Here is a 72,089-nt window from a genome sequence, read left to right as displayed (position 1 = left end):
AATGGTTTCCAAGTCAAGTATAAAAACTATGATAAGCCTCACACTGGGCTAAGTTTTTGGAAGGTCCTGCACACAGAGACTTTTTTTATTTCGAGATGTCCATTTGACAGCCAGTTTCCCTTGCTGCGCTAAGCTGGTCTCATATCCTGACAGTTTGAGTTTTTTATGGTTGTTCCATGCCTGTTTGCATTCCAACAGTAAAATGGGGCATTGGTATCCCTGGATAGCTTTGCTCTGTCTATGAGTGACTCATGCACTCTTTAGGTGCTGCCGTCCCTTGTGGGCTTCTTTTTGTCATAGTAGGAGATCAGTGCTATTTCAAACTCTTGAAATCATTTAAATGTTTTTAAAATAACTGTAAGTCTCACCATAAAGTTAGGTCTTACAGTTTGTGCTTCTCAGAGTTCAAGCTTTTCATTCTCCTTTTCCCTCATCTGTTCGTTGACTCTAAAGGTTGACGAAAATTTCATCGTGAAAATTAGATACCAGTGAGTACGGCTTTTTAAGGTGAGGAATTCACAGCTAACAAGTGTTTGCAGGTAGGCGTTCTCTGGAATGTTCTGGAAGCTTTCCAAGGCCATTCTTTGTTAAAGTCACACAGATTACCTGGGTACTTCCAATATGTTTTTGTAAATTGACCCGACTATCTTTTCCGAGGCCTATTAATATGCTTCTAGGATCTCTCTCTTGTCTTCTATCAAAGACCTCTGCCTGTCCGCAATCGTCAGTATATATATGGTCCATAGACCTATTAACTATAATATATAATTAACTATACTGATATATATAACTATACTATAACTTATACTATATAGTATAGTTAATATAAGTTTATGGTATTGTCTTTCAATCTTCCGCCACATCTAGAAATTGTCTCATCATGCCTAAGAGATTCACAAATTTTCTGAATCATCTCTCCGTTTCTATTCTAAATACTAAGCGCAGATAAAGAGCTAACAGCAAATATAATGTACTTCTGTATATTAAATTATATGACATAATATATGTACAAACTCCATCTGACTAAAGATAATTATTGTTCAGCCTTATGCAATAGATGTACAATAATAATGCAATAAGTGATATCATAATAGGCACTATGACATTTGATAAGCACTAATCTATTGCGCTCGTTTCTTACTTAAATTAGATTTTCTTAAGGAGAGAACAACTCCAAGCGATCGATGCAAACCATGTTGCTGCGCAAAGGCTACATGTATTAATCAACACACTTCTAAAGATAAATATGCATAGTTTATATGTTCCATAATGACACCTTGCCCACCAATTCAAACGTCCAATAAAGCTTTATGTGCAATAATATATAGTGGATTCTATTTGATTCAAAACTGTACATTGGAAATCATTACATGAATTTTTGAATAAGATAATTACACAGGCACACTTGAAACAATGGCTAATGCAATGGTGCAAGCTACACAAGTGTGGCCTTTTCTGTAACAATGTGAGGGAGGTTGTTGTGTACTTTTAAATTTTCAAATGTATTTCTGCACAACAATCAAAAGATAGACCTAGGCAAAGCAACCATTTGGATTCAGAGTCAGCACTTACAAGATGGCGATTAAAGAGAGTTTAGTAGTGTGTGGATTTATTTTAGTTGTTCACATATTTATTATTAACATTGTTTACAACAATGATCAGATATTCAAGCTGGTAGAAGGGACGGGGGGCATCGTCGGAAAAATGTTCATGCTAAGGCTCTTCTATTACCTGCTAACAGGGTAAGTATTAAGATGATAGTAATAGTAAGAGTGATCCTAAAAGATAAAACTAACATAAAACTCTTGCTGAGAACATCGCTACATAAATATATGGATTGAGTTATTTCAAAGGCATAGGGATCATGTAGCACTAGTATATGAGAAGATATCAACTTGAAAGTCCATGAAGGCAGTCAGCGACTTAACACTATAAAATTGTATAGCTTACATATTTATCCTAATACTATAATATACAATCTTACCATAATTTTAGAGAGATACCAAAGATGAAAAGAGGAATGAAGAATGGACACGGTAAGAAGAATGAAAAAAAAGGAATAGTTATGATTATTTCAAGCTAATTGAACTAAAATAAAAAACATTCAGTCTAAACTGAGTTGAAGAAACGCAGACATTAAATGCCTTGACAGTTCCCTTGATCAAAATGAGTCAAGAGCCAACAGTAGTTTTCTTTATAGCAAAGTTATATGAATTTTATTCATGCTTTTATTACGATGGACATACAATTACCACAGAACATTTGATTTGGAAATTTGCGACTAAATTGCTTCTGATTTTAAACAGGGAAGAGAAAAAGGACTGGGATGAGGAAGCATCATGGGAGAAGGAAAATGTTACTTAGAAGGAAACTGCGGATGAGAAATGATGAGATGCAGATGAGGAACGATGATGTAAGAAAAGTTTCAGTGACAAAAGAAAATATGATGGGAAAACTGAAAAGGAAAATAGCGAGAAAGGACGATGGAGAATATGAGGGAAGAACAACACGAGAAGAACTAAACAGAGAAATGTTGTCATGTAGCAGTAGAGAAAGCGCAGAAGGTGCAGCCAGTGAGTATGAAGGGTATATTGACGATACGGAAAGTGTTGAGAAAGAGAGAATTGACATAATGATGAGGAATGATGAGATGCAGATGAGGAACGATGATGTAAGAGAAGTTCCAGTGACAAAAGAAAAGATGATGGGAGAACTGAAAAGGAAAATAGCGAGAAAGGACGATGGAGAATATGAGGGAAGAACAACACGAGAAGAACTAAACAGAGAAATGTTGTCATGTAGCAGTAGAGAAAGCGCAGAAGGTGCAGCCAGTGAGTATGAAGGGTATATTGACGATACGGAAAGTGTTGAGAAAGAGAGAATTGACATCATGATGAGGAATGATGAGATGCAGATGAGGAACGATGATGTAAGAGAAGTTCCAGTGACAAAAGAAAAGATGATGGGAGAACTGAAAAGAAAAATAGCCAGAAAGGACGATGGAGAATATGAGGGAAAAACAACACGAGAAGAACTAAACAGAGAAATGTTGTCATGTAGCAGTAGAGAAAGCGCAGAAGGTGCAGCCAGTGAGTATGAAGGGTATATTGACGATACGAAGAGTGTTGAGAAAGAGAGAATTGACATAATGATGAGGAATGATGAGATGCAGATGAGGAACAATGATGTTAGAGAAGTTTCAGTGACAAAAGAAAAGATGATGGGAGAACTGAAAAGGAAAATAGCGAGAAAGGACGATGGAGAATATGAGGGGAAAACAACACGGGAAGAACTAAACAGAGAAATGTTGTCATGTAGCAGTAGAGAAAGCACAGAAGGTGCAGCCAGTGAGTATGAAGGGTATAGCGACGATGCGAAAAGTGTTGAGAAAGAGAGAATTGACATAATGATAAGGAATGATGAGATGCAGATGAGGAACGATGATGTAAGAGAAGTTCCAGTGACAAAAGAAAAGATGATGGGAGAACTGAAAAGAAAAATAGCCAGAAAGGACGATGGAGAATATGAGGGAAAAACAACACGAGAAGAACTAAACAGAGAAATGTTGTCATGTAGCAGTAGAGAAAGCGCAGAAGGTGCAGCCAGTGAGTATGAAGGGTATATTGACGATACGAAGAGTGTTGAGAAAGAGAGAATTGACATAATGATGAGGAATGATGAGATGCAGATGAGGAACAATGATGTTAGAGAAGTTTCAGTGACAAAAGAAAATATGATGGTAGAACTGAAAAGGAAAATAGCGAGAAAGGACGATGGAGAATATGAGGGGAAAACAACACGGGAAGAACTAAACAGAGAAATGTTGTCATGTAGCAGTAGAGAAAGCACAGAAGGTGCAGCCAGTGAGTATGAAGGGTATAGCGACGATGCGAAAAGTGTTGAGAAAGAGAGAATTGACATAATGATGAGGAATGATGAGATGCGGATGAGGAACGATGATGTAAGAGAAGTTTCAGTGAAAAAAGAAAATATGATGGTAGAACTGAAAAGGAAAATAGCGAGAAAGGACGATGGAGAATATGAGGGGAAAACAACCCGGGAAGAACTAAATGGAGAAACGTTGTCATGTAGCAGTAGAGAAAGCACAGAAGGTCCAGCCAGTGAGTACGAAGAGTATAGTGACGATAAAGTAGAAAATTTTGAGAAAGAGAGAATTGATTGGTGTGGATTTCCTGAGACGTACATGAAAGAACTAACCCTTGCAATCGCAAAAATTAACAAAAACATTGACGCTCCTTACTATTCACAGATTTTGCGAGCTATAAAGCTGCATAAGCAGTATGAATTGTAAATATATTTATTTTATTGTTCTTTGAAATCAAGCCTTGAATTAACTTTTTTAGAAGGATGAAAACATCACGCACACACACAAACACACACCACACGTACACACTTGCTGCTAGCCAAAACAGACTAGGGAGTACCCAGCACTTCAGATAGTAAAGTCCTACACTGAACACCATGTTATGAGTCAAAGTGTACAAAATAATATAAATGACATATGCTGACACCAATGTTCTTACAATGGAAGAGCAGGCACAAAAAGCAAGCAGTGAGAACATAAAGCTCAAAAATTTTTATAAATGCCTTTTACTCTCGTAGCCTTTGAGGAACAAAACACAAAAATATTTGGTTGTTGTATCTAGCTCTCAATCCAAAAGTTATATCGGTCATAGCTTTTCTTTTCATTTATTTGAGCCATCGTCAAAAATACATAACCTTTGCCTTTCCCTTTCGTGACACTCACAATAGAAATGCAAACTATTGAGAAATCTTTGATGCAGTGAGGGTACGAATGAGGAGGCATGAAGTAGTGAGTGATCACGGTATTAAGTCCTCCAGATGCTTTATTTAGTAACATATAAATTACTCTGATTTCCTCAATCAACACTGCGCAACATAAAGTACAAGCAATTCAATTCTTCATAGAATATTCTAAAGTACTCAGAACAAGTGTGTAAAGTTAGAGCTACTCACAGACAACTTAACAAGTTTAGTGCCCTGAATAGATGGAAGAACTCAAGACTTCTTATTCTTGTCTTCTGTTAGACAAGAGACACGTTTAACCTTCTCTAAGTAGGGGTATGCTGAAATTGGAGCCAGTTACTTATCTAACTGATACACATTCAGAATAAGTAATTGGAGTGGGAACTGCAAAAGATGTAAATAAAAAGTTATATGTTGGGTAAAACATATTATGCATAACTTAGAAGCATGTGGTAAGTTTAGTACAGTTTCATCAACATACTTAGGGTCATCCTCTAATAATAAGTCTAATTGGTAGAGCAATGGGCATAAAGAGGATAACTCCGAGTTTATAGATATGTCCAAGTCTGCGTGATTACTTATAATGTATCTCTAATTATAATAGTTACTGTTTTACAAGAACCAAAGTGTTCCAGACGCTTGAAATGTTACTTTGAACTTATCTAGTAAGTTAGACTAACCATAATACCAACTAGGTAAGTACACTCAATAATGATTAGGTAGACAAGATTGGGTAAACCGTGCTATGTTAGTTCACCAATCAGGTGTGAGAAGATCAACTTCTCTGATCTGTTGACAAGTCTGTATATATGTATCAGTTGCTAGTGTCTTATCAATATTACTGTAATATTGAAGGGTGAGTTAGAGAAAGAACAAAGTAACATGTTAACTTTCATTGCTAGTAACCAGTGAGAAGGGAGTGAATATTGATCATTTGAGAGAGTTTAAGTCGACCTACCTACAATATTGAGTACAAGATTAAACACATTGGGAGACAAGGAACTTGAGATTTTCTCTCAAAGCTTAAAGGTTTACTTGCAACGCAACTTACATTACAGGTATTTAGTATCAAAAAGGTTCACCATGCTTTACTCTGCTGTGTTGTAGGTGCAAAATACATGTATGTGGAAATGTGATTACAAGCTTTTGAAAACTAAAAAACGTCACAAAAACACTGTAGTTTGGAATCTCTTTATTTGGCTGACGTACTCCAACAGTTTGGTTATTGCTTTGACACGTGATGTTATCATGTGAAATTAAAGGCCAATAAAAGGCTCGATATGAAACGCCTCGTAGCACTAGTTTAGGACAAATTCTTCGGGTTCTACCAGAAAGCCCGTATCAAATATAAATGCTCGCTGCTTTACAGTACCGTTTCAGCCTGGTCTAATCACCTAGTCGTAATCTGATCAAGTGACTCACACTTTCTGCCAAATCGTACGAACAGTTTCCGCAGCATTTTTCGACTATCGCAGGTGACCAACAGGTTCCTCATGTTCATAAAAGGATGATTTGCACTTCTTTGAGCTAAGATTAAAAAATGAAACAAATTTTCACGTCAGATTTTGAGATATCAGTGCTCAAATGACAGCTTTACAATTATGATATAATAGATGCGTAATGACAATAGACATGGTTTTATTGAATGCATGAAGTATATTTGTGAAAATAATTCAGCGAATGAGTTTGCATGAAAGTGTAAACAGAAGCCATCTTTTTCGATTTATGTCCCATCTGAGCCATTTTGGAAATGGATTCCAATCTACGGCGTTTTCGTAATGGCTGCGATCAACTGTTCGTTTTTTTAGCTTTTAAGAGCTTGTAATCAATGTTCCACATATTTTGCTTGTTCAACACAGCAGCGTAAGAGATGGTGAATCTGTTGATATCAAATAACTGTAATGTGAATTTTGTTGCAAGTCAACCTTTAAGTTTCGTTAGTAAGTAATAACAATGATATATGGTGGTATAGTGAGTACAACATAACAGTGATATATGATGGTAGGCGTGTATAATATAAAAGTCAGAGATCTGATGGTAGGTATGTATAGCATACCAGTGAGAGAGATGATGGTAGGTGTGTACAACATAACAGTGAGAGATATGATAGTAGGTATGTATAACATAACAGTGAGAGATATGATGGTAGGTATGTATAACATAACAGTAAGAGATATGATGGTGGGTATGTACAACATAACAGTAAGAGATATGATGGTGGGTATGTACAACATAACAGTGAGAGATATGATAGTAGGTGTGTACAACATAACAGTGAGATATATGATGGTAGGTGTGTACAACATAACAGTGAGAGATATGATGGTAGGTATGTATAACATAACAGTGAGAGATATGATAGTAGGTATGTATAACATAACAGTGAGAGATATGATGGTAGGTGTGTATAACATAACAGTGAGAGATATGATAGTAGGTATGTATAACATAACAGTGAGAGATATGATAGTAGGTGTGTACAACATAACAGTGAGAGATATGATGGTATGTGTGTATAACATAACAGTGAGAGATATGATGGTAGGGGTGCATAACATAACAGTGAGAGATATGATAGTAGGTATGTATAACATAACAGTGAGAGATATGGTGGTAGGTATGTATAGCATAACAGTGAGAGATATAATAGTAGGTATGTATAACATAACAGTGAGAGATATGATGGTAGGTATGTATAACATAACAGTGAAAGATATAATAGTAGGTATGTATAACATAACAGTGAGAGATATGATGGTAGGTATGTATAACATAACAGTGAAAGATATGATAGTAGGTGTGTACAACATAACAGTGAGAGATATGATGGCAGGTATGTATAGCATAACAGTGAGAGATATGATGGTAGGTGTGTATAACATAACAGTGAGACATATGATGGTAGGTGTGTAGAACATAACAATGAGAGATAGGATAGTAGGTATGTATAACATAACAGTGAGAGATATGATGGTAGGTGTGTATAACATAACAGTGAGACATATGATGGTAGGTGTGTAGAACATAACAATGAGAGATAGGATAGTAGGTATGTATAACATAACAGTGAGAGATATGATGGTAGGTGTGTATAACATAACAGTGAGACATATGATGGTAGGTGTGTATAACATAACAGTGAGAGATATGATGGTAGGTATGTATAACATAACAGTAAGACATATGATGGTAGGTGTGTAGAACATAACAATGAGAGATAGGATAGTAGGTATGTATAACATAACAGTGAGAGATATGATGGTAGGTGTGTAGAACGTAACAATGAGAGAAATGATGGTAGGTGTGTATAACAGAACAGTGAGACATATGATGGTAGGTATGTATAACATAACAGTGAGAGATATGATAGTAGGTGTGTACAACATAACAGTGAGAGATATGATGGCAGGTATGTATAGCATAACAGTGAGAGATATGATAGTAGGTATGTATAACATAACAGTGAGAGATATGATGGTAGGAGTGTATAGCATAACAGTGAGATATATGATGGTAGGTGTGTACAACATAACAGTGAGATATGATGGTAAATATGTACAACATAACAGTGAGAGATATGATAGTAGGTATGTATAACATAACAGTGAGAGATATGATGGTAGGTATGCATAACATAACAATGAGAGATATGATGGTAGGTGTGTATAACATAACAGTGAGAGATATGATAGTAGGTATGTATAACATAACAGTGAGAGATATGATGGTAGGTATGTATAACATAACAGTAAGAGATATGATGGTGGGTATGTACAACATAACAGTAAGAGATATGATGGTGGGTATGTACAACATAACAGTGAGAGATATGATAGTAGGTGTGTACAACATAACAGTGAGAGATATGATGGTAGGTATGTATAACATAACAGTGAGAGATATGATAGTAGGTATGTATAACATAACAGTGAGAGATATGATGGTAGGTGTGTACAACATAACAGTGAGAGATATGATGGTAGGTGTGTATAACATAATAGTGAGAGATATGATGGTAGGTGTGTCCAACATAACAGTGAGAGATATGATGGTAGGTGTGTATAATGTAACAGTGAGAGATATGATGGTAGGTGTGTATAACATAACAGTGAGAGATATGATGGTAGGTATGTATAACATAACAGTGAGAGATATGATGGTAGGTGTGTATAATGTAACAGTGAGAGATATGATGGTAGGTGTGTATAACATAACAGTGAGAGATATGATGGCAGGTATGTATAGCATAACAGTGAGAGATATGATAGTAGGTATGTATAACATAACAGTGAGAGATATGATGGTAGGTATGTATAACATAACAGTGTGATATATGATAGTAGGTGTGTATAACGTAACAATGAGAGATATGATGGTAGGTGTGTACAACATAACAGTGAGAGATATGATGGTAGGTATGTATAACATAACAGTGAGAGATATGATGGTAGGTGTGTATAATGTAACAGTGAGAGATATGATGGTAGGTGTGTATAACATAACAGTGAGAGATATGTTGGTAGGTGTGTATAACATAACAGTGAGATATGATGGTAAATATGTACAACATAACAGTGAGAGATATGATGGTAGGTATGTATAACATAACAATGAGAGACATGTTGGTCATTGTAAATTGTCGACTGAAATTTTTGGACTGTTTGAAAATTGATTACCGTAATTGCAAGGCCACAGCCATGCAATTGCGACGTCATTGTTTTGCGTCTGTGTGGTGTGTGAGCGAGCTGGTCGGCGCGCATGCGCTCTCAGACCGTTGTATGTGCGTTGTAATGATAATGTATGCGCGTTGTATCCACAATGTTTGTGTGTTGCAAGTGCTTTGTATGTCTGTTGCGCATGTGTTGTATGCTCATTGTACTGATCTAAGATGCACTGTTACCGAAATTGTTGACTCAACACAAGTAATTCCATTTAACCTACAAACTCGAGTTAGTGCAAAATGTCGAATTCAATTTGATAATTGAAAGTCTTATAAGTGGCATATCGCCTGAATATATTGCTTTATCTCTTGCTGCACTTGAGGGAGACAAAACATCGGCGAAAGCGCTCTTTTTATTATATATTCAAGTACCCTGGCATTATAGTTTGTCGTTAGAAACTGTCCAGTTTGTCGACAAAGTACAAAAAATAAGTTCAACAATATTTCAACAAACTGATCTATCAAGGCAGGCATTGGAGTGTCGATACACCAAGCTTAATGTCACAGGTTGTAGTGCAGCCAAAAGCTCTCTTTCATCCTTACCTTGAACCCTGGCCACAGATAGACGGACCATCAGAAAGACGTTTAGTAAAACTATAGTATTTTCTTGTGTTGCTTTACTTTAGACATATAAAACATTTTGCATTATTTTCTCTTTGCAGAACAAACAAAGGAGTGAGGTTGGGAAGATCTTAGAATTGATTCTGTCTGCACCGCGTTGAAGCCGCACAGGGCAATGGACCATATGACCGAGGTCTAGAACTTTCAACAAATGGAAATGACTGCTGGTAAGTTGGTCAAGTCATTTCAAGGTTAAAACATCAATGTTGGTCACTCTATAAAAGTTTTATGGTAGCTGCAATCATAATCTTTTTGTACATTTAGCAGCTGACTGAACCTGCTAGCTTTCACTTTGTGATGTTATTAGCTATTGCCTATTCCATTCAGTTGTGGCTCTTTTGATGATTGCATCTGGCTCTTTGATAAACCAATGGAAAAATAATCCATCATTTTGCTGCTAATTTAATTTAAATATAGTACTAGTGCTGACTAGTACTATACTTTCTTTGCACCCGTTATAATTGATAATGTATCCCTCAGCTGCAAGCGAGTTACTCCATGGTTCTGGTTTCAAATGTCAAGTTTATGTGTACAAACTATACTTTTCTTATATATAATTGTATATGCATGTCAGTGTTTGTCTGTTGTTCATCTGTCTAGTTATAGCGATTATGTTTTAGGAACGCACAATTTGCTTTTCACTGGACTCGAACTTAAAACTTCCAGGTCTGCATACACACATTTTATTAGGTGTGTATAACATAACAGTGAGAGATCTGATGGTAAGTATGTATAACATAACATTGTGATATATGATGGTAGGTGTGTATAACATAACAGTGTGAGACATGATAGCAGGTGTGTACAACATAACGGTGTGAGATATGATGGTAGGTGTGTACGACATAACAGTGTGAGACATGATAGTAGGTGTGTACAACATAACAGTGTGAGATATGATAGTAGGTGCGTACAACATAACAGTGTGAGATATGATGGTAGGTATGTACAACATAACAGTGTGAGACATGATAGTAGGTGTGTATAACATAACGGTGTGAGATATGATGGTAGGTGTGTACAACATAACAGTGTGAGACATGATAGTAGGTGTGTACAACATAACAGTGTGAGATATGATAGTAGGTGTGTATAACATAACGGTGTGAGATATGATGGTAGGTGTGTACGACATAACAGTGTGAGACATGATAGTAGGTGTGTACAACATAACAGTGAGAGATATGATAGTAGGTGTGTACAACATAACAGTGTGAGATATGATGGTAGGTATGTACAACATAACAGTGTGAGACATGATGGTAGGTGTGTATAACATAACAGTGAGAGATATGATGGTAGGTGTGTATAGCATAACAGTGTGATATATGATAGTAGGTGTGTATAACGTAACAGTGAGAGATATGATGGTAGGTGTGTATAACATAACAGTGAGAGATATGATGGTAGGTGTGTACAAAATAACAGTGATATATGATGGTAGGTGTGTATAACATAACACTGTGAGATATGATGGTAGGTGTGTACAACATAACAGTGTGAGACATGATAGTAGGTGTGTACAACATAACAGTGAGATATGATGGTAGGTGTGTTTAACATAACAATGAGAGATATGGTGGTCACTGTAAATTGTCGACTGTAATTTTTGGACTGTTTGAAAAGTGATTACCGTAATTGCAAAGCCGCAGCCATGCATTTGCGATGCCGTTTTTTTGCGTCTGTGCGGTGTGTGAGCGAGCTGTTTGGCGCGCATGAGCTGACAGACCGTTGTATGTGCGTTGTAATGATAGTGTATGCGCGTTGTATCCACATTGTTTGTGCTTTGCAAGTGCCTTGTAGATTCGTTGCGAATGCATTGTATGCGCATTGTACCAATCTAAGATGCACCATTACCAAAGTTTTTGTTTCAATACAAATAATTCCTTATAACGTACCGATTCAAGTTAGCGCAAAATATCGAATTCAATTTGATAATTGAAATTCTTGTAAGTAGCATATTGCTTAAATATATCGCTCTATCTATCGCAATAAACATGACTGTTTAGACAAAATGAAAAGAACCCATGTAAATTGACATTGAAAGTGTACGTTTTCCTTGACTTATTGTCAGATTACCCTATTTGTGAACCATCAGCTGTGAGTGAAATTTATGAGAAGTAACAAAAACATGTCGATACAAACCATCAATGCTGCAGTTGCTGTGCAGTCCATAAATTAAAAAATGAAGTCTTGATTTTTCCTTTTAAAAGAGTCAAAGGAGTGAGTTTGGGAGGATCTTAAAATGGATTAGGCAATTTACTTGTTTTTCTATTTTACTGTTTGTATAACATAAAATCCCTATAACGTAAACGTTCCCGGAACGGATTATTTACGTTTGAAGGAGAGTCTGCTGTAGTTATATTTATATCTTTTCATTACATGTAACATCCAGTTTCTTGCATGACGTTACCTTAACCTTAAATGTAGTAAAAAGCTTGCATGTATAATTTTTACACTGTGTGTATATGCCGCACCACAATTTTTCAAACAAACTTTTAGGATCACAGGTGCGGCTTATACACAAAAATTTATGGTAAGTGAATTGTAGTACAACATATTTCAGCAAAATGTTGTTATAAACCTTTTTTTGTTAGTTGTTATTATTATATTTATTTTATCATTATTTTATCATTTAATCCACATTCCTTATTAATTTAATTCTAAAAGTGTAACAGTTCACACATTTACAAATCTTCTGACACATGATGGATCACCTGGTTCGTGAGAATGGTGGTTGTTGTTGAACACATGAGCACTTACCAGTTGCTAGTTAAAGATAATGGCTTGTGCTGGTGCCTTTAGCACAGCAAAGAAGCTGCCTTCCACTTATTGGATGAGCAAAGGCTGTGAGGAGTTGTCCCTGTTTCCGATTAGTGTAAACTTATCAATTGACAGGTGTCTAACATGTCAGGGAAAAGATCAGGAACCGTGTTGGACAACTGCTTGTACTGTCCTGTTATATTTGAGAATAGCATGTGAGTATATAGAATAGAATAACATAACGTTTATTAGGCTGGCTTCTGACGTGGCTCTTACTATAGTAAAGATTTTACTAGCTTAAGTTACAAGCTTACGAGGTAAATTACTCAAATTCACTGGGTAATTATTTTATTACTCGTGTACGCTGGGCATTTATTTAGTATTATCATTAACAATACCTTTCACAACCTCATTTTCATAGCAGAATCCTACTGATATTTATTGAATGTTTGTGTTAAAACTTATGATAAGACCGCAAAGTTGTTGTGAATATCATTTGCTAAAAGGTTTTAGTTACACATGTAGATTCATCGTAATATTCTTCAATTTGCCAGCAACTTTAATATCTTCATATAGTATGTACCTCTTTATCTAATAAAATTGACATTAACTACTGCCATGGTTTAGTTTAAACTGTACAAACTTCACATCGCACTTCAACATACAGTACAAGCATATTTATTAAAATGTACATGTCCAATCGAATCTGTTAAACAAAACATTTCTACACGCCTCTTAACAGAAGGTATCTGTTAAATCAAGTTACTTAAAATGTCATGATAAAATGGTTTCCAAGTCAAGTATAAAAACTATGATAAGCCTCACACTGGGCTAAGTTTTTGGAAGGTCCTGCACACAGAGACTTTTTTTATTTCGAGATGTCCATTTGACAGCCAAGTTCCCTTGCTGCGCTAGGCTGGTCTCATATCCTGACAGTCCTGGTCCTCATATCTCATATCCTCATAGTTTCCAAGTCAAGTATAAAAACTATGATAAGCCTCACACTGGACTAAGTTTTTGGAAGGTCCTGCACACAGAAACTTTTTTATTTGGAGACGTCCATTTGACAGCCAGTTTCCCTTGCTGCGCTAGGCTGATCTCATATCCTGACAGTTTGAGTTTTTTTATGGTTGTTCCATGCCTGTTTGCATTCCAACAGTAAAATGGGGCATTGGTATCCCTGGATAGCTTTGCTCTGTCTCGGAGTTATTCATGCACTCTTTAGGTTGTGCTACTGTCCCTTGTGGGCTTCCTTTTGTCATAGTAGGAGATGAGTGCTATTTCAAACTCTCGAAATCATTTAAGAGTTTTTAAAATAACTGTAAATCTCACCATAAGATTAGGTCCTACAGTTTGCGCTTCTCAGAGTGCAAGCTCTTCATTCTCCTTTTCCTTTATCTGTACGTTCACTCTAAAGGTTAACAAAAATTTCATCATGAAAATTAGATACCAGTGAGTACGGCTTTTTAAGGTGAGGAATTCACAGCTAACAAGTGTTTGCAGGTAGGCGTTCTCCAGAATGTTCTGGAAGCTTTCCAAGCCTATTATTTGTTAAAGTCACACAGATTACCTGGGTACTTCCAATATGTTTTTGTAAATTGATCCGACTATCTTTTCCGAGGCTTATTATTATGCTTCTAGGATCTTCGTCTCTCTCTTGTCTTCTATCAAAATCCTCTACTTGTCCACAATCGTCAGTATTGTCCATAGACCTATTAACTATACTATATAATTAACTATATTGATATATATAACTATACTATAACTTATACTATATAGTATAGTTAATAGGTCTATGGTATTGTCTTTCAATCTTCCGCCCCATCTAGAAATTGTCTCATCATGCTTAAGAAAGTCAAAAGTTTTCTGAATCATCTCTCCGTTTGAAGTTTCTATTTTAAATACTAAGCGCAGATAAAGAGCTAACAGCAAATATGATGTACTTCAGTATATTAAATTATATGACATAATATATGTACAAACTCCATATGACTAGAGTTATTGTTCAGCCTTATCCAATAGATGTACAATAATAATGCAATAAGTGATATCATAATAGGCACTATGAAATTTGATAAGCACTAATCTATTACGCTCGTTTCTTACTTAAATTAGATTTTGTTAAGGATAGAACAACTCCAAGCAATCGAGGTAAACCATGTTGCTGCGCAAAGGCTACATGTATTAATCAGCACAGTTCTAAAGGTAAATATGCATAGTTTATATGTTCCATAATTACACTATGCCCACCAAATCAAACGTCCAATAAAGCTTTATGTGCAATAATATATAGTGGATTCTATTTATTTCAAAACTGTACATCGGAAATCATTTCATGAATTTTTGAATGGGATAATTAGACAGGCACACTTGAAACCATGGCTAATACAATGGTGCAAGCTACACAGTGTGGCCTTTTGTGTAACAATGTGAGGGAGGTTGTTCTGTACTTTTAAATGTTCAAATGTATTTCTGCACAACAATCAAAAGATAGACCTAGGCAAAGCAACCATACTGATTCACAGTCAGCACTTACAAGATGGCGATTAAAAAGAGTTTAGTAGTGTGTGGATTTATTTTAGTTGTTCACATATTTGTTATTAACATTGTTTACAACAATGATCAGATATTCAAGCTGGTAGAAGGGACGGGGGGCATCGTCGGAAAAATGTTCATGCTAAGGCTCTTCTATTACCTGCTAACAGGGTAAGTATTAAGATGATAGTAATAGTAAAAGTGATCCTAAAAGATAAAACTAACATAAAACTCTTGCTGAGAACACCGCTACATAAATATATGGATAGAGTTATTTCAAAGGCATAGACATCATGTAGCACTAGCATATGAGAAGATATCAACTTGAAGGTCTATGAAGGCAGTCAGCGACTTAACACTATAAAATTGTATAGCTAGCTTACATAGTTATACTAATACTATAATACACAATCTTACCATAATTTTAGAGAGATACCAAAGATGAAAAGAGGAATGAAGAATGGACACGGTAAGAAGAATGAAAAAAAGGAATATTTATGATTATTTTAAGCTAATTGAACTAAAATAAAAAACATTCGGTCTAAATTGAGTTGAAGAAACGCAGACATTAAATGCCTTGAGCAGTTCACTTGATCAAAATGAGTCAAGAGCCAACAGTAGTTTTCTTTATAGCAAAGTTATATGAATTTTATTCATGGTTTTATTACGATGGACATACAACTACCACAGAACATTTGATTTGAAAACTTGCGACTAAAATGCTTCTGATTTTAAACAGGGGAGAGAAAAAGGACTGGGATGAGGAAGCATCATGGGAGAAAGAAAATGTTACTTAGAAGGAAACTGCGGATAAGAAATGATGAGATGCGGATGAGAAACGATGATGTAAGAGAAGTTTCAGTGACAAAAGAAAAGATGATGGGAGAACTGAAAAAGAAAATAGCGAGAAAGGACGATAAAAGGTTTGAAGGAAAAACAACCCGGGAAGAACTAAACGGAGAAATGTTGTCATGTAGGAGTAGAGAAAGCACAGAAAGTGCAGCCAGTGAGTATGAAGGGTATATTGACGATTCGAAAAGTGTTGAAAAAGAGAGAATTGACATAATGATAAGGAATGATGAGATGCGGATGAGGAACGATGATGTAAGAGAAGTTTTAGTGACAAAAGAAAAGATGATGGGAAAACTGAAAAGGAAAATACCGAGAAAGGACGATGGAGAATATGAGGGTAAAACAACCCAGGAAGAACTAAACAGAGAAATTTGGTCAAGTAACAGTACAGAGAGCACAGAAGGTGCAGCCAGTGAGTATGAAGGATATAGCGACGATACGAAAAGTGTTGAGAAAGAGAGAATTGACATAATGATAAGGAATGATGAGATGCAGATGAGGAACGATGATGTAAAAGAAGCTTTAGTGACAAAAGAAAAGATGATGGGAGAACTGAAAAAGAAAATGGCAAGAAAGGACGATAGAGAATATGAGGGAAAAAAAACCCGAAAAGAACTAAATGGAGAAACGTTGTCATGTAGCAGTAGAGAGAGCACAGAAGGTGCAGCCAGTGAGTATGAAGGGTATATTGACGATGTGGAAAGTGTTGAGAATGAGAGAATTGACATAATGATGAGGAATGATGAGATGCAGATGAGGAACGATGATGTAAAACAAGTTTCAGTGACAAAAGAAAAGATGATGCAAGAACTGAAAAGGAAAATAGTGAGAAAGGACGATGGAGAATATGAGGGAAAAACAACCCGGGAAGAACTAAACAGAGAAACGTTGTCATGTAGCAGTACAGAGAGGAAAGAAGGTGCAGCCAGTGAGTATGAACGGTATATTGACGACACGAAAAGTGTTGAGAAAGAGAGAATTGACATAATGATGAGACACGATGAGATGCGGATGAGGAACGATGATGTAAGAGAAGTTTCAGTGACAAAAGAAAAGATGATGCGAGAACTGAAAAGGAAAATAGCGAGAAAGGATGATGGAGAATATGAGGGAAAAACAACCCGAGAAGAACTAAATAGAGAAACGTTGTCATGTAGCAGTAGAGAAAGCACAGAAGGTGCAGCCAGTGAGTATGAAGGGTATATTGACGATACGAAAAGTGTTGAGAAAGAGAGAATTGACATAATGATGAGGAATGATGAGATGCAGATGAGGAACGATGATGTAAAAGAAGTTTCAGTGACAAAAGAAAAGATGATGCGAGAACTGAAAAGGAAAATAGCGAGAAAGGTTTGATGGAGAATATGAGGGAAAAACAACCCGAGAAGAACTAAATGGAGAAACGTTGTCATGTAGCAGTAGAGAAAGCACAGAAGGTGCAGCCAGTGAGTATGAAGAGTATAGTGACGATGCCGAGAGTTTTGAGAAAGAGAGAATTGAGTGGTGCGGATTTCCTGAGACGTACATGAAAGAACTAACCCTTTCAATCGCAAAAATTAACAAAAACAACGACGCTCCTTACTATTCACAGATTTTGCAAGCTATAAAGCTGCATAAGCAGTATGAATTGTAAATATATTTATTTTATTGTTCTTTGAAATCAAGCCTTGTATTAACTTTTTTAGGAGGATGAAAACATCGCTCACACGCACACACACGCACACACAAACACACACCACACGTACACACTTGCTGCTAGCCAAAACAGACTAGGGAGTACCCAGTACTTCAGATAGTAAAGTCCTACACTGAACACCATGTTATGAGTCAAAGTGTACAAAATAATATAAATGACATATGCTGACACCAATGTTCTTACAATGGAAGAGCAGGCACAAAAAGCAAGCAGCGAGAACATAAAGCTCGAAAATTTTTATAAATGCCTTTTACTCTCGTAGCCTTTGAGGAACAAAACACTAAAATGTTTGGTTGCTGTATCTAGCTCTTAATCTAAAAATTATATCGGGTCATAGCTTTTTTTTTCATTTATTTGAGCCATCGTCAAAAATACATAATCTTTGCCTTTGCCTTTCCCTTTCGTGACACTCACAATAGTAATGCAAACTATTGAGAAATCTTTGATGCAGTGAGGGTACGAATGAGGAGGCATGAAGTAGTGAGTGATCACGGTATTAAGTCCTCCATATGCTTTATTTAGTAACATATAAATTACTCTGATTTCCTCAATCAACACTGCGCAACATAAAGTACAAGCAATTCAATTCTTCATAGAATATTCTAAAGTACTCAGAACAAGCGTGTAAAGTTAGAGCTACTCACAGACAACTTAACAAGTTTAGTGCCCTGAATAGATGGAAGAACTCAAGACTTCTTATTCTTGTCTTCTGTTAGGCAAGAGACACGTTTAACCTTCTCTAAGTAGGGGTATGCTGAAATTGGAGCCAGTTACTTACCTAACTGATACACATTCAGAATAAGTAATTGGAGTGGGAACTGCAAAAGATGTAAATAAAAAGTTATATGTTGGGTAATACATATTATGCATAATTTAGAAGCATGTGGTAAGTTTAGTACAGTTTCATCAACATACTTAGAGTCATCCTCTAATAATAAGTCTAATTGGTAGAGCAATGGGCATAAAGAGGATAACTCCGAGTTTATAGATATGTCCAAGTCTGCGTGATTACTTATAATGTATCTCTAATTATAATAGTTACTGTTTTACAAGAACCAAAGTGTCCCAGACGCTTGAAATGTTACTTTGAACTTATCTAGTAAGTTAGACTAATCATAATACCAACTAGGTAAGTACACTCAATGATGATTAGGTAGACAAGATTGGGTAAACCGTGCTATGTTAGTTCACCAATCAAGTGTGAGAAGATCAACTTCTCTGATCTGTTGACAAGTCTGTATATATGTATCAGTTGCTAGTGTCTTATCAATATTACTGTAATATTGAAGGGTGAGTTAGAGAAAGAACAAAGTAACGCTTTAAATTTCATTGCTAGTAACCAGTGCGAAGGGAGTGAATATTGATCATTTGAGAGAGTTTAAGTCGACCTACCTACAATATTGAGTACAAGATTAAACACATTGGGAGACAAGGAACTTGAGATTTTCTCTCAAAGCTTAAAGGTTTACTTGCAACGCAACTTACATTACAGGTATTTAGTATCAAAAAAGTTCATCATGCTTTACTCTGCTGTGTTGTACGTGCAAAATATGTGGAAATGTGATTACAAGCTTTTGAAAACTAAAAAACGTCACAAAAACACTGTAGTTTGGAATCTCTTTATTTGGCTGTCGTACTCCAACAGTTTGGTTATTGTTTTGACACGTGATGTTATCATGTGAAATTAAAGGCCAATAAAAGGCTCGATATGAAACGCCTCGTAGCACTAGTTTAGGTCAAATTCTTCGGGTTCTACCGGAAAGCCCGTATCAAATATAAATGCTCGCTGCTTTACATTACCGTTTCAGCCTGGTCTAATCACCTAGCCGTAATCTGATCAAGTGACTCACACTTTCTGCCAAATCGTACGAACAGTTTCCGCAGCATTTTTCGACTATCGCAGGTGACCAACAGGTTCCTCATGTTCATAAGAGGATAATTTGCACTTCTTTGAGCTAAGATTAAAAAATGAAACGAATTTTCACATCAGATTTTGAGATATCGGTGCTCAAATGACAGCTTTACAATTATGATATAATAGATGCGTAATGACAATAGACATGGTTTTATTGAATGCATGAAGTATAATTGTGAAAATAATTCAGCGAATGAGTTTGCATGAAAGTGTAAACAGAAGCCATCTTTTTCGATTTATGTCCCATTTGAGCCATTTTGGAAATGAATTCCATTCTACGGCGTTTTCGTGATGGCTGCAATCAACTGTTCGTTTTTTTAGCTTTTAAGAGCTTGTAATCAATGTTCCACATATTTTGCTTGTTCAACACAGCAGCGTAAGAGATGGTGAATCTGTTGATATCAAATAACTGTAATGTGAATTTTGTTGCAAGTCAACCTTTAAGTTTCGTTAGTAAGTAATAACAATGATATATGGTGGTATAATGAATACAACATAACAGTGATATATGATGGTAGGCGTGTATAATATAAAAGTCAGAGATCTGATGATAGGTATGTATAGCATACCAGTGAGAGAGATGATGGTAGGTGTGTCCAACATAACAGTGAGACATATGATGGTAGGTGTGTATAGCATAACAGTGAGAGATATGATGGTAGGTATGTACAACATAACAGTGAGAGATATGATGGTAGGTATGTATAGCATAACAGTGAGAGATATGATAGTAGGTGTGTATAACATAACAGTGAGAGATATGATGGTAGGTATGTATAGCATAACAGTGAGAGATATGATGGTAGGTATGTATAGCATAACAGTGAGAGATATGATAGTAGGTGTGTATAGCATAACAATGAGAGATATGATGGTAGGTATGTATAGCATAACAATGAGAGATATGATGGTAGGTATGTATAACATAACAGTGAGAGATATGATAGCTGTAGGTGTGTACATCACAACAGTGAGAGATATAATAGTAGGTATGTATAACATAACAGTGAGAGATATGATGGTAGGTATGTATAACATAACAGTGAAAGATATGATAGTAGGTATGTATAGCATAACAGTGAGAGATATGATGGTAGGTATGTATAGCATAACAGTGAGAGATATGATGGTAGGTATGTATAACATAACAGTGAGAGATATGATGGTAGGCGTGTATAGCATAACAGTGAGAGATATGATGGTAGGTATGTACAACATAACAGTGAGAGATATGATGGTAGGTATGTATAGCATAACAGTGAGAGATATGATAGTAGGTGTGTATAACATAACAGTGTGAGATATGATGGTAGGTATGTATAGCATAACAGTGAGAGATATGATGGTAGGTATGTATAGCATAACAGTGAGAGATATGATAGTAGGTGTGTCCAACATAACAGTGAGAGATATGATGGTAGGTATGTATAACATAACGGTGAGACATATGATGGTAGGTGTGTAGAACATAACAATGAGAGATAGGATAGTAGGTATGTATAACATAACAGTGAGAGATATGATGGTAGGTGTGTACATCATAACAGTGAGAGATATAATAGTAGGTATGTATAACATAACAGTGAGAGATATGATGGTAGGTATGTATAACATAACAATGAAAGATATGATAGTAGGTATGTATAGCATAACAGTGAGAGATATGATGGTAGGTATGTATAGCATAACAGTGAGGGATATGATGGTAGGTATGTATAGCATAACAGTGAGAGATATGATAGTAGGTGTGTACATCATAACAGTGAGAGATATAATAGTAGGTATGTATAGCATAACAGTGAGAGATATGATAGTAGGTATGTATAACATAACAGTGAGAGAAATGATGGTAGGTGTGTACAACATAACAGTGAGAGATATGATGGTAGGTGTGTATAACATAACAGTGAGAGATATGATAGTAGGTGTGTCTAACATAACAGTGAGAGATATGATGGCAGGTATGTATAGCATAACAGTGAGAGATATGATAGTAGGTATGTATAACATAACAGTGAGACATATGATGGTAGGTATGTATAGCATAACAGTGAGAGATATGATAGTACGTGTGTACATCATAACAGTGAGAGATATAATAGTAGGTATGTATAACATAACAGTGAGAGATATGATGGTAGGTATGTATAACATAACAGTGAGAGATATGATGGCAGGTATGTATAGCATAACAGTGAGAGATATGATAGTAGGTGTGTACATCATAACAGTGAGAGATATAATAGTAGGTATGTATAGCATAACAGTGAGAGATATGATAGTAGGTATGTATAACATAACAGTGAGATATATGATGGTAGGTATGTATAACATAACAGTGAGAGATATGATGGTAGGTGTGTTTAACATAACAGTGAGATATGATAGTAGGTATGTAGAACATAACAATGAGAGATAGGATGGTAGGTATGTATAACATAACAGTGAGTGATATGATGGTAGGTGTGTAGAACGTAACAATGAGAGAAATGATGGTAGGTATGTACAACATAACAGTGAGAGATATGATGGTAGGTATGTATAACATAACAGTGAGAGATATGATGGTAGGTGTGTATAACATAACAGTGAGAGATATGATGGTAGGTGTGTAGAACATAACAATGAGAGATAGGATAGTTGGTATGTATAACATAACAGTGAGAGATATGATGGTAGGTGTGTAGAACGTAACAATGAGAGAAATGATGGTAGGTGTGTATAACAGAACAGTGAGAGATATGATGGTAGGTATGTATAACATAACAGCGAGAGATATGATGGTAGGTGTGTACAACATAACAGTGAGAGATATAATAGTAGGTGTGTATAACATAACAGTGAGATATATGATGGTGGGTATGTATAACATAACAGTGAGAGATATGATGGTAGGTATGTACAACATAACAGTGAGATATGATAGTAGGTATGTAGAACATAACAATGAGAGATAGGATGGTAGGTATGTATAACATAACAGTGAGAGATATGATGGTAGGTGTGTAGAACGTAACAATGAGAGAAATGATGGTAGGTGTGTATAACAGAACAGTGAGAGATATGATGGTAGGTGTGTACAACATAACAGTGAGAGATATAATAGTAGGTGTGTATAACATAACAGTGAGATATATGATGGTGGGTATGTATAACATAACAGTGAGAGATATGATGGTAGGTGTGTAGAACGTAACAATGAGAGAAATGATGGTAGGTGTGTACAACATAACAGTGAGAGATATGATGGTAGGTATGTATAACATAACAGTGAGAGATATGATGGTAGGTGTGTATAACATAACAGTGAGAGATATGATGGTAGGTGTGTAGAACATAACAATGAGAGATAGGATAGTAGGTATGTATAACATAACAGTGAGAGATATGATGGTAGGTGTGTAGAACTTAACAATGAGAGAAATGATGGTAGGTGTGTATAACAGAACAGTGAGAGATATGATGGTAGGTATGTATAACATAACAGTGAGAGATATGATGGTAGGTGTGTACAACATAACAGTGAGAGATATAATAGTAGGTGTGTATAACATAACAGTGAGATATATGATGGTGGGTATGTATAACATAACAGTGAGAGATATGATGGTAGGTATGTATAACATAACAGTGAGACATATGATGGTAGGTGTGTAGAACATAACAATGAGAGATAGGATAGTAGGTATGTATAACATAACAGTGAGAGATATGATGGTAGGTGTGTATAACATAACAATGAGAGATATGATGGTAGGTGTGTATAACATAACAGTGAGAGATATGATGGTAAGTATGTATAACATAACAGTGAGAGATATGATGGTAGGTGTGTATAACATAGCAGTGAGAGATATGATGGTAGGTATGTATAACATAACATTGTGATATATGATAGTAGGTGTGTCTAACATAACAGTGAGAGATATGATGGTAGGTGTGTATAACATAACTGTAAGAGATATGATGGTAACTATGTATAACATAACAGTGTGATATATGATAATAGGTGTGTATAACATAACAGTGAGAGATATGATGGTAGATGTGTACAAAATAACAGGGATATATGATGGTAGGTGTGTATAACATAACACTGTGAGATATGATGGTAGGTATGTACAACATAACAGTGTGAGACATGATAGTAGGTGTGTACAACATAACAATGAGATATTATGGTAGGTATGTATAACATAACAGTGAGAGATATGATGGTAGGTGTGTATAACATAACAGTAAGAGATATGATGGTAGCTATGTATAACATAACAGTGTGATATATGATAGTAGGCGTGTATAACGTAACAGTGAGAGATATGATCATAGGTGTGTATAACATAACGGTGTGAGATATGATAGTAGGTGTGTTTAACATAACAATGAGAGATATGGTGGTCACTGTAAATTGTCGACTGTAATTTTTGGACTGTTTGAAAAGTGATTACCGTAATTGCAAGGCTGCAGCCATGCATTTGCGATGCCGTTTTTTTGCGTCCGTGCGGTGTGTGAGCGAGCTGTTTGGCGCGCATGAGCTGACAGACCGTTGTATGTGCGTTGTAATGATAGTGTATGCGCGTTGTATCTACATTGTTTGTGCTTTGCAAGTGCCTTGTAGATTCGTTGCGAATGCATTGTATGCGCATTGTACCAATCTAAGATGCACCATTACCAAAGTTTTTGTTTCAATAAAAATAATTCCTTATAACGTACCGATTCAAGTTAGCGCAAAATGTCGAATTCAATTTGATAATTGAAATTCTTGTAAGTAGCGTATTGCTTAAATATATCGCTCTATCTATCGCAATAAACATGACTGTTTAGACAAAATGAAAAGAACCCATGTAAATTGACATTGAAAGTGTACGTTTCCCTTGACTTATTGTCAAATTACCGAATTTGTGAACCATAAACTGTGAGTGAAATTTATGAGAAGTAAAAAAAACATGTCGATACAAACCATCAATACTGCAGTTGCTGTACAGTCCATAAATTAAAAAGTGAAGTCTTGATTTTTCCTTTTAAAAGAGTCAAAGGAGTGAGTTTGGGAGGATCTTAAAATGAATTAGGCAATTTACTTGTTTTACTATTTTACTGTTTGTATATTATAAAATCCCTATAACGTAAACGTTCCCAGAACGGATTATTTACGTTTGAAGGAGAGTCTGCTGTAGTTATATTTATATCTTTTCATTACATGTAACATCAAGTTTCTTGCATGACGTTACCTTAACCTTAAATGTAGTAAAAAGCTTGCATGTATAATTTTTACACTGTGTGTGTATATGCCGCACAACAACTTTTCAAACAAACTTTTAGGATCACAGGTGCGGCTTATACACAAAAATTTATGGTAAGTGAATTGTAGTACAACATATTTCAGCAAAATGTTGTTATGAACCTTTTTTTGTTAGTTGTTACTATTATATATATTTTATCATTATTTTATCATTTAATCCACATTCCTTATTAATTTAATTCTAAAAGTGTAACAGTTCACACATTTACAAATCCTCCGACACATGATGGATCACCTGGTTCGTGAGAATGGTGGTTGTTGTTGAACACATGAGCGCTTACCAGTTGCTAGTTAAAGATAATGGCTTGCGCTGGTGCCTTTAGCACAGCCAAGTCTGCCTTCCACTTATTGGATGAGCAAAAGCTGTGAGGAGTTGTCCCTGTTTCCGATTAGTGTAAACTTATCAATTGACAGGTGTCTAACATGTCAGGGAAAAGATCAGGAACCGTGTTGGACAACTGCTTGTTCTGTCCTGTTATATTTGAGAATAGCATTTGAATATATAACATAGAATAACATAACGTTTATTAGGCTGGCTTCTTATGTGGCTCTTACTATAGTAAAGATTTTACTAGCTTAAGTTACAAGCTTACGAGGTAAATTACTCACATTCACTAGGTAATTATTTTATTACTCGTGCACGCAGGGCATTTATTTAGTATTATCATTAACAATACCTTTCACAACCTCATTTCCATAGCAGAATCCTACTGATATTTATTGAATGTTTGTGTTAAAACTTATGATAAGACCGCAAAGTTGTTGTGATTATCATTTGCTAAAAGGTTTTAGTTACACATGTAGATTCATCGTAATATTCTTCAATTTGTCAGCAACTTTAATATCTTCATATAGTATGTACCTCTTTATCTAATAAAATTGACATTAACTACTGCCATGGTTTAGTTTAAACTGTACAAACTTCACATCGCACTTCAACATACAGTACAAGCATATTTATTAAAATGTACATGTCCAATCGAATCTGTTAAACAAAACATTTCTACACGCCTCTTAACAGAAGGTATCTGTTAAATCAAGTTACTTAAAATTTCATGATAAAATGGTTTCCAAGTCAAATATAAAAACTATGATAAGCCTCACACTGGGCTAAGTTTTTGGAAGGTCCTGCACACAGAGACTTTTTTTATTTCGAGATGTCCATTTGACAGCCAGTTTCCCTTGCTGCGCTAAGCTGGTCTCATATCCTGACAGTTTGAGTTTTTTATGGTTGTTCCATGCCTGTTTGCATTCCAACAGTAAAATGGGGCATTGGTATCCCTGGATAGCTTTGCTCTGTCTCGGAGTGACTCACGCACTCTTTAGGGGGTGCTGCTGTCCCTTGTGGGCTTCCTTTTGTCATAGTAGGAGATCAGTGCTATTTCAAACTCTTGAAATCATTTAAATGTTTTTAAAATAACTGTAAGTCTCACCATAAAGTTAGGTCTTACAGTTTGTGCTTCTCAGAGTTCAAGCTTTTCATTCTCCTTTTCCCTCATCTGTTCGTTGACTCTAAAGGTTGACGAAAATTTCATCGTGAAAATTAGATACCAGTGAGTACGGCTTTTTAAGGTGAGGAATTCACAGCTAATAAGTGTTTGCAGGTAGGCGTTCTCCAGAATGTTCTGGAAGCTTTCCAAGGCCATTCTTTGTTAAAGTCACACAGATTACCTGGGTACTTCCAATATGTTTTTGTAAATTGACCCGACTATCTTTTCCGAGGCCTATTAGTATGCTTCTAGGATCTCTCTCTTGTCTTCTATCAAAGACCTCTGCCTGTCCGCAATCGTCAGTATATATATGGTCCATAGACCTATTAACTATAATATATAATTAACTATACTGATATATATAACTATACTATAACTTATACTATATAGTATAGTTAATATAAGTTTATGGTATTGTCTTTCAATCTTCCGCCACATCTAGAAATTGTCTCATCATGCCTAAGAGATTCACAAATTTTCTGAATCATCTCTCCGTTTCTATTCTAAATACTAAGCGCAGATGAAGAGCTAACAGCAAATATAATGTACTTCTGTATATTAAATTATATGACATAATATATGTACAAACTCCATCTGACTAAAGATAATTATTGTTCAGCCTTATGCAATAGATGTACAATAATAATGCAATAAGTGATATCATAATAGGCACTATGACATTTGATAAGCACTAATCTATTGCGCTGGCTTCTTACTTAAATTATATTTTCTTAAGGAGAGAACAACTCCAAGCGATCGATGCAAACCATGTTGCTGCGCAAAGGCTACATGTATTAATCAACACACTTCTAAAGATAAATATGCATAGTTTATATGTTCCATAATGACACCTTGCCCACCAATTCAAACGTCCAATAAAGCTTTATGTGCAATAATATATAGTGGATTCTATTTATTTCAAAACTGTACAATGGAAATCATTACATTCATTTTTGAATAAGATAATTACAAAGGCACACTTGAAACCATGGCTAATGCAATGGTACAAGCTACACAAGTGTGGCCTTTTGTGTAACAATGTGAGGGAGGTTGTTGTGTACTTTTAAATTTTCAAATGTATTTCTGCACAACAATCAAAAGATAGACCTAGGCAAAGCAACCATTTGGATTCAGAGTCAGCACTTACAAGATGGCGATTAAAGAGAGTTTAGTAGTGTGTGGATTTATTTTAGTTGTTCACATATTTGTTATTAACATTGTTTACAACAATGATCAGATATTCAAGCTGGTAGAAGGGACGGGGGGCATCGTCGGAAAAATGTTCATGCTAAGGCTCTTCTATTACCTGCTAACAGGGTAAGTATTAAGATGATAGTAATAGTAAGAGTGATCCTAAAAGATAAAACTAACAAAAAACTCTTGCTGAGAACATCGCTACATAAATATATGGATTGAGTTATTTCAAAGGCATAGGGATCATGTAGCACTAGTATATGAGAAGATATCAACTTGAAAGTCCATGAAGGCAGTCAGCGACTTACCACTATAAAATTGTATAGCTTACATATTTATCCTAATACTATAATATACAATCTTACCATAATTTTAGAGAGATACCAAAGATGAAAAGAGGAATGAAGAATGGACACGGTAAGAAGAATGAAAAAAAAGAAATAGTTATGATTATTTCAAGCTAATTGAACTAAAATAAAAAACATTCAGTCTAAACTGAGTTGAAGAAACGCAGACATTAAATGCCTTGAGCAGTTCCCTTGATCAAAATGAGTCAAGAGCCAACAGTAGTTTTCTTTATAGCAAAGTTATATGAATTTTATTCATGCTTTTATTACGATGGACATACAATTACCACAGAACATTTGATTTGGAAATTTGCGACTAAATTGCTTCTGATTTTAAACAGGGAAAAGAAAAAGGACTGGGATGAGGAAGCATCATGGGAGAAGGAAAATGTTACTTAGAAGGAAACTGCGGATGAGAAATGATGAGATGCAGATGAGGAACGATGATGTAAGAAAAGTTTCAGTAACAAAAGAAAATATGATGGGAAAACTGAAAAGGAAAATAGCGAGAAAGGACGATGGAGAATATGAGGGAAAAACAACACGAGAAGAACTAAACAGAGAAATGTTGTCATGTAGCAGTAGAGAAAGCGCAGAAGGTGCAGCCAGTGAGTATGAAGGGTATAGCGACGATACGGAAAGTGTTGAGAAAAAGAGAATTGACATAATGATGAGGAATGATGAGATGCAGATGAGGAACGATGATGTAAGAGAAGTTCCAGTGACAAAAGAAAAGATGATGGGAGAACTGAAAAAAAAAATAGCGAGAAAGGACGATGGAGAATATGAGGGAAGAACAACACGAGAAGAACTAAACAGAGAAATGTTGTCATGTAGCAGTAGAGAAAGCGCAGAAGGTGCAGCCAGTGAGTATGAAGGGTATATTGACGATACGGAAAGTGTTGAGAAAGAGAGAATTGACATCATGATGAGGAATGATGAGATGCAGATGAGGAACGATGATGTAAGAGAAGTTCCAGTGACAAAAGAAAAGATGATGGGAGAACTGAAAAGAAAAATAGCCAGAAAGGACGATGGAGAATATGAGGGAAAAACAACACGAGAAGAACTAAACAGAGAAATGTTGTCATGTAGCAGTAGAGAAAGCACAGAAGGTGCAGCCAGTGAGTACGAAGGGTATATTGACGATACGAAGAGTGTTGAGAAAGAGAGAATTGACATAATGATGAGGAATGATGAGATGCAGATGAGGAACAATGATGTTAGAGAAGTTCCAGTGACAAAAGAAAAGATGATGGGAGAACTGAAAGGAAAAATAGCGAGAAAGGACGATGGAGAATATGAGGGAAAAACAACCCGGGAAGAACTAAACAGAGAAATGTTGTCATGTAGCAGTAGAAAAAGCACAGAAGGTGCAGCCAGTGAGTACGAAGGGTATATTGACGATGTGGAAAGTGTTGAGAAAGAGAGAATTGACATAATGATGAGGAATGATGAGATGCAGATGAGGAACGATGATGTAAGAGAAGTTTCAGTGACAAAAGAAAATATGATGAGAGAACTGAAAAGGAAAATAGTGAGAAAGGACGATGGAGAATATGAGGGGAAAACAACACGGGAAGAACTAAATGGAGAAACATTCTCATGTAGCAGTAGAGAAAGCACAGAAGGTGCAGCCAGTGAGTACAAAGAGTATAGTGACGATGAAGTAGAAAATTTTGAGAAAGAGAGAATTGATTGGTGTGGATTTCCTGAGACGTACATGAAAGAACTAACTCTTGCAATTGCAAAAATTAACAAAAACATTGACGCTCCTTACTATTCACAGATTTTGCGAGCTATAAAGCTGCATAAGCAGTATGAATTGTAAATATATTTATTTTATTGTTCTTTGAAATCAAGCCTTGTATTAACTTTTTTAGAAGGATGAAAACATCGCTCACCCACACAAACACACACCACACGTACACACTTGCTGCTAGCCAAAACAGACTAGAGAGTACCCAGTACTTCAGATAGTAAAGTCCTACACTGAACACCATGTTATGAGTCAAAGTGTATAAAATAATATAAATGACATATGCTGACACAAATGTTCCTACAATGGAAAAGCAAGCACAAAAAGCAAGCAGCGAGAACAAAGAGCTCGAAAATTTTTATAAATCCCTTTCACTCTCGTAGCCTTTGAGGAACAAAACACTAAAATGTTTGGTTGCTGTATCTAGCTCTTAATCTAAAAATTATATCGGGTCATAGCTTCCTTTTTCATTTATGTGAGCCATCGTCCAATATGCATAACCTTTGCCGTTCCATTTCCTGACACTCACAATAGAAATGCAAACTATTGAGAAATCCTTGATGCAGTGAGGGTACGAATGAGGAGGCATGAAGTAGTGAGTGATCACGGTATTAAGTCCTCCATATGCTTTATTTAGTAACATATAAATTACTCTGATTTCCTCAATCAACACTGCGCAACATAAAGTACAAGCAATTCAATTCTTCATAGAATATTCTAAAGTACTCAGAACAAGTGTGTAAAGTTAGAGCTACTCACAGACAACTTAACAAGTTTGATGACCTGAATAGATGGAAGAACTCAAGACTTCTTACTCTTGTCTTCTGTTAGACAAGAGACACGTTTAACCTTCTCTAACCAAAGTAGGGGGACGCTGAAATTGGAGCTGGTTACTTACCTAACTGACACACATTCAGAATAAGTAACTGAAATGAGAACAGCAAAAGTTGTAAATAAAAGGTTATATGTTGTGTACAAAAACATATTTATTAAGATGTTAACAGCAAGCGTAAAAGACCTCAAATTGGTGTAATAAACTATCTCTTTCTCAAACTGTCAAATCTAGGAGCTGTGCCTTTGTCGTAACTCAATCATTAAACTTCCAAGGAGAGATAATTATTTTCATGGTCTTTAGGAGGAGACAATTCCTTGATTTGCTCTACCAAAAACAAAAACATACAATTCGAAGCATCATATTTGGTAATCAAGAATTTATTTTTGTATTGTCTGTAAGTTTGATCCTTGCATATAATTATACATATACTGTTCAATACTGTTCAATAAAATAAATAAGTTGTTTAATACTTGAGACTTGATCTCAAGGCATAAGTTCGTAAGTTCAAGCTTGAAGATTGGAGTAATTTGATCAAATCGACTACAAAAATCATGTAATCATAAGTTTCACACTCACAATATTATAACGACACCTGAAAGTGAATCACAGTTGATGTTTTCTTAAGTAGGCTGAAGTCTTAAAAGTTGTAAATAACAATGAAATTTACAGCTATCGAGCAGAAGATATAGCCAGGTAAGCAATATTTTACATGTTCAACTAACCCATACCAGCTATATCATTAGTTAAGCATCATATGACAGCTGTGCTTTATGCCAAATATAATTTTTGCGTCAGTCTTTTGTGTTCCAGTAAAATTGCTAGAATGTCCTCAAAACACATGAGCATTCGCATCCGACCGTTTCACTGAAAACCGTTTAGATCATGTATTGTTGTTAAATTCAATATATTTTTCTGTTGTCATAATTGTTACTAAAATCTACAGGCGATCTTGTTTTTGCTGGTTCAGCGAAGGCATTCGCCATTCTTCATGGGACACGCATACCGATTGTTAATAATATTTTTGTTTGTATGTCCATTACGATGTCCTAGGTCTCCAAATGTGAATTAGGCCTATGACCTCTATGACCTTTGACCTCTACTTGTCAGACTGACTCTAGTAAATTCATCTCAGAATTTTTTCATAGCTTTTCCTTATCAGAGTTAGTAGGAACATCTTTCTGTAAGCATATTACAATAAAAATTTTAACGAGTGCTTTTGAGTGTAAAATTGAATATAGGTAAGCATGAATCCTTAAATCGGAGAGACAGCCAAAGTTTTAATTATCACATTTAAGTAACGATGACAACATCTGTGTGACACTGTGAACTGTAGCCACCGCTCTTTTGTGTCAATTGCGACATCGAAATCGGAATGTCAGCCTAAATCAAAAAAATGTTTGCCTGTTTAAATTGAAATCACGGTATGGAGGCTTTTGACAAGCATGACTAGTTTGCTAAGTACCGGTATGTGATTTGCAAGCTATTCTAAGTACTGGGGCATTAGAATGGAAGAGCTGCCTGATGTATGAACATGGACATCAGGATGACAGCAGCTTCTCTTTTTCTTTTCCGTCGGTAAAGTAAGATCACTACTGATAAGGAATACGATAGTATTTCTTATGTTGTATTTATTCTTGCTTCTTCGGTTTTTTGCATGTTTTCATATTATATTTTAATTTTTTTTTAATTTAATTTATTGAATATCATAGTTTTTCAGCTTAACAAACATGTAGGACATATAATCTATCATATTTGTCTTATAGCATGAGTTCATGAGTGCATACCTCTTATAACATGAGTTCATGAGTGCATGCCTCTTATAGCATGAGTTCATGAGTGCATACCTCTTATAGCATGAGTTCATGAGTGCATACCTCTTATAGCATGAGTTCATGAGTTCATACCTCTTATAGCATGAGTTCATGAGTGCATGCCTCTTATAGCATGAGTTCATGAGTGCATACCTCTTATAGCATGAGTTCATGAGTGCATACCTCTTATAGCATGAGTTCATGAGTTCATACCTCTTATAGCATGAGTTCATGAGTGCATGAGTGCATATCTCTTATAGCATGAGTTTAAGAGTGGATACTTCTTATAGCATGAGTTCATGAGTGCATACCTCTTATGGCATGAGTTCATGAGTGCATACCTCTTATAGCATGAGTTCATGAGTGCATACCTCTTTTCATACACAGCCATCTGCCCATAAGGTTAAGATGAATCACTCAGACTAGCTGTGTACAATTTTGCTATATTACATGTTGAAAGCTTTGGCTGAGTCACGATTGCTTTATGAATTATTAATTGACTGTTCTACTATAGATGGCTGTAGTTGCATGTTTTATAACAATGCGCTCGGATAGTTGTCTTGATAGTCCCCTGCGTACATACAGGTTGTTGTTTTACCTCAATCTTGAAATCTCTGTTCAATTTTCAGTTGCATGATTTTTGTCACACTTCATTTAACTGAGTTAGAGGTTTTTAGTGTCAGCAGCTTCAATCGAGCGAATAATTAGGGATTTCTGAAAAAAGCTTAGAAATGTTGTTTCTTGCATATCCCTCTTACTTATTTTAATAATAATCGTAAGTACATGTAGTCTTTTAACACATCTGTGGCACATTACTAAACATACTAAATAGTTTTAAATCATACTCAATTTTTTCATTCTTCTTCTTAGTATATCTTACATGGCATTTAAATTAAATAAGTTTATTTTTTAGTTGATTAATGCTCTGTAGAACATTTTAGAACAAAATTTTTTCTATCCAGTAGTGATTGCACTCTATCGACATTGTGCACTGTACAAAATATTTTCACATGAATTGTGTAATTATTATTTATTGTTATTATGCAATAACAATTAATTATGTAATTGTTATTTATGCAATGGCACCTGCTTCTTTATTTATGTATTGAACATTTATTCAAAACATTAACAGTTTTTAACAACATGGTAACGTCTCATTCTGTTATTAAAATAAAAATTCATCATGCAAGTTATTCTAATAGATGTGTTATGAAACCAGGTTTCTCTAGAGGGCAGTTGCAGAGTAAGCCAACCAACTGTTGGTAAATACAACTTCTCCTGCATATGGCAAGTTTGACTGCCTCTATTTACTATCACTTCAGGCATCTGATCTTCATTATGGCTCTGTACTACTTCCTTGAGATTTTACTGTGTTTATGTACACACAGTTCAGTCCTACATAACTTGAACAGTTCCTTCTCGTTTGCATTTCTGTAGCAATTTTATACATTGCTGTGCTCGATATACAGCTGTGAACATTGTACAAGCATTCTTTAAGAAAAAGTTAATTATGCCACCTCTGGCCATAGGAGGTAGTTTTATATAATAAAGTTTACATTAATTTTAAATTAAAACAAACTTTATAAAATATAAACATTAAGTTGTTCACTTAATAAAATATTAAATGAAAAAATAATGCCTAGTTGTGTAGTTTCTGGTTTTGGCCAACAATTATTTGTTATGCTGCTACAACACAAATGCATGCAGAAGCATCTATTTCATCATAGGGAAATTGCTTACTATTCACATCGTCTGTTTCATCAACAAGCTAACATTTGAAGGAGTTGTTATATAGCATTAATATTCTATCAAACATCAAGTACTGGTATATTATTTTTTTTAGTAAAGTCTAAATTTATGCAATGCTTTTGTAAACAAAAACAAGAATAAACTATGAACAATAAGACAACAAACCACAGGTTATTTACTAGCACTAGTTGCATTAATAAATCCTGATAGATGTTACCATATTATCCTGAGCTGACATGGCAGAGGTTTTGCTTGTTCATTATATTGATAGCTTTACTTTTTTGACAACTCAATTACAATTCATTGTTTGCTATAATAAAACTTTGATAGCAGGTGATATGATGTTAGTACAAAGATGGTTTGGTTTAACACATTAACACATTTAACACAATTCTCCCGTAAATCCTTTGATTCACCATCAGTTAAAATGCAGACTCACCACGATATGATTGAAGTTTTTGCGAGTTGCACTTCACACAAATTAAAATTACTTATTTTGTTTTATTTGCTGTCATTATGATTTGTTTGGTTAAAGCTACCAACTATTTTTACCAATTATTTTGTTTTCGTGTGGTGAGTTGTTATCTGTGTATCAACACTTTACTCATAGTCGAACAATATGCTTCTGCCAGTCAATTATCATATTATTTTTTGTTCGGTCGAATGTATGATTTTCTATTAAATGAAATATTTATATTTAAAAGAAAAAGTAGGACTTTAGCTTGCTTTCGTCTCAGCTTGTCTGCCGTGAATTTGATTATCTTATTTGTTGTTTTTTACTTTTTAAACTAGATGTAACTAGATTTAACTAGATTTAACTAGATTTAACTAGATGTAACTAGATGTAAAATTCAAGTATTTGGCTTCATTCTTGAATAGTTTTCAACTTACAGCGATCCAAGTCTCTAGACCCACATCTCTGTAAGTTAAAATGAAGAAACTAGAAGGGTAAATAAAAGTGCACTTTGTACAGCCATTGCTCTGAAAAATTACTTACCCTTTTTACAGAAATTGTCTTCTTTCATAAAGAGGTAAAACAACTCTACGCTGTCCAAGTCTCGGTGGTATATCAAAGTATGCTATTTGTCTATCAGCTTGAACTGTTTTACATGTATAAATCAACATATGCAGATGCTAGTCACTCCCTTTTCCATCATAGCTCTGGTTGGGGTGAATCAATTTAAAAATAATAGATGCTTGTTTTAGCATTTGCCTCCCCCTAACCGTATTTACAGTCAACAAATGAAAGCACGCTTGGCTTTTAGAATAAAGTTTTGCTTTGTCTGCCAGCTAATTTATTAGCTTTATTTATTGCATTTAAAATGAACAGTAAAAACATTTGTGGAGAAATGTTGAGCTCTATCAGGTTGTTGTTATAATGCTGCAGGTAAATATATATTTAAGTGTAAATGATTGTTTGTTCTACAGAGCTTTTTGGACAAACACCAAGATTTGTTGTCTAGCTCTAAAGTTTCTTCCCATAATGCTATTTGAAGTTTTAGTTTCCCCTGATAATTGCTGGTCTCTGGAGAGTGATGATGATAACATAATAATTTTCTCCACAGTCGCACACACTAATTTTGGGTTTATAGCATTAGCATTCGGTACGGTGTTCTTAATGGTTCAGCTGTGCGAATTTTTAGTGCTACTCTATGTCTCAAATGTAAGAGTAATTTATAGTCATGAACTAAGATGAACTTTTGTTTTTGAAATAATAATTCTCTATTATTAAAAACAAATCTTTACGGATACAAAAATATCAGTTGCGAGGCATCGATAGTAGCGTAAATAAGTAATCATATTTTTATCTAAAAGCAAACATGGGGATGTTTTAGAGTACTATGTTTGGAGATAAGATCAACTCATAACAGTCCATAATTACACTGAAATACAAAATAATAGAATAATATTATAATAATACAACACTCAAACAATAATGCCAAGCATTGGGACAATGGCTAGTCGCGCGATGAAGCAATCTGGGCTTTGTAACATGACAAATAAACAAACAACAAAAAACGCAATAATATATTTCCTCGTTTCAATATGTTTACCGCTCAATTGTATTTTCATTATGATTGGCCAGTCATTCCACTTTCAATCAGGCCTGTTCAGTTCGAAATAAAAACAAACTGAAGTCTTATTATTCTTGCACATGAGCTGTGAAACAGGTCTTTCACCCTTCGCTCCACTTGGACAGTTAGTGTGTCACAGAGCATCCTCTCTGTAACAAACTAACTGTCACAGAGAGGATGCTTTGTGATAGCTTAGAATATCTGCAAAACAACTTTCTGTAGGTTCTTTTAAAATTTTCATAATCAGCCAGAATTTCGGAACACTTCCAGGTTGGTGTCAATGCTCTCCAATTGCTGATGATCATGCTCTCGATCGTAGATGGACCACACTGAATTGGCGTCTTGACTTCTCTTCAATTTATTATTTAAGGTAAAACCGAATTTAAATAACAAAAATAAAAGCTAACCGTATGGTACATGCCACCCGTTTGACTGCTCCAATTTGTATGCTTGCTCAAAGTATGTGTACTGCAAATAAGGTTTAAAAATTACATAATTAAATCATTGAATATTTATTTTTTATTTATAGAGCCTTTTTAACAGGAGAAAACTTTTAAAACATTCATTTGTTGTAGTAAAACCATCGAATTTTGCCAATAGTCAGATGAATACAAAAACGATTAGAGCCATTGCAGAATCATCTTATTTACTGTGATTTTACAATCTTGGTGAATCTCGTGGCCGCAGGCGTCAGCAGTGACTAGGTACTGCATACATTTACAGCCCTTTTTATGTACCTTTACAGTTGGGACTATAATTACTAGCAGGTAACTAGCTAATAACTAGCTAGTTACCTGCTGATAATTAGCTAATTACTAGATAGCGACTAGCTAGTTACCATTTAGTGACTAGTTAGTAACTAGCTAATACTGCTTGACACCTGACAGTCATTCTAGTTTTTTTCTTTGTGCTCAAAACTGCAGCAAATAAATTATTACTTAATAAACACAGCTAGATGAATGTTTATTTAGTGTTTTTGTTATATGGTTTAAGAGTACACGAAACAAGTAAGCATTTATATGATTGAGATGTACATGTATATAGTATATGACTGATAAACACCACATCACGAGATCTAATATCACAGCTAGGTATAAAGCGAGTTTCCTTCACTGTGGTTTGTTCTAATGATAATATAATAACACTAATGATCCAAATTTAGATAATTTTAACTCCTGTGAGAATTGTCAAAGCTAACAATGTTAGATGAACACATAATACAGAGTTAACTCCCTTCATCTATTCATACAATAAAGGAAGTGATATGGTTGGCTAGTCAGGGAAGGGGTTTGACCTATCACCTTTGCACAAGGCTGATTCGAGTTTGATGTTTTCTTGCTGACCTTTTAAAGTTATTTAGGCAAGTCTAATCTCACTAGTGCCAGTCTATGAGTTGAACACACTCCTTTGCCGTCACTCAATTTTCGATGCAGGGTCCGAAACTCATGGTGTTCTAGTTGACCCAGTTTCCTTATTGTTTTTTGAATTGCTAACAATCGTTACAGTGAACTACATTAGTAAAAGAGTTCTCCATTGCGTTGAGCCAAAAGTAATATACATTGAGAACATAAAATAGTGTTGTTCAGTGAAAATTCAGAGCAGACTACTTAAATTCTAAGTGCTACCAGCCATATTACACCATAAAAGACCACGATAGGTTTTTAGTATATGTATATATATATATATATATATATATATATATATATATATATATATATATATATATATATTTCTCTAAGTTTGTGTGTTTGTCTGTGTATGTTCAGCCATAGCTATTAACATCTTGGATTAAAAAATTTGTATCGCAGAAAATTTGATGTCGGACCCTCCCACTCACCAGTCCGACAGCTTACCAATTAAGCCACACGAGCTTGATGGATTCCTTAAGCGATATATGTCGTTATACGGGTGCAAATACGCTATCGCTCTCCATGACATCGCACCATAAAGCCATAAAAAGCTGTTGGTTACATACTTAGCTCTTATTAGTAAGTTTACTCATATTAGCCATTGGCAATGTGCTAGGCTAATAGCAAGTGGTAGACAACCATATTACCTCTCATTGTTTAATAGTACATTACCTCTCAATCTTTGATACATAGGCAATGCCAGGTTTACCTCTAGTCAGTTACTAAAGCTCTTTTGCATACGCCTAATACATATCTGTAAAATACTATTCGGTTCAAAACTGAAATACAAAAGGGTACATTTATAGTTTTGCATTTAGTTATCTACTTTTACGGCAGAGCTGACTGATATGCGTTCATATCAACCATGCCCCGCAACAAACTGTTTATAGATAGTTTTAAATAAGAGCTCATTTAAATAATAGAACTCAATATTAAAGGAAATTGCATCATAATTACCTCATGAATGAGGTCTAGAAGTGCAGCCTGCCACAATACTTTTATAGAACACCGTAGTTTAGTTTAGTAGTTTATAGTTATAAACAACAATTAGATCTATAGATATATGTATTTATAATTATTGTTATTGTTGTATTTATTGTCATATGTAAAATAATTCTATGACTAAACATAAATAAGATTTCAAACCACCAAAGAATTCTACACTAATAAACGCAGTAATTATTTGAACTAAATATTGTGTGAAAAGTCAAATTTATCTTCAATACAAATCTGTTTCGCCATGTTACTCATCAGGTGTCAATGCTTTGCTATAAATTTATATACATATATATATATCAACCATTGCTATATATTCTATATATGCCTAAATGTTTACAAAATAAATAATATTTATTATATATATATATGTAAAATAAATATACATGTATATATATTTATTTTACGTACATGTATATATATGTACATATACATGTAGATATATCTAATATATATGCATGTATATATTATATATGTACATGTAGATATATAAATGCATGTCTTACTCAAACTCCCAGGTCTCCTGCCAGAGACCTGGGAGTTTGAGCATTTGCCTCAAGATCGTATCAGTTCCCAAAAGTACGCTTTTCTGCAACTAACTTGTTTCGACTGTGTCGGTATTTAGGCGAGCCACATTTGATGTGTAGGTGTCATTTCACCCGATTCCCCAATGCCTACTGGAGTTACAATTGCTCTGATTATCCAACACTTTTTGATCGCTGCTCTGAGAGGGGAATATTTCGTCACTTTTCCCTTTTGTTGTAATCAATGAGTGCTGCTATATCTATTATACTAGAAGATATATATATATACCATATATATCCAATATATATATAACTAGAGTGTTTGAATAGGGTAACTATACTTCTGTTTTTTCTGCTTGATGTTATTCTCTAGAGTCACTACAATTTTATTTCGGCTTCTACACGGCGACTGGTGGCATATATTTTATATATATATATATTTATATACCTTATATTTATAAATTTATATATATATATTTATATTTTATATAGTATATATACATATATATATCTATTTATATATATTTATTTATATATATGTATATACAGTCAGTATTACTAAATGCTAACTAAATTGAACTCTAAACTAAAAATCGAATTTCTGTTGAGTAAATAATAATATAAGTAAGAGAAAAAATATCTATCTAAAAGTTACTATGATCTGTTTTGCGTAATCGAGCTCTTTATGCAACTGGGGAAACAGATTTGCTAAGCATTCTTTCTTCATATCCATATTATTATATATGTATGTTTATATATACACTCATATAAAATAAGTAAAACTGTTTATTATCATGTTTGTTTCTTTCTTATACAATCATCAGTCTCTCTTTAGCGTCTATAATTATGAATATTGTCACTACGCTATCACAAGCAGATCTGTGTATGTCCTTCGTATTTCAGAGTAATATACCGTAATGCACTGTAGCTGATGACCTTTAAGAACCCTTGATTAACCTTCACTCCGTGTTGCTAATATGCTACAGGTATCTAAATATCTACTTTACCGACCCAGCCATTCACAGCACGAGATGAGAAACATAAAAATGACAGCTATTTTCTATTGATATCTTCCGCGCCGGTTGCATTTGTATCATGCTTGAGGAATAATGAAAGGTTTCTCAGTTACACAGTTGTAGCGCCTGCTAATGCTTGTCAGCGCTCAGCATTGAATCATCACTATAGTCTGTGATATTGATTAACCGTTGTAATGCCTTTAATCCTCTGTGCCAGGGTTCACAATACAAGCCTACGTTACACGAGGATATAGCTGCTCCTTTCCCCCAGCGGTAAGTTGTATCTTTCCTTTATCAAGTTGTATCGTGTTAGTTCCTTATTTAATAACTGCAGTCACTTTTGTATCTATTTGAAATTCTCTCAAGAATGTGGAAAAAATATAATTTCTTTTTTCTAGATCATAAAGTATGTATATGCTTCACTACCTTTGCAGTTTCTGCATGCATGAATTACAGACACTCTAGTTTCCTGCCAAGCACGACACCCTCAGTGTAGTGCTTGTCTCATCAGTGACTTCTTTGCAATGAGTAATCGAAAGATAGAGTTCTCTCACACCGGTTTGGTGTAGCTTGAGTAATTCTATGCATTTTTCTACTCCTGTTGACATACTTTTACTTATTTGAGTACTGTATGAAGTTGTTTGCCTTGTTCTAGTCAAACTCCTGCACTAATACTTTTTATGGTTCAAACGCAGGAGAACTTACTGCTTTTGAGTAATCTTATTACCTTTTCTTTGTCTATCACGCTGCTAGTCACAAACAGATCAAAATGAAAAGTAGCTTTTTGTTTTGGTGAGCTTAACATGTCGAGAGAATGACATACCTTTCAAGGTAGACAGCTGCCCAACTTTGAACAGTTAATAATCTAGCCTACAGGCGTGTTAATTAAGCATGCACTGCTAAGTTTCAACAAATCTTTGCATCATAAGCTTATTGTAGTAGTTGACATCTAGATAAATCTTGCATAATTGGTCTGGTGACAGCCTCAGCGGGTGCTCAAATGTCTACATCTGAGATCAGTCAAATAAAATCCTAGTTGTAAGTTACTTCAACTAGGCCTTCTAAGGGTGCAGTGTTACAATCTTAAAACAGTTACTGGCATGGTGTTACTGTCATGTGAATTTCTGAAGAGTGAGTACATGTGCGACTGTCCAAGGTCACTTCTTTGTCACATAGCGGGCTGTCAAACTCAGTGCAGTAGGAAAGCACTGGCAGGTTGCAAACACAGAGCAGCAGTATCCTGATCATCTGGAATGTCTGACCTACAAACAACAAGGTTTGGGTTCAATCCTCAAAAAAGGCTATCAGTGGTGCTAGGAATGACATCCAACCCTAAATACCTCTCTACTACTGGGCATGTTTCCAATCACGAAGTTCCCTTGCCACTGGACTCAAACAAATCTAGCTAAAATCATAGGGATGTTGTTTGTGCAACAAAGCTCGCAAAAACACACACAGCCTCTGCTAAGCAGACATACTCGACCTTCGAGGGATCGCACACGCATGCCATGACAGATACAGTGCAGTAACAGCTTCATTTCGGGTGCTTTGAAGAACACTAACATCAATGAAAATATTCTCAATTAAATAGTGTTTTGGATCGGTGAAACAGGGTGAGCCGACAGTTGGCCTTTTGCTTTCAGTTTAGCGAGATAACACTGAATTTTGGTATTACTTCTTAGTGCTCAGAAAAAGTGACTCGACTTTTGTTGGAAGTCATCCGATGTAAAGCTTCGACTCGTTTGAAGATTTTAAACAAGCGGGTATTGCTTTCACGTTTGTAAGTTTGCATAAATTCCGCATGTCTATTGTGGTAGATGGAACTATTGTTTCACAAAAAAGAAAGTTTTAGTCAAACGTCGTCACACTTTTACTATTCTGGTGACTGTTCACGTCCAAGCTTTTCTACAATAATAATATTTTAATAATAATAATTGTTACGATAAAAACTGTTGTACTTGTCACATTCATTTACATTGTAATTAGCTAAGCAGAATTCTGTCTTAAAGGTGATTATATGGCTAGACATACATGAAAGCTTCTTTATGAAAGTGCCAATGCAAGATTTAGTCTTGATAAGCAGGTGAAATTTTCAACCGTTTCAAATTTCTATTCTTGTTTCAATGCTTGTAGGTTTTTTTATTCAAAAAAGCACCTTGAAGCTTCTTGCTTTCAGAAATATAATTTTTTATTTGTTCTACAGCTAAGGCGCTGCTTAGATCACTATATGACCAGTAAAATTGTTTCTAACATGCCACATCGATATGCTTTTATTGGGCATAATCATTTTTATAGAAAAAATGTTTTACATATGGTGCCTCAAAAAGTTTAAAAAGAATGAAAAGTATTGCCATGCATCGTCATGAATGCTAAAATTAAAACTTATACAAGAAAGACTATAAACTACTAAGTTTAGGTACATCTTATCTCTTTTGATAAAAGGTTAAAAGACTTGCAGTATTATTGTTGAGTGCATCTTTAGGTGAGTACAAAATACAATCATCACACCATGGATATATAGTACTAGAGAATTGAAACACATCAGTGATGTATGAAGGAGTTAAACTATTTAGTATTTTGAATCCAACAATGTTAGTAAATTAAGTTAAAATGTCTGGCAGTGGGAGAACACCTACTGCTCTAAACATAAATGTAAACGGTAAATACAAAGTGGTATCATTTGTAACTCGCACCTGTTACATAGAAGATTCAACTAACAGTAACGATGCCTAGTATGGTTAAATATTTTGGATTAGAAAGATTACATGTAAACATCACCTCAACTCAAAGATTATAATGGCAGCAGGCATATCGGCAGCAGACAATGTAGTATTTAGGGAGTCAAAATAATTATCAGGAGATTTACAGTTGTTTTCACTTGGGCGGCCTGTAGTTCTAACGAACTGTACATAAACTAATTATTTTACTGCAGTAAGTTATTAAAATAATATTAATGATAAATAAATATATTTAGCAAATTTAATATGTCTAGTATGAAGTACATGTGTATGGAGGATGAAAATCAAAAAATTAGAAGAGCCATAGGAAAAAAACAACTATTCAGCAGTGAATGAAACACTGCTCATACGATTGTCAAAGCTATTTTGCCAATAAGCTTAAAAGTTTCTTTACAGTGACTATCACTTCCAGAACATTCTGTTTTAGCAATGTATTGACTGATATTTGTAGATTTTCAAAGTGGATTTTCATCTTTTCTGTTAGTAGGAATACCTATTGTTATATTCTAACACGCTTGTTGATCGTGCATTGTGGGTGGAAACTATTACCACATAAATGGTTTGCATCCCAAGCTTTACAGAGTCTACATCTAGAACAATCTTCTGTAATTAATCTGGTGACAGCCCTTGCAGGTGTGTAAGTGCCTATACTTAAGATAAGTCAAATTAAATCCATGTTTAAAGTTATCTGAACCAGCCCGCTAGGGTGCATCATTACATTGTTAACTGACAGCTCATAGCTGTGTAAGTAGAGATCTAACGCTATTATGTTTAATGTGACTTATCCTCAACACTATCTCAAGTTTTTACAAATAAATGTTTCACTTATCTTTTGTTTGCCAGTCATATTAACTTTAACTAAGCCATTATGGTTAATTGACTGGCTTCATCGTATGCTATATATATAGACAATACACTGACAAATTCCATATCTTATCCATTACTTGTATATTCAAATTCAGCATTATGTTCTTTTGTAGTTTTTTAATGTCTGGTATGTCTCTCCTTTTGGGTTGTAATTTCTCTTTGTAATTACTTTACGTCATCGGGTCTTTATTTGGAAACACAATTTAGTTTTTTCATCGGTTGAAGATACACTTGCCAAGAATATCGCACCGGTCACAAGGTCACACATTGTGATATCATCTAATCTGATCATTTGATCAGGGAGTCTATCGCGCTAGCAATTGTGGAAAGGATAGGTCTTTAGCTGCAGCTTATGGAAATATTTGGTCAATAAGCAGATATTTCTGGTAATGCCATTATACTTTTGATCAAGGTCCAACAGCCCTCAAGTCATCCACTAAATGTGCCAATTCTGTTAATAAGTCATCTATAGCTGTTGTTGGTATTTTAGAGTAATTAAATTTTTACTTTAGCAAAATTGTTTAATCTATATATATATATATATATAGATCTATATATATATATATATATATATATATATATATATATATATATATATATATATATATATATATATATATATATCTCAGTGTTTGTCCTTTTGTTAACCCTATGTCCAGTTATAGAAGTTAAAATCTAGCAAGGAGAATTTCGCTTGGCACTAGTTTGATCTCTAGCCCTCCGGAGCTAGGGCCGCGAATTAAACCATTAAGCTACTCGGAATAACATTGATACATTGGGCAAATAGTCATTACATTGGTTAAAATACTCTCGCTTAAAGCGCTTCCTTGGGGTTAACAACTAGCATTAATGACTAGCATTTGCATAACAATTGTTAAGCCGGCCCGTAACATGGGTATATATAAATCTCAATGGTTGTGTTCTGTCATTTTGTGAAACCTTGTGTTCAGGTATAGCGATTTACATATAGTGAAAAATCTGCACATCACTAGATTTGATCTCGGGACCTCCAGATCTGGAGGTGACGAACTTAACCATTACACTACATAGACTACAACTGTTTGGTTGGGCAAATAGTCATTACATGGTTAAAATACAATGGTTAACAACTAGCATTGATGACCTTTATATGCATAACGATTGTTAAGCTGGCCCATAACATGGGTATTGTTTTAGTAAAGATTTTAGTAAAGATCTAGCTTTCCAGGTAAGTTACTCAAATTCATTAGGTAATTATTCTATTGCCGGGCATTCGTCTAGTAGAAATATACAGACTAATTTCTAGTAGTCTAGACGGAATATATGTAGGAATATGGATTGGATTTGTTGTCTAGCTAAATGTATATACCTCTCCGCGCTTGTTTCTTTAAGCTGGCATTAGGTAATTATTCTATTACCCGCGCAACGCTGGGCATTTAGCTAGTAGTTATATATGCATTATAACATTATTAGCATGACGCATCTTGCATTTTTAGATAGTATTTATTTTATGGAAATCATATAAAATACGGTAGGCAGATCTATATATGCCTGAAAACTTCATTCATGTTAACTGAAGAATTTAATCAGAATGTTAAATTAAAGTGACACCTTCTGTATTATTTGGAGAATTTAAGATATTTAGTAGTATGAACTTGTTTGAAAGTTTCATATTTTTATTGAATAAGAAACAGATTGCTTTGTTTTAGTTGTGTTCTGAAGTTGTGTGAAAAGCATGGATGAGAAGGATGCTGCGGAGACGGAGACCAGCAGCAAACAGCCAGAACTGAAGAAGGAAAATTGCATTTACAGAACTGCAGCAGTGGTGTCAGAAGGACTGGAAAGGTTTTTTTATAAGTAAGTGACATATGTCTATCCGCATGTGTCATATGACATATGCCTATGCACATAAGTAAGCTATTGCCTGTGCGCATCTACTTAATGCACTATTGAGGGTATTTGCTCGATTTGCATTTCGTTTCATTCGCATTTGTATGTTGTCCGTTATCTATTTGTATATTGCATTTGTTCGTTTAATGCACTTGGACACGATTGTTAAATTAGGTATGGTTCAACTTGAAGTAGGCTAAATTCTATCATTTTTAAAAAATATTTGTTACATCTAGAAAAATAAACAAATTAAACTCCTCCCTAACATCTGTAACTCCAAACTAGTCAGAGATGTTTTGTTTTCGCATTGATATTTTGTTACTTGCCTATTAATGCTATTTCAGCAGTATTTCATCATCCTCGCTATTGTATGTAGGAAACCCAGTAGTTGGGATTACTAGGCCTAGCAAGTCAATTTGGCACAATCCACAATCTGTGTGTTTTCCAATCTCAGCATAATCTTGAACATCGAATCTAATTAGACCTCCATAGGCAGTATCTGTTAGCGGAGAAGGTAAATCGTAGAAATTGTATTATCGCTTGACTAACCATGAATAATGAGCCAGTGCCTAACCCTTCAACTGTTTGTTTTATTGATTTTGGGTTCTACATTTGTGTCTGCCTCCATATGTATCTCAACAGCCTGCCAGACAATCAATGTCAAAGAAATATCTCCTACTCCGCATGATTCAATAATAACATCTAGTGAAAGCAGCTGGCTTATTGTCTGTTCAACCCAAAAGCATCGTTGGCTGTCAGTGGAAGCTCTGCTAAGCGATGTAATGGTCACTACTTCATATGTGATATTAGCATTGTTTGTAAAATACAAATTCTCTGTTTGGTCTTGCAAAGACACAAGTAAATAGATAGTATGCGCTACAAAGACCGCATTATCTTTCGTATGTGTATTATTATTACGCTGTGCATAATTTCAAAAACATCACAAACAATGTATCTGTGATCTTGGCTGAAAATGTCTGAGTGTTTTAATAATTGTAGACAAACCCACTTGCGGAGGGCATATTGGTGTTAGATATCATTTCATTTACCATGCATTTTTAGCGGATAGAACCTCAATCTGTTGCGTCCAGGTCTGGCGCACTAGACCGCTGAGCCACAACCACTCTGCACTATCTATAGCTTAACAAGTATTTAGTTTTAACATCGCATGCTTTTACTACAGAGGCGGTTTTACTACTTTTACTACAATTGTCTGTAGCAGTGAAGGTTCAACTATTTGTTGCAGCTTAGGCTATGCTGTAGCCAGCCGACCTTGGACCGTAATATTGGCCACAATCCTCATTACAACTCTGTTCGGTCTGGGCATGTTTCGGTTTGAGTTGAAGGACAGCTCTGCGCCCATATGGATTCCCAGCAATTCAGAGAATCTCGAACAGCAAAGATGGGTTGAAGAGATGTTTCCTACGAAGTATAGATATAACATGCTTTTAATAACTGCAGAAAACGTCCTTGAACCTGCTGTGCTTAAACAGGTACGTATAGTCAGTTTTAAAACAGCAATTACACTCGTAGTATGGCTGGGATACAACATCAAGGCACCAGAACCCTGCGTGAATCAGTGATTATGATTTGACTATTTGAAACAAATTTTTTTTTTAGTGATTTCAGTTAATTTTCTGACTTAAGTTAGACAGATGAAAGAGTGATTTAAAATTTGAAAAACAAATAAAGTAGTTTAGTATTTCTTATTGACAGTTAATTAAAACTAAGTTGGAAGAAAATTTAGCTCAGATTTTAGCACTAATTTTGTTAAATTACCAACAAGAGCAGTTTTGGTAGTACACTTGTAATAAGACAGTAAGAGCTGGCATTGTGTTAAATACTATGTTCTATCAATGTATGCTTGGAGTAGACATAATATGGCTAAAAAAACACTCAATTGCAAAATAGAAATCAGCAATCATAGTAAAGTTACATATAGTTCACCATCCTTGACCTTTACTTAATTTGATGTTTTTATCTTTGGATAATAATGATTTTTTGTTGATTGTAATTTACAGTAACATAATTTGAATACAGTAGTAGTATAAAAACAATTCTATAATAATGCACCTCAAATGCAAAAACATAATTTTTAAATTGAATAATGATCAAAACAGAGGAATTGATGATGACTACTTACCTTATTTATTTTTAAAGTATGCTCTGTTTTGTAGATGTTTGTAGGTACATGTTTCATGCTTTTTAGAAACATTTGATTGAATGGGTAGACAACTTCTGTCTATCCATCCCCTGCTTGGCTTAGTAGACTCTGCTTTGTATATATTTGACAAATCAATGAGTACAGAAACATATCTGTTTCTGTACTCATTGACTTATCAAATATTATCAAATCATTATTTAGTGACTGAATTTGAATAGTGGTTTTATTTGTGAGATATCATGAGACACAAACCGGTGAATTTTTTTTAGTCCCAATCTGATTTTAACTGATTTGATTTTCAGTTAAGAAAAGTAATTTGGGCACAACTTTAGAAGGCATCAAGTAATAGTTATACTATGAGATTCCTGAATACAAAGCTATTTTGCTCCAAAATTTGTATGTTTAACTGCCATAGGATAAAGACATTATTTTTATATGAATGCACTATAATTCATTTAATTCGTTAGACATCGCCCAAAAACCTAAGATAATTTTTAAATAAATATCGTGGGTATTACTCATAGCATTAAATGAAATAGACTATACAGGACTAAAAAAACTATGTTTTAAAAGTTTGTAAAAATGAAATTAATAACCTAAGAGTCTATAAAAAAAGTCATGAACCGAAGTGTAGGCTGGGTGGTTAGTAGATCCATCCAGGGTGTGATAGAGATCTGCTGTGGAACTTACTCTAACTTAGACTAAGTAAAGTTTAGACCAACTTATTTTCGACAAGTTTTAGTATTTTTGTATGTTTTTCAAACAGCCAGGTAAGCTATGTGTTTGACAAGTCGCCGGCAGCCGCGCCGGGCCAGATATTGCAGATCTCATTTCATCACAATTTTAACGTTTGAGAATGTAAACACTTCATATCATCAGATAAACACTTCATTCTTGACATTGGAGTTGTCTTCACATTCTTTTTAGCATTTTGCACATTTTTAGTTTCATAAAATACTCTAATAAAACAAAAATGGCTAGTGTATCAAGTAGTCCTTGCATATTCACAGCATTACAGCAGGTTTCATTTGGTTTATATAGATATACTTTAAGCAATGACTTGGAAAAGAAGGCCTCAATGAACAGCTATTAATCAGAAGTCAGACTTGACTACTTCTGCTTGGAGTTTCAAGCAATAGTATGGAAGAATCATAAGTCTGTTAGCATATATAACATTTGATATTCTGAATGTTTGGTAGATGCTAGAATATGATATACTGGTGAAGGAACTGACAGAGTTGAACAACAGTGAGAGCGATCTCTATAATTTTAATTGGACTTCCATATGCATAAGGTATGACCTTCAGCTTTAGATAAAATGCCATAAATCTAGGATTAACTTATTAAAAGTGCTCAATCACTCAAACAAATGAAGGTGAATGTTTTTAATATCAGGCTAATATTTAGAACATGCGAGTAAGTACTAAGAGCCATAAATTTTTGCCAGCATTTTCTACAACAGTTTGTTAAGTGTTATAGAACACGAGCTGAGGGCCTTGTTTTATGAGAAACTACCGGAGTAATATATTCTCATTAATTTTGTTATGCTAGCATTATACAAGCTCATACAAACGAGAACTTAAATAAGGCGTTAAGATGATTGGACAGTCCTACTGCACACTGATGAGCTTAAAATCCCATAAAAATGACATTAAAGCTCAAGTGCTCATTTATGTATGTTAAGTGAAAAATCCAATTAAAATATATTTATAATAATAATCAGAAAACAAAATAGTTTCATATTCACTTAACACAATGTGTTTATAACTTGATTAGTGCTTGAAACAAACACTACACTGAATGGGTAGACAACTCTGTCTACCCATTCACTACTGAATGACGGTGTGTGTCAAGGAGGATCCTTTAAAGCCCTACTTTGGATTGATCAACATGTTTGGTAATCAGTTTTGGGAGTGTGGGAGAGAGCTCGTTGTTTCCAATATGGTCAAGTGGACAAAATGGAATCACAGTGTGCTGTGGGAGATTATCAAGTGAGCCATGAAAAGTTATCAATAAATGGTCATTTTTGGAACTTCATCTATATAATTTTTGTTGACTTTTTCTATCATGAAACAGCGAAAATAAGTATTTACACAATTATTTCTCAATACCAGAAGGTTGACTTTTTCTATCATAAAACAGGGAAAATAAGTATTTACACAATTATTTCTCAATACCAGAAGGTTGACTTTTTCTATTATGAAACAGGGAGAATAAGTATTCACACAATTATTCTTCAATGCCAGAAGGTGACTGATTGGTGTAGGTCTTAGTGTGTCAGTTCACGAAGCTTGGAGCCATGAGTTCAAGTCTCTTTTCAAGGCAATCGTTTATCCTAATCTCTGACCTTGGCTTTAGACCTGATGAACATGTCTTATTGTAATAAAGATTAGTGTGATACTAAACGCGTTCATCTTCATCTGTTCTAGTGATTGTCTTCTTTTTACTTTCAGGCTTTCAGGGCAGTGCTTATCAAACAGCATTCTAGAACTCTGGGATTTTGACGCTGAGGCTATTGGTAAATTGGAGCGAGTCGAAGAGGTTATTGAGAAGATTGCCTCAACATCTGTTAGTCCTGTCACTAAAATGAAATTTGTTCCTACCAACTTGTTTGGAGAGATAACTTATGATCAGGATGATCGAATTGTTGGTGCTAAGGCTACTAAGATGATGTACATTATTGAAGCCACCACAACAAATGAGTTGGATACTAAAGTGGTGGTATGTTTTATGTTCAAAATAACGGTTGATATTCTCCGTCTAAGAGTGTCTGATCATATTATCTTTTGATGTTTAATTTATTTTGTGATGTAGAAAGGTGGACCATGTTAGTGAGTCACATTGAGGCTGAGCATACTCTAAAGGCGTGGTCACACGAACACCGAACCGACGTAGGATCGGTTCGGTTCGGAGGCTGGTTCGGTTCAGGGCACATGTCACACGGCCACCGAAGTAACTTCGCTTCTTAGATACCATACGTATAGAGACAAGACACGGTTTCATTCGTAGTTTTTATGTATTTGAGTTAAATATTTCTATTGTAAACAAAAAACTTTGAGGAACAATTATAATTACACAGCAGATTTATCAGAAGATCGTTCAGCTGCTCAAAATAAATCACTCGATACAAAGATTTTGCTAACCCTTCCCATCAACATAATTATATTTTTTTTATTAACATATGAATGTTTTTCTATGCTGAGTACATAACAAACAAAATCAGTCTTTATCATAGTACTGTGGTTTTACATAAATAAATCAGTCAACGATACTTCATCAGGATGAATATGACACATTACTTATATTCCACACGAAAGAAAATCACAACCATTTCCTTACATTTATGCAAAACTTAAGTGCAACAACTTACATTTATGCAACCCAATCACAAGTCCGGGTGAACCTTGTCGTAAATTGCTTCATGTTGTTTATTTAGCGAAATAAAAGTATCATCTCATTTCTTTTTTAACTTTACTCACACGCACGTAAGAAGAAATGTGACGCGTGCTCGCTAGAATTCTAGAATTTTAACCAGCCAATAAGAGCAAGGGTTCGGCACGAAATTTCGAGCAGTACCGAAATAGTTCGTTTCGGTCAGAAATGTCCTCAGCCGAACTTTTTAGAGCTGAAAACGACGTCGTTTTGCGTCATTTAGTTCGGTTCGGTGCCCGTGTGACCACGGCTTAAGGCTACTTGTCTGATGACCTTTGACTTTTGATGAGGCAGAACACTCTTTGTCACTGTTGGTGTAGTGAGAGTGCCTCATATGTTTGACAGTGTGCTATGATATATTTATCTCAGGGTTTCGCAATAACGCTCATTATGTTTAGCTGTCAGCTAGGCAACACTCATTTCATGTTTGGTCCACAGTATAAAGCTCTTTTTCTAGCATCTGGAGTTCGCAGAAATTGATGTTGGCCCGCCACGACCTGCTGATCTTGCGATCATTGTCAACCATCTAAATGCACTTTTGTTTGAACCCAACTCTTTCTTTTCTTCAGCACTAAGTACATTCAGACATCAGTGATGCGCATGTATTGCTTATAGGCAGCTGTCGGTGTTGCACTGTAGTATTGAATAGACAACTCCTAATTACCCCTAATAGCTCTTGATTTTTTGACAGTCTGCCTACAACAGGATCAATGACCAAGTAATCTCAAAGACATGATTATCACTGCACTCCGGTTACAATAGTCATCAAATACAAAATAGAAGCATGTCTGTCTGCGCTTTTGTATTGTAGAATAACAATCCTAGCAGCTCTTTAACAGTGGATTTACTAAGAATTCTCCTAGAATGTTCTACATTTTTTGTTTTATGACAGGCTTTCGGTAATAAAGTAGGCTATAATTCCTTCTTAGTATCTGGGAACCAGAGTAAGCGTGCCTTGTGCAGTGCTGTACCTAATAACTAAAACTAACAGCTTTTCCATTGTATATTTGGACAAGAGCTCAAAAGTTTTGTTTATAGATTCTCTGGTTGGTTAGCCTGTTCAGCAGGTGTTGATGGAACCAATGAGGCTAAGCAATGTTTCACTCCTCCAATAATCTTGCCATAAATTCTAAAGGTTTATTTTCTCTTTGCCAATACTTTTCACTTTCCATACGCATGACTGTCACCGTTTTTTTAGGGGCCAGACTTGTTGTGGGAGAAAAAGTTTATAGATTTGGCAGTGAATCTAGACAAGGAAAAAAAGGACCCAATCAAAGGCATTGACGTAAGCGCCGTAAGAAGGCAAGTGTGTGACTTAGTTAAACGTATATATGATGGGGTTGTTATTTAATACCAGCATCAAGGTCAGCGATGCTCAATATATTTTTCATTCCCCACACCAATTATTTTCACTACAGCCGTGTAGGTTGAGAGCAATCATCCTTAGTGCATGCGCAAGCAGATTCTTTACTCTCTAATAAGATTGATTGTGGTGCATTTATACGGAAAACAAAAGTTCTAAGGTATCTAATTGAACCAGGCATTTCTTCAAGTGAGCTTCTTCCTATTAAATAAGTCTTAGTAAGACTACTCTTATAGTGGTTCCCAAACGCGCCACTACTCTTATTATAGTAAAGATTATCCAACACGTTTGGTAAGTTGTTGGTTAGGCAGTTGGTAGTGTTGGTCTACTAAGCTGAATTTCAGGAGTTTGATTCCCACATAAAGCTATTTTTATGAAATGCTTCAATTTTTGAGGATTTCAAATATTACAATATATTTTATGTATTATTAATTTTTGACGGTTTAGTATGACGATTTTAAACAAAGTTGCAAGATCAGTGTTTTATAATGAAGTATAGAGGTTGGTGGTAAAAAATTAGTTTGATACAAAAGCAAGGAACTAAAAGAGCAAAGAGAAAGAAATGCAAAGTTTTGTTGATCGTTCCTATCACGCAACTTTAACAGTGCCCATAACTGAAGCGTATGGCTGAACTTTTTTGTAGTTTCAGAGACGAGTCGGACAAGAGCTTCCACTCAGATGTGACCTTGCTAATGGTCGGTGTTGGTCTCATCATATCCTACGTCGCTATTATACTCGGAAAATTTAACGAGCTGGAGCACAAGGTAATTTTTCATATTTCCTCTCTTATATGTGGCTGCACAAAAAAGTACCGTAGTATTAGTCACACAGACATTTATAGATTTCCCACATTATTATACCATGCTTGCAAAACATATAATGTTTAAAAAATCATTCAAAATTTATTAGTGGTTTATATCATGAGATCTGTTTAAAGTTTATAAAAACATTATATCATGTTTTAAACTCTTCAAAACACTATTACTAGTTTTAAAATTTGTATCTGTTCAAGATAAGTAAAACGCTTTTAGTAATTTATATATTTGTATCTGTTGAAAGTTTGTAAAGATGTATACAGACAACGTGATGCATATGATTGTGTCTGGTTTTGTTACACATTAAAAAATATTGTGTATTCCAAAAAACTCTAAGCTTATCATAGTGGCCAACTTTATTTATAATTGCTTCATCATAGTTTGAATTTTTATCGCAAGGTTCTATTTCTTGTTGAAGGTGTATCTCGCTTTATTTGGTGTATTTGGGATCGGACTAGCTAGCCTTGCATCCTACGGGTCTGCTTCTGTTATCGGGATGTTCTATGGACCAATCCATCCCATACTACCCTTTCTACTGCTCGGTAAGTGTCACTCGCTGTTAACATCGGAATAATTTTTTTATAAATGTTCGGTGGCAATGTCGAGTACTTCAGGTTTCTGAAAGCAAGGGAAGTAAAAGCAACAAAACAGAAATGACTTTTGATGATTTAAGGAATTCGCTTCTACTCTACAAAGGTTAATTATGTCCTCTGTTTGTATCATCTTAAAAATGCTGGCTGTATATATAGCTAACATAGGTATATATGTATGTGTTAAACACAATGTAGTTATTCTATTGGTTGATATGACTCGTATAGAGCACTCACAGTGAGCAGCAGAGAATCCTAAGGGTCAAGAATGCCTCACCCAAAACCAACAGGTTGAGGTTTAATTCCCAAAAAAGGCCAACACATAGTAGTGACAGGAATAACATCCGACTTTAAATTGCTCACTGCAACTGAGCATGTCTACAGTCATCGAGGTTTTGTCACTGGACTAAGACATGTTCAGCCAAGATCACAGAGCCATCATTTAAGCAACAATCCGCAACAACACAAACAGCTTCGGCTTGCAGTAAACTAAGTAGACATCATAATCGACCTTCGAGGGATTGACTTTGAGGCATTGATAGATCTTTGAGCTCACACGGCGTGACTTCTGTCAGCTTTCTCTGCCACAGTCACAAACTATGAAATCGCATAATGGATGTGTAAGAAATATATCGACTTTCTAATAAAAGTCGATGGTTAAACATAAACTGCAAATCTTCAGTATTTTAATTAATACTATGGTAAATTTATAAAAAAGTACTTAAAATGACAGTGTAAAATCATTTATACTAATATATCGTATTCTCTCTATCTCAGAAAGTCAAATAATAGTGTCATTTATGTGGTCATATTACATACATCAATAGCTGTCAACGCTAACCAATCGTATCCAGAATTGTAACTGAAACATTTGAGACCTTTTAGCTAGATTAATAATTTGTTTTACTACATTATAACTAAAATATAATATGTTCATGATATTTATGGAAAGTCATAAAAGTTTTAGCAATGCTCTTGTACTAATATGAGTAAATATTTTTCAGATTTGTTCTACTTTTGACGATATGCCCCCTGTTGCTGCAGGTCTCGGTGTTGACGATATGTTTGTGATAGTCGAGGCCTGGAACAACCTCAATACTTATCAAAAGACCTGTGAACTGAAGGTGAAAATTGCTTTTACGATGCAGCATGCTGGAGTCTCGATAACCGTCACATCCCTTACAGACTTCGTCGCTTTCGCCATCGGTGCGACGACGGTGAGGCTAGTTTACGACTCATTTAAGACTCATTTACGATCATTTGCGGTTGTTTTTGACGTGTGAGGAAATCTGATTGTCAAGATGTTTCAAGATTAAAATTGATAAAACTTGATCACGATTAAAACGCTCAGAAGAAAATAACGTGCAAAACTATGTCACTAGTAACTATCATTGCTATAGTTGATATCCGCTATTGCGTTTAAGTTGAAGCGATACACGTCTCTATTCTTTTGGCTTCTATGCAACTACAGACGTCATAATCATACTGTCACTTGATCTGAGCACTTTAATGGCAATCAAATTTTATCAATTTTGATCTTAAAACATCCTGACAGTCAGATCACCTCAAACATCAAAAGAATAAACAATAGAAAAATAACGATAAAATTTACTAAATATTTTGTGCAAGTTTATCTTCAAGCACAAGTTATATTGTACTATTACTAGATAGAACTTTCTAGAACTTTCTCCAAATTCTTTGGTCAAAGGTCAAACAGTTTGTACATAGAGATAATTGTATATTGGTGTTTGATGGTATTAAACGGACACCTCTCTTAAAATCTTCTCTAAGTGAGTGTTCAATTTGTGATAAGTTCATGCAAGTCTCAACTTATGGACATGCAAGTCTCAGCTTATGGACATGCAAGTCTCAACTTATGGACATGCAAGTCTCAACTTATGGACATGCAAGTCTCAACTTATGGAATAAACTGATTAGAAAACCTGCAATGTGATCGCTTACGAGTCAATGTGATCACTTACGAGTCAATGTGATCATTTACGAGTCAATGTGATCACTTACGAGTCAATGTGATCACTTACGAGTGAAACGGTGAAATAGCCCACAGTTTATTAACTTCTGCAGTGCAAAATTTTGCAAATTGAAAGTTTCAGCGACATTCACCCTTTGCTCTGATGTATAAAAATGAATTAGTCTTTATCCAAAGCAAATACCTATTCACAGTACTTATGTTGAGCGGCGTGACCTAGCAAGTCCTGAGTGTAGTCCAACAGAAGGACTGAATTTTCAGTCATATTATTCTTTAAATTGGCACTTATTCTTAATCGTTGAGCATGGTTGCAGTGAGAAGTCGAATTACTCTTGATAGATCAGAGCAGGTACAGATTTACTCTTCATTGCAACTGAGGCATTCGCTACCTGCGAGGCATCATGTTGGCTATAGCCTGTTACTAGTTCATACAGCTCATGTACTAACATTCTTTTAGTTGCCATATAGAGGTTTGTTTAGATTACCATCTATTCCCTTGTTGCAGACCCTGCCGGCTTTGAGATCCTTCTGCGTATACGCTGCCTTAGGAATCCTTTGCCTCTTCATTATCCAATCAACGTTTTTTGTCGCGTGTCTCACTATTGATCAGCGACGACAAGACACTTCTAGAGATGCGTGTTGTATCTGGATTAAGTATACAAGCTTTGAGCCTAACCGTTGTAGTCAGAGAGTTTTCCTTCCCTGGTTTCTGCGCAAGTTTGTCGCCCCCTTTCTTATCACACTGCCCATGAAAGTAAGTTCTCTGATAGCTAACTGTCTACTGATATAGCTTTTGTTAGACACAGATCTCACTAATGAAACAAAGGTTAATGTCATGAATGCTTTTTCAGCATTCTTAGTTCAATAAATCATGATACCCAGCTCGATCTGTGGTCCATTTCTATAGTTTACTTGTTGTTATGCGGGACGCTACGTACATTCCGACCTCCATCTATTAAAAAATCTTACACAGTATGAGTCACTTTATCACTATGTTTTCATAGAGCAGGTATGATGCGTGTTTGGAGTTGTGCGCTCCTTGAGTGAGCTCCTTTTAAGCTAAAGAGCAAAGACAGACACCTATTTTTTATCTATCATTTAGTCATATTGATGCAAGCTTAGTGCCAGCATGTGTTAAAAGAGGCTGACAATTCATACCTTTCACTTGATGCACTCTATGCAACTACAACTATTGCTAGCAATAAACAATTGTCAGGTGTAATGGCTATAGGTACAACTAATAATAGGTTAAAGGTATATAGGTATAGGCTATACGTTAAAATCACTGCTTACTAAATATCTAAGAGAAATATAGTTTATCTGCTGTTTACATAATGCCGGTAGTTTGCAAGTTTGGGTGATGATGCAAATTTCCGCAAGATGAAAACTGCAAACACCCGCAAGTCAAGTGAGTTATTTTACTCACAAATGTTTTTTTAATGTTTCATGCTTGCAAAAAATGGAATTGGTGATTGCAAGTGATGCGCAAGAAAATATGGTGCAAGTTATTTTATTTCAAACTTTGTCGAAACTTCAATCTGTTTTCATTCTTAATACTAATTTCAAAACATAGTATCAGGATAATCATAAAAAGAAATGTATTGGAGGATCCGTTATGTCAAGAAATTGTGCACTGCTATGACCTCTGGCATAAACTTCCTTATTGTTTTAACAAATCACCTGCGTTAAACTAGTGCGCAGTAGATTTTTAATTCTTAAAATTTTATCGCTATAACTGGACATGCAGACAGACAAACATACAGACAAACATACAGACAAACATACAGACAAACATTGAGATTTATATATATATAGATTATCATGATTCGCTCTAAATTACAGCTAAAAGTATCCGTAGCCATTAAACACGTCATCATCATTTGTCTGAATTTGTGACTGAAGCACAAACATAACATTACTGTTTAATGACAAGCATAAAACATTTGTTCTTCAAAACTTACATACATTTTCAACATATAAAGAGGCCCATTGATACGCCCCCTCTTACCTAAAGATTAGAAGAGTTCTCACAGCTACAGGTTATACACTAGTATCCACACTTTTCTAAACCCTTATAGTTCCTTATCTGTGTGACTCATCTTTATTGCATATTTGCAGGTTCTAACGTTCAAGTCTATTCTAGTTATAAAGAAACTATTCAAGTTGAGTTAGTCGACCATTCAAAACTACCTGCTACGTTGTGTCATTGTTTCTATTTGTTGGCAGCCATTACTCAAGCCACATACTCAAGCAAACAGCTGACAGCAGATTCTTATCACTAAAATGCTTGCCAACATGTCAGCAGTCTCTGGCAAATTTTTTATTACTACGCCGCTGTTTGGTCGTCGTTTGGTCATTAAACTCCCAAGTGTTTTGCATCGATAACACATGCATGAAGTACGTAGTTCCTACTAATGTGACGGCTATATTGCTCAGTAGTCAATGTTACATCTACGCGGCTTAACTGACCAGGAACTGTTACATAGGCTATACATGTAAATAGACTCCAGTGATCAGCATTACAGGAAATACACTAAAATTTATAAAAAAAAACTGCTGAGGCAGCAGTGGTAATCACTGTCCAAGCTTTGCAAGTCATATGTAATGAAAGTTTGGAGTCGTCCTACAAGTTCTTGATTTAGCAATAGGCCTACTCTGTGTCAAAGAATACTTTTTACTTGTTATTATCTCCAGATGTTACTATCTGTTTTGCAGGAAGTGAAAAAGCGTTACTAGTTTTATCATGCCATGTTGTACTGGTTCATAATGTCTATTGTAGGTGTTTGTATTGAGTTTGACAGTTTGCCTTCTGGCTCTCTCCACCTATGGAACATACTTGCTAAAAACCGACTCGGACCTCTCTTGGTTTCTTCCAATTGATTCCTACCTTAAACGGTTTTTTCACACCCAAGATAAATACTTTGATAAGCTTCTTGCTGCCAACCTTTACATAGGTATGTACACGAGTATGCGCACAAGTATGTGGGTGAAAGATGCTTACGGAATGTTGTTAGTCATTTTCAATTTACTGCCATTTAATGAGGAAAAATGAGTAACTAAACATGATATTTCAGCAAGTAAAGCGTGTGATGCTTCTAACTGATTGTAACAGATTGATGGGTTTTCATTTGCTTTTAATTGGTTCTGGAAGGTAAGTCGATTGATTTTAATAGTTTGTACTATATGCATACGAATATATGTGTACTAGCCAAATGCCCTAAAAATAAGTAAAGTATAAAAATGCCCTAAAAATAAAATAATAAAATAATTACTCAGGGAATTCGGGTAATTTATCTAGTAAGGCAATAATCTAAATTTTTACTAAAACAATAGCCGTGTTTGAAACCAGCTTAATAATCGTTACGCGTAATGATGAAGTTTAATAGTTAATAACACCAGGCCCTTTAAGCGTAAATATTTTAACTGATGTAATGAGTATGAGCATAATTAATCCATTGATTGCATGTAGCTTGTGTGGCTTAATGAACAAGGTTGCAGCTTTCAGACCTGCAGGTACTGGGTTCAAAATCAGTACATATAACATTTTTCATTCCTTAAGTTTATTGCTATAACTAGACAGACAAATGACAAACACTGAAATTTATATATAGACTAATACTATATTATTATTTAGAGCTATTGTTTGCAATGTAGCTACACCAGTAATTCTTTTGTTTGTGGTTTTCGAAAACATTCAATCTTTTTTCACTAACAAACGTGAACCAAATCATAGTTATGAACACTGTTAATCAAGCTTTAGTCCCAGACCAGTGTGATCAGCTTTGTTAATGTCATGCCTACTCACACCCTTTATCACAAGTACTGTCTTACACTCAAGTGCATAGATCAGCTCTACTAATGTTATATCTACTCACACCCTTTATCACAAGTACTGTCTTACACTCAAGTTCATAGATCAGCTCTACTAATGTTATATCTACTCATCTCTTTATCACAAGTACTGTCTTACACTCAAGTTCATAGATCAGCTCTACTAATGTTATATCTACTCATCTCTTTATCACAAGTACTGTCTTACACTCAAGTTCATAGATCAGCTCTACTAATGTTATATCTACTCATCTCTTTATCACAAGTACTGTCTTACACTCAAGTTCATAGATCAGCTCTACTAATGTTATATCTACTCATCTCTTTATCACAAGTATACTGTCTTACACTCAAATTCATAGATCAGCTCTACTAATGTTACATCTACTCATCTTTTTTGTAACAAGTACTGTCCTAAACTTATTCTCTTTCCGAGAAGGTTGTCTGTTTATTAGCATTTCGAAAATTTGTTTGAATCTGTACTTGGCACTGCATTGGGGCAACAGCTTAGACTGGGCATTTTTTTGTTATTTGCAGATATTGTTTTGGCTTGCAAGACTTTTTTCAAGGACACATTCCATTTTTATAGTGGCACTCTTGGCACCTAGAGTGATGCTCCTAAACATTTGTGTTTAAATTTTTGTGTAAACCACTTGCATGAAAAATAAAAGAAATGATTTTTTATCTATGGATCTAAGTTAACCCTGGTGCCTTTCAAGTTGTCATAGACATTTTTCTATAGTGCTCCAACAACTTACCAGAAAGTTGTTATCAGTGGCTATAACCATTGTCAGCGTCTAAAATGGAAAGTTCTCGTAGATATAAAAGTCTACTGAAGATTCTTCATTCTGAACATTTACCTAGACTGTGCACTGTGTGACAGCTACACTTCATCAACAATTTGTGTGATAGCAACTATAAATTACTGTCCAATCAGGTTTGTAATCAGAATGTGATATAGGATTTCTTATGGATATATTTGCCCTTTCAGGTGATATCGACTATTTTAACTCACGATATGAACTAAGCAATATTACTAGAGAACTCGAACAAAGCAGGTACATACGAGGCGAAGTAATAGGCTGGCACAATGGCTTCTCTACTTGGCTTTCTACCCAGGAAGCAGCCAACGCTGCTTACTACTATGGCGAGAGCTTGTCTGGTAGAAACTAACTCTTTACTCTGATGGTCTGCTTGGCTATAGATTACCACATCATTGTTATGTCTTCAATGTTTTAGTAATTACCTTGTTACACAAAATATTTGATTTTTTCACTAAAACACTTTTAACATTGCCAAAAACAAAGTTGATCATGCTTAATTACATTTTATCTGTATCAAATCTATACATAGTAGTTGATCAACGGTAAATTTCTTTAAAACGTGTACTGAGATTAGAAAGATCAGAGAACCATTCAAAAGCACTACTAGAATTTTGTCTGTATCAGTCCAAACAGATTTATTCTGTGATAATGACAAAAATACTATAATTACAATCATGTAGAATGATTAGGTATGTAGGGTGTAATGTAATATTAAATTTGCATAAAGGTAATAAATATTCTGTTGTTGTAGACACTTATCCGGAAACAAAAGAAGGATTTTATAAACTTTTGAACGCGTACGTTGTCCGAAGTGGCCAGCAGTATTACGAGTCACTCCAATGGAATGATTCAAATCCAAGAAACTATAGAATTCTCAAGGTTAGCATTTTCAAAGATAGAGGCAGCACTTGCAGTACACGCTACATAATAACAATTCACTGTATAAGTGGTAGTCAGATATCAACATGGCCAATAGTTCACGTTTTGTAAGCATGTGCCCTTGCAAGGGTGCCACCTAGGAGAAAACTTCTGTTCATACCGATGGTTTGTTACAGGCTAGCAAAGTGAGCCTTCTGGTTAATGACTTTGCGAGCAGTGAGGATGACACAGCCTCTCTTTCATTCTTTGAGGAACTGACAAATCGCTACTTTCCTGATAAAGCCTTTATTTGGTCTATCAATTTCAGAAACCTTGTAACTAATCGTACGATACAAAAGGAGTTGTACCTCAATTTGGGTCTTGCCTTCATCGCTGTTTTCATCGTCACGCTGATTCTCGTAGTGGACATAATTACATGCACTTTAGTGTGTATGTGTGTCATTTTCACCTTGGTGAGTCATCTGCTCCTACATTCTATGGGCACTATGTATTTTGTAAGCAAGTACAATAAAACATCACTGTATTACATTTCTGTATTATACCTACTGCCTGCTGTTAGTAGTAGTCATTTACTGAATTGTAGTTGATGAGACTCTGATCCCAAATTTGCACATTTCTTTCAAACTTAAACATGTAATGGAGTTTGTGCTTAAAAACTATCGCAATAGCATGATTCATTCACCTTTTTGTAGGTGAATGTTTGCGGTTTCATGCATTTTTGGGGACTAACCATAGACACATTGACTTCTATATTACTTATCCTCTCTATTGGATTAGCTATTGATTACTCTGCTCATGTAGGGCATACCTTCCGAACGATAGCTGGAACAAGAGATGGTAAGTTCACGAAATATTATTGTTTAGAACAGCGTACTATTTTTTATGTTATGAGTCGCTGTAAACCGAGTCACTGGAGATATTTGCTTTAAACATACATAATTTTCTGATGAATATACTGTAGTCTAATACAAAATTTTAATTTTGTGAGTTCTAACAACTTTGCCTCAGAAGGTTGTAAGTCGTATATACAGAGTGTCTATTAAGTATGAGAGCAGCTCTTAACACTTTCAGTAACAAAAACATATGTCTGTGTAAGTAACATCTCTCAGTTTTCAAACTTTCCTTAACATTGATTAAGCAATGATAACTTGCTTTTATGCGTCAGAATTCTACAGCCCGAGGCTTTAAACATAAACAAGATGATATACAGTAGACGCCCCTACAATATAAATACATGTAATCCTTTTTTGAGAGCGGTAATAGGGGTTTTAAAGATATACAAAGTTAAAAATACATGTAAATAGATGACTCCGTTCCAAGATCTTTCCACCTTGCCCTTTTGGTCCTGCAAAATGAAAAAAGCTAAACATGATATTTTATAATTTAATGATTGTGCAGTGTCTGTGGTACTATTGGTTTGTATGACAACATTCTTTTTTGTTGTTGCTTCAAGTTGGTTTGGGGTCCATGATTACGGTAATATTCTGTTAAGTGGAGAGCACATCTTCAGTATTAATTTAAATCTGGTCTTTTTCACTGGTTCTCTCAACAGCAAAGTCTCCACTGCAAAGAAAAAAAATGGTGTATGCCTAAAATAAGGTAAAAGATAAATATGTATTTACTGTTAGAAGTGCTGTGTCTGTCTGTCCACACATCTCTCCAAAAACTAGGTTAGGATAAAAAAATTTGTTTCCTCTTTCAACTATGAGAAAAGAGAAAATGATACCTTTAAGGTGAACTTACTCTGACTTTATGTTATATAAAATTTCTTATATAATATGATGCAAAAACCTAAGATAAATTCTTTACATTCAGTGGAATTTATGTAAACGGAAGTTTATATTATAAAGGTTTCCACTGTATCTTGTGTGCTGCTAGTGTTAGAGTTGGTACTGAACATGTTAAACAGGTTTAAGAGTGATGTATTTGTGCTCATTTCTGTAGGCATAGCAAAGCTAAACTTAGCATTCTCTGTATTAATTGCTTAGTAAAGGAGGATTGTGTGTGAATTCAGCTACTCATGGTTGTCAACAGCACTCGACCTCTCACTCAACCTGCCTGAGTAATAACACCTTAAAAATCATCATTCACTATTGACGCCACTGCTCAGTGAGAAAATCCTACCCATATACAAAATGGCTAAAGGAAATCACTGAAATAGTTGCATGCTTAACTTTTAAACTTGTGTATATGTACTCAGATTTACATAACTATGTCTTACCTATCAAGCTAGATATGGTATCTTATTGGTTGAGGCAAATAAGAAAATCATAATATGCAGATGAGAGGTTTTATTAACATCTTCTTAATCCTATTTGGTGGCTGTATGCTGACTGACTTTTCAGAGTCCTATTTAGGAAATTTCTGATTAACTTATGAGTGGAAACATATGAACAGTGGAAACTAGAAACAGATGCATTATCTGTGAGTAGCAACTGACTAGCTAATTATAGAAATTCATATTTTCAGTTCGTGCTCGTCGTACTATTACAACTATAGGACCAGCGGTTGTAAATGGAGGATTCAGCACATTTCTGGCTATCGTTCTGCTCTCTACCTCCAACTCTTATGTATTTATCACTTTCTTCAAGGTATGTACCCATCGTATGAGTGTGTGGTTTTATGTATTCATCACTTTCTCCAAGGTATGTACCCATTGTATGACTGTGTAGTCTTATGTATTCATCACTTTCTTCAAGGTATGTGCCCATTGTATGAGTGTGTAGTCTTATGTATTGATCACTTTTTTCAAGGTATGTGCCCATTGTATGAGTGTGTAGTCTTATGTATTCATCACTTTCTTCAAGGTATGTGCCCATTGTATGAGGGTGTGGTCTCACGTATTCATCACTTTCTTCAAGGTATGTACCCATTGTATGAGTGTGTGGTTTTATGTATTCATCACTTTCTCCAAGGTATGCACCCATTGTATGACTGTGTAGTCTTATGTATTCATCACTTTCTTCAAGGTATGTGCCCATTGTATGAGTGTGTAGTCTTATGTATTCATCACTTTTTTCAAGGTATGTGCCCATTGTATGAGTGTGTAGTCTTATGTATTCATCACTTTCTTCAAGGTATGTGCCCATTGTATGAGGGTGTGGTCTCACGTATTCATCAATTTCTTCAAGGTATGTACCCATTGTATGAGGGTGTGGTCTCACATATTCAGCAATTTCTTCAAGGTATGTGCCCATTGTATGAGGATGTAGTCTTGTATTTTTCACTTCTTCAAGGTATGTAAGCATCCAATGGCATGAGGAAGTGGTGCTGCACACTTACCAACTGACTATGTTAAACCGTGCAAATTTGAAGACTTAATAACAATCATATATCATATATAGTCCTGATCTCTTCTGAAAATGCAAAGGTTGTTTTAGATTTATGGTTCAAGTCAGTTTAAATAGTTGCAAGCGTATTATATCATAAATAGTATATGCATGAATTAGCTACGGTATAATTGCAGCCGCCATTCAACAAAATCTCTTTTCCTAACTATATTCTGAGTCGTTGTCTCTGTGCATGGCAAATCTATCATCGAATTTACCCATGCTGATGATTAGTTTTTGTGTCAATATGAATCAACACAACATAGTGTGAAGGCCATACTTTGTTATTATGGAATTCAGTAAGGATTGATTGACAGTAACAATGTTCTCAACTGGCCAATATGTTGTTCAGTATAATAAGAGACACAAATTAGACTATTGTTACAAATGCCCCCAAAGCCATGATACTTTAGTTGACATTGAAATTTGATTTAAGAATGAATGCATACTTGGTTTCTCCAAATGAATTCTGGCATAGCACAGCCTAATCCGTGTTTAGAGTTTTTCAAGGTACAATCCTAACTCATAGATATCAGTTGTGCCATTCTCTAGTGTTTGAAATCACACATGTTGGAACCTGCAGACTGCCAGATTTTACATTAAACGTTGTATATTTGTTGCAGGTGTTCTTCTTGGTGGTTACATTTGGCCTGTTTCAAGGAATCTGCGTGCTACCTGTAATTCTTAGTTGGTTTGGTCCTCCCGCGTATATTTTCGCTCGAAGTGGAGTAGCCTTAACTTCTGCTGAAGCTACACATGTCAGCCTTGCAGCGCCTCCTCACACCTTAAAAAGAGAACCTGCCCAAATGAAAGGTGCAGAAGATGTTGTATCACTGCATGCTGAAACGGCAGCCTCTAATCGTCACGAAACGACAGTACTTGATCGTAACTATATTGAAATGACGATAGCTAAACCTAGTCAAGTTGAACAGACAACACTAGCAAATTTTAGTTTTCTTGAAGCAGTTAATTCTGTTGAAAAGCTCGGCACTGGTCTCGCTGTCGAACAGCCGCTGACTTGTGATAAAATAATACTCGACTGTGAAGAGTATTTACATATAGAACAATCCAACGAACTATCGTAGCTATTATTTTTATGCATTCCATTTTTATAAAGATTTCTTATCCGTTCAGAAATGCAGAATGAATTGTTTCATGATCCTTTACTGTCGCAAAAGAGATTAGCATAAAATATTGTTTATTAGATAATATAAATTTATCATTTATTTTAAGAAAAAACATGTAGTGCCCTACTTGGAATGTGAAGGATAAGACCAATAGTTACCAAGAATTACCAATCGTGTAAATAACTCAACTTTGTGGGACGTGAATGGAAGAAAATCACAAAATTTACAAAATATGGAATGTTGTGAGTCGGAATAGAAAGATAGAAAATATTGTATGACATGTGTAAATTGCAGGTAATCCAATGCTGATTACACTAAACTGAGCTGGCGTTGACTCCATAGTCCTTGTATTCGCTCGCTGAGACAGATCGCTGTCGGTCAGCGAGTGATTCAAATGAATAAGCAGTGGAAGGTGGCCGGCTGTAGGTAGCAATACTGCCAGCCCTATAGCTCAAACCAAGGTCAAAGTTCCAGACAGCTCGTTTAGTTTTTCGCTGTTTTCCATACTCGTGGTCTTCAAGTTGTTGGTAGAAGGATACAACGCAAATGATGGCCCAAAACTACAAAAACAATATATTTACATACATTGTAATTTTCATATACCTCAAATGTTTAGTTTGTTTATATTATTTTCCACAGGTGTTAAAACCAATAAACGCAATAGATTGCTACTATTTCTAGTGTGTAACCATGAAAATGGATAAAAATTTAATTTCAGGAAAAGCAAAATAAATCTACAAAATGATTAAAATCCTTTGTTCAATTGACTGTGTGTAAGTGTGACGACAGAAAAACAAAAAAAATGCCAGAATTTTTTTTGTCAATATAAGCTATGCAATAATGGAATACATTTCAAATAATGCAAGAAATTGGATCCACGAATCTGACTCTTAGCAGCCTGAAATGAGAAGCAGCTATAAAGTAAAATAAACAGCAAACTAAGAAAGACGAGAAACAGGGATACTTACGATGATGAAAGTGTCTAGAATTGCCCACCATATGCCAATAACCATGCCGCGGTTCATGAAGTACAGGTCCTACAGAAATAGTTGATAGTAAACATTTCTGCCATGCAAGCAGTAACTGCATGATAACAAACACTGGAGAAAACATGCTGATATTTATTTAATAAGTTATTCACTGCCTAGCAAGCAAAAACTGTTATAAGAAATAAATATGCTACTTACGTAGAGTCGATAATACTGCAGAAAACTGCAGATATAAATTGTTAAGGTGATAATGTAGATCTCAAATATGGAATTAGTCACAATCCAGGCTAATATGTAGTTCTTGCTTCTCAAATAACTTCCCTGCAAATAAAACCAAACAGAGATGGGAAATAATTCATATGCAGTTTTGCGCAATACACTTGTAGCAGATCCATCCTTTTCAAAGTTTTGCACAAAACACTTGTAGCAGATCCATCCTTTTCAAAGTTTTGCGCAAAACACTCGCTGCAGATTCATCCTTTTCAGTTTCACACAAAATATTAGCTGCAGATTCATCCTCTTCAAAAAGGAAATACTGCCCACCCTCTTTATTCATAAAAGTAGCAATTCTTAGTGAGTAGCTAGTAACTAAGATCAGGGGTTCCGTCTGTCTATACAAGACCAGGCTAAATAGAGTCAACAAGATACTCCCGCTATAATATTTTTTCACCAGCGTTAGGCGAAGAATAGTAAAATAATAGAGTAAGAACTAACCTGGCTATATCATAATTCAGACTTATCTAATATAATGTGTAAGACCAGAGACTAGATTGACAAAGCACTCACCCTCTGAATTCCGCTCCATAGAAGGATGCTAACAACCAGCTTGGCAACAATAAAGAGAAACGAAATATAGAGAAACACATCACTTCCTAAAATACAAATTATAAATTAACTATTTTCACCGTAACTTACCGAAATCTTCAAGACTCCTCTGTACATGCGCATTGTTTAATGCACTCAAAACGACCAAGAACGTGCAGATTTTGGTTCTATTTGTGGTACTGTGTGTTTAACTCGCAATACATCAATAGTGTTTGTAGTACTTAACACTATTGATGTATTGCGAGTTAAACACACAGTACCACAAATAGAACCAAAATCTGCACGTTTACTACATTCACAATTTTAGTGTTATTTTTACTTTAGACTTAATGTTTGTAGAATGTTTTGGTGCCATGTTGCCTGGAGTGTTGGCCATTCGGTAATTATAACACAAATTCAAACGCTAAGTAATGTTTGTTTTCTGCCATGATGAAATTAATTTTCTTTCCTTACAGAATAAATGCTGTTTATATCCAATATAGCTGTCAGAAGTGTGATAACTTCTCAAACTCTGGTAATGGTCCAGTTCAAATAATTTATGCACAACCATTCAGAATATTACTGCCATCAATAGTACAACGATAGTAAAGGGCATAATAAAATTTACATAAACTCTGGTTCATCCTTTCGATAAATAGGTATATAAATTATGCTTAACAAGCTTTCTGAATTTTATCTTTCAGTATTTCAGATCAAATTCTCAAGCATTCAGATTGGCAAAATAAAAACCATAGTAAGCAGGTTGTATAAATTTTTATAGCAAACCCCTTTCCCTATAAAATATAAATAAAGGCATTAGCTAAAACAACTTCTAATGCTGCGAGATAAGATTGTCAGGCCGACAATATAATGCCGAGAATTGAGTGAACAGAGAATTCGATTACTAATTAGTATCACTACCACCTGATGACAAGATAAATTATTAATTCAATGCTTCAAACATACACAAAATAAGAGACTTGAAACCTCTGTGACTGCATTTGAGTCTACTCTCACATTTTTATGTACAAGTATTATAAAGCGAGTAACCTGGGGGAAACCAATTGACCAACTCGTTCTCTGCCCACCGCTCGTCTGGGTTAGGGGAGTATCTTATCCATATCATCTCATAAACTGCCCAGCCTGCCAGAACTAATTGGAGAACCCCCACAATCTAAAATCACCATATTTTTTAAGTAATTAACAAAAAAATAACACAATTATGTATACAGATGTCATATATATCATTTAAAAATTTATAACGCTGTGTGAAAATTGCTCAATTTATAAATAGTTGTGAGATGCAAACTTACAGTTGTGTAGACACAAGCAGCATAGCTGCCTCTTTTGATTGAGTCAGGATACTGCCACCAGCAACAACAGCTTTTAAGCAAAACCATAGTGCTGCAATAATGATGTAACCAAATTATTGTCATAAATACTCCCATGGAATTAATTGGAAAAAACACATTCTTGTCCTCACTTGAATGTTTAAAGGGAAAGTTAAATCAAACCATTAAAAAAAAAGTTAGTTTTTTGAGGCGAAGAGAATAGCTATTGTACACGTAGATGTCAGTAAGCTCTATATAAATCTATGAACATAAGTATAGACATATAATAATGTTTCGGTAGATTAAAATAAAATAATGGTTATAAAAAGTTTAGAAGTGAGTTCAACAATGGTCAGCATCTATTAAACAAACTCCACTCATTCTTATATAAATGAACCAACAAGGCCCTTCGTAGAATAGAGAACAGAAAATAACGCTCTACTAAAATAAGACCTTCAATCTTGAAAGTATTTCGCGCTTTTTAATTTTTTATGTCGAGCAAATTCATCATAAGTTGTTATTTTGTAACGCAATGGTAGGTAACCTCTTAGACTTAGTTAGATAGTAGCTTAAAACATTTTGACTAATTATTCTGTGCAGATGTGACAGCGAACCCTTTCAACTTTTAGACAATTACTTTGTTATTACATTTGCAAATAGAACTGTTTAGTACATGTACGCATGTAACCCATTATTAGACTGCATTCGGTTGTGATGTGCTTACTGTAGATAGATCTTGAAATTCAAACGATAATAACAACTCCACGTCAATCAACAATTAATAATCGCGGTACAGTTTGATTCTTTAGGGCTGTCTAAAGTCATTTTAGTTTACTACGAGAGTTTTTTGATAACATAATTATGAGCTTCTGAAAAACACAACATCGTAAGTTTCAGTTTACAAAGGTTTAAACCGTAGTAAAAACCAATTATTCTTGCAATATTAATGCAGCCTGTAATTATTACCCGAACAAAATCAAAGTATGTCATGTCGTTCACCTCTTCTGGTAGTCTTCAATAATCGCGTGTCTCAATCGGTATAAAATTAGAAGAGGCCAATGGTCATGTCTAGCGGTGGTTCATATATTTGTAAGTTGACGGGTTATCGTGGACCTTCGCTTTTAATAAAGTTGCTGGTACCAGATTAACGATTCCAATCGTATCGTGTCTGATGTTTTGTCCGCTCGTTCAAAGGCCACCTCCCATTGAAATGACCCGGACGGTGAGGGAAGGCCGTGCCGAGATTGAGTAGCTAGGTTGTTCTTCTAAGTAGAGTTCCGCTATTTTTTCACTTTCACTGGAGGGTCTTTTGCGGAAATTTTTTATTTGATCTGAATAAAAAAACTCATTTTCTACATCAACTCAAAGTGGTACTCAAAGCTATACTAATTACATTTTTGCGAACGCACATCATTTTGCTTCTGCCTAATTTAAAAAAAATGACTGGTTAGAGCCAAAGAAGGTGTTATAGAGTATTTACTTATAATTTTGTTAATTTGATTGTTATTTATGGCTTGGTTACTGCCTATTTAACAATTTGTATTATTTTTTGCCTTGTATTAATGTGACCCTATTTTATTCAGTTGTGTGTTCTTTTGACTCTTTATAAGAGTATAAGCTTGTCCGTATCATAACGATTTAGCAATCATATTCCCATATGGTCTAGTGGTTAAGATTCCTGGTGTTCCCCCAGTCGGTCCGGGTTCAATTCCCGGTGTGGGAACATCATTTTTGGGATACATGTAGGCCTACTTCACTTGGATATTTAAAAAATGACATTGAAACGGTGCAGCAAAACGTAGTAAGATTCATAAGTTAGCTGAAAGGTAGAAAAAGCATCACTGAAGCTCGCAATAACTTGCAACTAGATACACTTGCTGACAGACGTACCAAAATCAGACCCGCACTATTAATAAGAATTTTATCAAGAGAAGAAAATCATTCATCCCTGTTTAGTGCATACGACGAGTTGGTGAATGTCAAACCGGACAGCATGCCAAACACTAGAGCAGCTACAAGAGGAGATCCACCAACAATGTACGCAAAAACATTGGTATATCACAACAGCTTCCTAGCGAGAGCAGTTCGTGAACTAAAAACCAAGCTAACAAATCACAGCTAACACATGTACATAGCACAGCTAACTTACAATTAACCAATAAATAACCTAGAACAGTATACAGTAATACATTATAAATTATGACATTCTATTGTTTTTTCTCCTAGTTGCATAATAAGGCAACAATTTTGATATACAAAGCTGGTTAAGGACTAAAATTATCTGAGGCGCACCACTTGTTTTTACTCTAGTGCTTACTAATGAAGAAGAGGTAAGTATGCATGTAGATAGCATTTTAAATGTTTGTTTTAGTAAAATCTTGGGGCTCTTATTTAAGGTTGCTTTGGTGTCTTTTTTAACTGACAGGTTTGTCGTTGAAAAATTTTGGCATGCAACATTTTCTTGCGTACATTTAATTTGTCAAGTTGGCTGTGGTGGCTCTTTATCTTGAATAGCTGTTAATCTCATATGATGCAGTTCACTTCCATAGTAGTAGTAAACAGGAAAATATCCGGCAGAAAGCATTCACTTTTTAGAACTTTTTATTTCCTGTTGTTGAATTGTAGTGTAATGAAACTGAGCTCAAGCTAATTTGACTCAACAGACAACATCTAGGGTTGTAAAGCGTATACTTGTAGCTCATTTTGTTGCAAATAGGTTTGGTATTATCAGGTACTCAAATCTAGTAAAATAA

At 35.1% G+C, this 72,089-nt stretch overlaps 5 protein-coding genes across 5 annotated transcripts; 4 read left to right on the top strand and 1 right to left on the bottom strand.

The window, feature by feature from the left end:
- Nucleotides 1-2,353: 2,353 nt before the first annotated feature.
- Nucleotides 2,354-4,312, top strand: LOC137385341 (myb-like protein X). The gene has a single exon (XM_068071793.1). It carries the CDS (start codon nt 2,354-2,356, stop codon nt 4,310-4,312), a length of 1,959 nt encoding a protein of 652 aa, XP_067927894.1.
- An 11,874-nt stretch (nt 4,313-16,186) lies between these two features.
- Nucleotides 16,187-17,635, top strand: LOC137385308 (uncharacterized). Its single transcript, XM_068071749.1, has one exon. It carries the CDS (start codon nt 16,187-16,189, stop codon nt 17,633-17,635), a length of 1,449 nt encoding a protein of 482 aa, XP_067927850.1.
- Nucleotides 17,636-28,632: 10,997 nt separating this feature from the next.
- On the top strand, nt 28,633-30,051 carry LOC137385298 (M protein, serotype 6-like). The gene has a single exon (XM_068071741.1). The coding sequence runs from the start codon at nt 28,633-28,635 to the stop codon at nt 30,049-30,051; it is 1,419 nt and encodes a 472-aa protein (XP_067927842.1).
- Nucleotides 30,052-45,713: 15,662 nt separating this feature from the next.
- Nucleotides 45,714-66,170, top strand: LOC137385287 (patched domain-containing protein 3-like). Its single transcript, XM_068071735.1, has 16 exons — nt 45,714-45,835; nt 47,115-47,361; nt 49,232-49,326; nt 50,486-50,753; nt 52,663-52,766; nt 53,471-53,591; nt 54,061-54,184; nt 55,277-55,449; nt 56,728-56,976; nt 59,002-59,176; nt 61,045-61,215; nt 61,629-61,756; nt 61,933-62,208; nt 62,449-62,593; nt 64,226-64,347; nt 65,709-66,170. The coding sequence occupies exons 1-16, from the start codon at nt 45,714-45,716 to the stop codon at nt 66,168-66,170; spliced, it is 2,982 nt and encodes a 993-aa protein (XP_067927836.1).
- A 96-nt stretch (nt 66,171-66,266) lies between these two features.
- On the bottom strand, nt 66,267-70,366 carry LOC137402313 (uncharacterized). The gene is made up of 7 exons (XM_068088813.1): nt 70,303-70,366; nt 69,319-69,409; nt 69,056-69,179; nt 67,988-68,073; nt 67,400-67,522; nt 67,181-67,249; nt 66,267-66,772 (listed from the first exon to the last, which is right to left on the bottom strand). Exons 2-7 carry the CDS (start codon nt 69,403-69,405, stop codon nt 66,527-66,529), a joined length of 735 nt encoding a protein of 244 aa, XP_067944914.1. The 5' UTR covers nt 69,406-69,409; nt 70,303-70,366; the 3' UTR covers nt 66,267-66,526.
- Between the last annotated feature and the right edge of the window lie 1,723 nt (nt 70,367-72,089).

This window comes from Watersipora subatra, chromosome 1, assembly GCF_963576615.1.
Source record: "Watersipora subatra chromosome 1, tzWatSuba1.1, whole genome shotgun sequence".
Taxonomy (NCBI): Eukaryota; Metazoa; Bryozoa; class Gymnolaemata; order Cheilostomatida; family Watersiporidae; genus Watersipora; species Watersipora subatra.
Note: the sequence above shows the minus strand (reverse complement) of the source record. Positions and strands in the feature narration are given on the sequence as shown.

Excerpts from the sequence above, each read along its gene's own strand:
- LOC137402313 (XM_068088813.1), bottom strand. The coding sequence starts at position 69,405 with ATGGTTTTGCTTAAAAGCTGTTGTTGCTGGTGGCAGTATCCTGACTCA. Across the intron at positions 69,180-69,318 it reads CTGCTTGTGTCTACACAACT|ATTGTGGGGGTTCTCCAATT; the intron begins GTAAGTTTGCAT and ends TGGTGATTTTAG. Across the intron at positions 66,773-67,180 it reads TTCTAGACACTTTCATCATC|TTTTGGGCCATCATTTGCGT; the intron begins GTAAGTATCCCT and ends TTGTTTTTGTAG.
- LOC137385308 (XM_068071749.1), top strand. The coding sequence starts at position 16,187 with ATGAGGAAGCATCATGGGAGAAAGAAAATGTTACTTAGAAGGAAACTG.
- LOC137385341 (XM_068071793.1), top strand. The coding sequence starts at position 2,354 with ATGTTACTTAGAAGGAAACTGCGGATGAGAAATGATGAGATGCAGATG.
- LOC137385298 (XM_068071741.1), top strand. The coding sequence starts at position 28,633 with ATGAGAAATGATGAGATGCAGATGAGGAACGATGATGTAAGAAAAGTT.
- LOC137385287 (XM_068071735.1), top strand. The coding sequence starts at position 45,714 with ATGGATGAGAAGGATGCTGCGGAGACGGAGACCAGCAGCAAACAGCCA. Across the intron at positions 47,362-49,231 it reads AACCTGCTGTGCTTAAACAG|ATGCTAGAATATGATATACT; the intron begins GTACGTATAGTC and ends AATGTTTGGTAG. Across the intron at positions 49,327-50,485 it reads TGGACTTCCATATGCATAAG|GCTTTCAGGGCAGTGCTTAT; the intron begins GTATGACCTTCA and ends TTTTACTTTCAG.